The 72089-nt window shown below is 37.2% G+C and overlaps 4 protein-coding genes and 2 pseudogenes across 9 annotated transcripts; 2 read left to right on the plus strand and 4 right to left on the minus strand.

Annotated features, from left to right (window-relative positions):
• Positions 1 to 13093: 13093 nt before the first annotated feature.
• Positions 13094 to 18742, plus strand: LOC112297488 (olfactory receptor 5H2). Of its 3 annotated transcripts, none has more exons than XM_053918313.2 (3): positions 13094 to 13216; positions 14600 to 14758; positions 16195 to 18742. In XM_053918313.2, exon 3 carries the CDS (start codon positions 16213 to 16215, stop codon positions 17140 to 17142), a length of 930 nt encoding a protein of 309 aa, XP_053774288.1. In that variant the 5' UTR covers positions 13094 to 13216; positions 14600 to 14758; positions 16195 to 16212; the 3' UTR covers positions 17143 to 18742. The 3 variants fall into 3 exon arrangements, with proteins under 3 accessions (XP_053774288.1, XP_053774286.1, XP_053774287.1); XM_053918311.2 differs by having other exon boundaries at positions 14604 to 14758; XM_053918312.2 differs by lacking the exon at positions 14600 to 14758.
• A 4197-nt stretch (positions 18743 to 22939) lies between these two features.
• LOC112320435 (erythroid differentiation-related factor 1 pseudogene) lies at positions 22940 to 26497 on the plus strand (annotated as a pseudogene).
• Positions 26498 to 30178: 3681 nt separating this feature from the next.
• Positions 30179 to 33532, minus strand: LOC128780299 (erythroid differentiation-related factor 1 pseudogene; annotated as a pseudogene).
• Positions 33533 to 39025: 5493 nt separating this feature from the next.
• LOC112320671 (olfactory receptor 5H2-like) lies at positions 39026 to 43404 on the minus strand. 3 transcript variants are annotated; one of them, XM_053918315.2, is made up of 3 exons: positions 43256 to 43404; positions 41714 to 41868; positions 39027 to 40277 (listed from the first exon to the last, which is right to left on the minus strand). In XM_053918315.2, exon 3 carries the CDS (start codon positions 40257 to 40259, stop codon positions 39330 to 39332), a length of 930 nt encoding a protein of 309 aa, XP_053774290.1. In that variant the 5' UTR covers positions 40260 to 40277; positions 41714 to 41868; positions 43256 to 43404; the 3' UTR covers positions 39027 to 39329. The 3 variants fall into 3 exon arrangements, with proteins under 3 accessions (XP_024433953.2, XP_053774290.1, XP_053774289.1); XM_053918314.2 differs by having other exon boundaries at positions 41714 to 41872; XM_024578185.3 differs by lacking the exon at positions 41714 to 41868 and having other exon boundaries at positions 39026 to 40277.
• A 7449-nt stretch (positions 43405 to 50853) lies between these two features.
• Positions 50854 to 57795, minus strand: LOC112320670 (olfactory receptor 5AC1). Its single transcript, XM_024578183.3, has 3 exons — positions 57487 to 57795; positions 55435 to 55634; positions 50854 to 52305 (listed from the first exon to the last, which is right to left on the minus strand). The coding sequence occupies exon 3, from the start codon at positions 52285 to 52287 to the stop codon at positions 51364 to 51366; it is 924 nt and encodes a 307-aa protein (XP_024433951.1). The 5' UTR covers positions 52288 to 52305; positions 55435 to 55634; positions 57487 to 57795; the 3' UTR covers positions 50854 to 51363.
• Positions 57796 to 62935: 5140 nt separating this feature from the next.
• On the minus strand, positions 62936 to 69485 carry LOC112320659 (olfactory receptor 5AC2). Of its 2 annotated transcripts, none has more exons than XM_045185948.3 (3): positions 69385 to 69485; positions 68503 to 68592; positions 62936 to 65842 (listed from the first exon to the last, which is right to left on the minus strand). In XM_045185948.3, exon 3 carries the CDS (start codon positions 65825 to 65827, stop codon positions 64904 to 64906), a length of 924 nt encoding a protein of 307 aa, XP_045041883.1. In that variant the 5' UTR covers positions 65828 to 65842; positions 68503 to 68592; positions 69385 to 69485; the 3' UTR covers positions 62936 to 64903. The 2 variants fall into 2 exon arrangements, with proteins under 2 accessions (XP_045041883.1, XP_024433939.1); XM_024578171.4 differs by having other exon boundaries at positions 68489 to 68592.
• Positions 69486 to 72089: the final 2604 nt, after the last annotated feature.

A 72089-nucleotide genomic window follows, 5' to 3' on the forward strand; every position in this document is an offset into this window, starting at 1 on the left:
GAGAGCAGGCATTACCACTTGCATCTTGCTCTAATGAGTCAACCTCAGCTTGACAGTGGGGTGGAGGAATATGAAGTCAGTTTGGCTCAGGGCCAGAACCAAGAGAAAAAACCTGCCCTTTATGCAAGGTTACTTTGGGATTTATCAATATTATGTAAACACTCTTCTCATTTAATGACAGCCATATTATCTTTGCTAAGAAATCACTATGGATTCCCTAATAATGTCCACTGAGTGTTGCACATAAATATGGGTACATGTTTACAATTACAGAAGTTTTCCTATTTGCAGTCTCTAAGCATAAAACTTTTAATAGAGTCTCTAGAGGAGACTCTGACTCATTATATTTTCAGGAGAGTGTTACTGGTTAAGAAGTGAAAGAGAGTATTAGCTAGGGTACTGTCCTCAAACATTCTCAGGTGATGGATTTCCAAGACTAATGATAGAATCGAAAAGGGAAATATTTTCATTATTTCTTTTCTGAGAAGTCATTGAAGTAGACCCTCCCCTAGGTTTTATAATAAAATGAGAGAAGAGTCTTTGAGTCTTATGTATCAGATTTGTTGAAGCCATTGATTTTACATTTATAAACTATAAAAAAGTCAGTATAAATATTGAAGACTAGCCTAGCAGTACACTTTTAGATAATGAATACATGGGAAGAAATTACAGAGTCTTAATTCCATCCATTTTTAATGGTGTAAATTATAATGGGTATAAAGCATTATCGTGTCACTTCCACATCTCTTTTCTTCCATCTTAAATCCATTCTTCTTCCCTTTCCCAATCTATGTAAAGCAAGAGCAGAGAAACTTTTTGAACGTTTGACAATCCAATATGGAGTCATTGTCACCCATGACAGTTATGTTAAGTGCTATGTCAAGACTGAGGTAATCAGGTGTAATGGGAACGCCCTTGGGAGAGGGGCCTGGAGCACCCAAAACCACAAGTCTGGACACCAAAATAAGTGGGACCTCCACCCCTGTGGGCTATGAGAACTCAGAGTTCCCATCACCCAGTGCTCAAGCTTGGTTATACCACGGGTCACACTCAGAGCCCTGATGCATGCTGTTCCTATAGCTGCCTGGCTGGAGGCCAGTGCCACCTCTCCACCCGTGGTCACTGCCAGTGACCCGGACTTCACACCTGGTGCTCGCTCTGCTCACTTCTATCTGTAAGTTCTCCCTCTCTGTGTGTAACCTGCATGTGACTTATTGGACAGGTCTCCCCTAATAAACCTGACATTGTGGAGAGACATGGACATATGTGAGTGACTCCTTTCAAGGATGCGTCCTTTCTCATGACACACTCTTCTAGCCCTACCTCTGTCACTGTGCTGCCCTAAGTATTTCTTATTTCTCCCATTTCCCCTCTTTTCCTCCATCATTTGCTTAGTTGCTTTTTGCAGAGCTCCTATGTTTGTCCTTGCTTCTCCTGACTTGTCTCCAGGTGTGGGAGTAGAGCTAAGATGTGTCTACCTTCAATCCTAGTGTTCTGCACAACTTTTTCAATCTTTATATGGTCAATGCTTGGTTTTTTAAGGACAGAGCTAGCTGCTCTGGATTTGTCTTGAACCATATCAGATAATTTCCACAGGGAGGTTGATCTAATTTAAGTGAGAGGAATAGGAAACACATTTATTGTGGAAACTTAACCCCCCCCCAAAAAAAACCCCAAAGGTCCAAAATAGCGTCAGTCGTGCTGAAAGCACATGATACCAAACCTAGATTTAATACCTGATTTAATTGCAGTTTCAGCCTCTCCCAGAAACACAATCTTAATAAACCAGTCTGGAATTTTCTGGCCTAGCACCCACCAGTAAGATAATCTATGGGCCCTCTTCATCCCCCATAGAAAGAAGAAGCAAACTGCATGATAAAAACCCTCCCCTTCCCTTCCCCATAAGAAAAAGGCATCCTGGCCCCCAAATAATCATCTTTTCTTTTCTTTTTTTTGGAATTTTATTTTATTCTTTTTAATCATTTTTTATTGTTGTTTGAATACAGTTGTCCCATTTTCCCACCACCACTTCCCTCCACCCCACCCATCCCCACCTCACACCCTTGATCCTCACCCCGCTTTGGCTTTGTCCATGTGTCCTTTATACATGTTCCTTGATGACCCTTTCCCTTCTTTCCCCCGTTATTTCCCTCCCCCCTCTCCTCTGGTTACTGTCAGTTTGCTCTTTATTTCCATGTCTCTGCTTCTATTTTGCTTGCTTGTTTGTTTTGTTGATTAGGTTCCACTTATGGGTGAGATCATATGGTATTTGGATTTTACCAGCTGGCTTATTTCACTTAGCATAATGCTCTCCCAGTTCCATCCACACTGTCACTAAGGTTAGGAGCTCCCTCTGTCTTTCTGCTGCATAGTATTCCATGTGTAAATGTACCACAGTTTTTTGATCCACTCCTTTATTGGTGGGCACTTAGGTTGCTTTCAGCACTTGGCTATTGTAAATTGTGCTTCTATCAACATTGAGGTGCATAGGTTCTTTCAGATTGGTGTTTCAGGGCTCTTAGGGTATAATCCAAGCAGTGAAATTGCTGGGTCAAAAAGCAGTTTCATTTTTAGTTTTCTGAGGAAATTCCATACTGTTTTCCAAAGTGGCTGCACCAGCAACAATGTAGTAGGGTTCCCCTTTCTCCACAAACTTGCCAGCACTTACTGTTTGGTGATTTGTTTATGATGGCCATTCTCACTGGAGTGAAGTGGTAAAGCATTGTGGTTTTAATTTGCATCTCTCTGATGCCTAGTGATGCAGAGCATTCTTTCATATGTCTCCGGTTACTCTGTATGTCTTCCTTGGAGAAGTGTCTGTTGCGGTCCTTTACCCATTTTTTAATTGGATTGTTTGTCTTCCTGGAGTGGAGTTGTGTGAGTTCTTTATATATTTTGGAGATCAAATCCTTGTCCAAGATATAATTGGCTAATATTTTCTAATACAGTTGGTTCCCTTTTCATTTTGCTGATGTTTTCTTTAGCTGTGCAGAAGCTTTTTATTTTGATTAAGTCCCATTTGTTCATTTTTTCCTTTATTTCCCCTGCCCTAGGAGATATATTGGCAAAAATATTATTATATAGGATATCTGAAATTTTACTGCCTATGTTTTCTGATAGGACTTTATGGTATCGTGACTTGTGTTTAAATTTTTTATACATTCTGAGTTTATTCTGGTGTATGGTGTAAGTTAGTGGTCTAGTTTAGTTTAGTTTTTGGGGGGGTTTTGCATGTACCATTCCAGTTCTCCCAACACCACTTACTGAACAGCAAACTTGTTGTTTTCAAACTTTGCACAATACAAGGTATCTGGAGATATGCAAGTCACCCCTGTCTTTGTAATTTTACAGAACACTAGTGTATATGGTAGTTTGTGAGTGCTGCGTGGTGATGAAAGTCAGAATCATGGATTTTTGTTTCAGTGGAAGAGCTTTGTATCACATGAAACTAAATTCCTCATAAAGAATAGAACATACTTTTTAAAATTATGCATTTAAGAAGCAACCTAAGTGCCCATCAGGAAAAGAATGGGTCAAAAAACTGTGGTACATTTACACAATGGAATACTACACAGCAGAAAGAAAGAAGGAGCTGCTACCCTTTGCAAAAGCATGGATGGAACTGGAGAGCAATATGCTAAGTGAAATAAGCCAGGTGGTGAAAGACAAATACCACATGATCTCACCTACAAGTGGAACTTACTCAACAAAACAAACAAGCAAGCAAAATAGAACCAGAGATATGGAAATAGGAACATACTGACAATAACCAGAGGGGGCTGGGAGAGGGATAATGGGGGAAAATAAGAAAAAGATTGTCAAGGAACATGTATAAAGGACACATGAACAAAGCCAAAGGGGATAGGATCAAGGGTGGGAGGTGGGGATGGGTGGGGCAGGGGGGAGTAATGGGGAGAAAATGGAGACATTTGTACTTGAATAACAATTTAAAAAAAGGTGAAGGGATTGATAAGTACAGATTGGTAGTTACAAAGTAGTCACAGGGATGCAAAATACAGCATAGGGAATACAGTCAATTATACTGCAATAACTATGTATGTTGTCACGTGGGTGCTAAGACTGAGGGGTCACTTTGTGAATTATATAAATGTGTAACCACTATGCATACACTTGAAACTAATATAAAATAATATTGAGTGTAAACTATTTTAAAAGAGAAAAAATGCCTCTTTAAAATGAAATAAAATAAAATAAAATGTGCAATTTTTGACTTTTTAAAAATTCCCTCTACATTAGATATAGTAGTTTGTCATTTAACTGTTGGAAATGTCTGCGCATCTCTTTGTCTGAGGCTGGTGTGACTGAGCCAAGATGTTGTCCAGAGCTCCCTTATCAAAATTCTTGTTGTTTCTCAAGACTTCTGAGACTCAGGTAAAATGACTTCTTGGAGGAAGCGATCACTGAAGAGAGAACTTCCTCCTTAGTAAAGAATTTTTTATATAAAAATATATTGGTGGATTTTACTGAGAATAATGGAAGTTGAGATGAAATAAAGTGGACTATTGAACAAAAGTACTCTCAAATATATGAAAATACAAAGTGCTTTTTATCATGAACAATACAGGCAATACGGATATTCAAGAATTTCCAGAATTAGGAAGATTTCAGGGTATATCCCCTTAGATATTTGAATTCTACTATATTTATCTTTACAAGTTTAATAAAGCAGAAGTGCAGAAATGTGTAGTTATCACTCTGCTCATAATCTCTCATATGTTTATTATTATTTAATTAAAAATTATTTACTTCTGCAATTACACGATGCAACATATGTTAACTTGGGTGCCACTGTGAAATGATTCTCAGAAATAAAATGATTGCAAAACCTTCAATGTAATATTTTTTCATTGAAATTCACAGAAATGTGTAGTGATTTTCCTTATTGGCCATCTCCTAAATTTAGAGGAACTATAAAGAGGTAAATGTACAATCTGTTTAAAATTGTAGTATCTCACTACCCATGGCTGCTGCAAAATCCTCAGCAATACCAGGCTGAGCAGTAAGGAAGGATTAGGTGTACAGAAAACCTGATGTGTGGCCAAAACAGTATTTGAGATAGGAGTATGCAAGGCTGAGACTGAAGCACAACACTGCATTGTACACACTGAAGCCAACAGAATTCAAAATTTCTTTCAATCAAATCAGTACCAAGTGAAAATGGTCCTTGTCATGTATTAGGAAAGACTTCACAAAAGTATCTTTTGTACCGATGGAGATACAAGTGCCCAACCCATCCATTCTTCTGCGAAGTCCCCTGCCCTCTCTTCAAACAGGAGGAGGACAAAGGTTTAGATTGTGGAGAAAGGCACAATTATTTCAAAACACAAGAAGCCATACAATACTAAAACTCCTCTGAAAATTTCAAAGATTGCAGTATTTATCTCTTAAGAGCATTTAGGAGTGAATCTGCTACTGGAGGGGAACTATAGGGCAATTACAATGTCTAAGCTAGCGATTTGAGAGTGGGCAAGCCAGGCTCACTGGGTCTAAATTAGAGCTCATCAAGCCATTTCCTAGAAACAATGGATGTCACCCAAAGTGTACTAACCACAAGGAGAATATGCTCCTGGGAAAGAGCCTGGGACTCCTGGGGTAAAGAGAGCTACAAGCTTCTGTACAGACAGACTAGATTATTAACAAGGAAATATATAAGCACAGTAACACCTGACTTCCCATCTGTTGCACTGAAAGTACAAAAACGGTGGGACAACATTTATCAAGTACTCATAGAAAAATAATGGGATGCGTGAGCACTGCTGAGACAAAGTGTGTGCAGAGGGATGGTGAGTGGCTGTGCAGGCTGCGTGCATTGCTGCCTCAGGGTGAGATTAACGGTACAATATTGTGTGCCTGGCTGCCCTGTGTATAAGACACTGTAAACCCTGGGTCCATGGGTGATAACAATGTGACTGGGAACTGTATTACAAGTATCATTTAGATTTTGAGGACTATAAAACAAACTAAATAACATTCATCTCTCTTTTAGTGGAATTTTAGCCAATGTCAGAGACTCTCTTGCAGTTAAGTAGCCCTATGTTAAGTGTTATGTAGAACAAATTGTATGCTATGACTCACTTTGAGACACTCTTTCCCACTTTTCTAATCCTGTGAAAACAAATTTTATCATTTCTTTAGTTATTTGTGGACAGACCACATCGTTAGGTTTTTTGAGAGTGGATTGCTTGAGGGAAACTCTGACCCACTGTAATAGTAGTGTTGAATGGCTCATTCAATGAGAATCACAGATCACATTGCTCACTGATTCCTCCTATAGGATCCCTGTCACAGATGCTGTTGGTGCCTGCCCCTATCTTCTCTAACTGTATGTTTGCATCTGAGGACTTCCACTGCTGGCTGGAGCTATTCTACCCTCACTTAAGTCATCCTAAGACCTAGGGAATGAATGCTATTCATGGAATCTCCCCCTGACAATTTATCAACAAATGACTGATGGGAGTTGGTGAATAAACTCCCCAACTGTTTGTCCTTTGGTTGATACAGATTTGAAGTTCATGCTCTACACTGGCTCATGGTGTTTCCAAAAAAGATTAAGCTTGGTCACCCACATTTGTACCTTGTTTCATAGATCACCCTTCATTGGCTGCATTCTGTCTCCTGTCCTACTCACTCACTTTTTCACTCATCAACTATTCACAGATCAATTACTTGTACTCAGATCATATCATATCTCAGCATCTGGCAAAATACAAATTAAGACACCGTAGGTCCTCTAAGGTAGAATTCAATATTTGATGTAGGAACCAGGCATACATGTACATCTTATTTCACCATGACCCAATACTGCTTCCACAAAAATATTAAAGATTGGAGACCTCTTACTACTTTGAAAATACTCTATTTATCCACATTATTCAGATTCAAGTAGAACTTTATATTTTTCTTTAATCTTTATTGTGTTTTTCTCACTACCATTTAGTCCCCTTACACACCCTCCCCCCACAATGACCACATTGTTGTCCGTGTCCATGAGACCTTTTTCATTTTTGCTCAATCCCTCTACCCCCTAACCTCCCCCCAGCTGTCATCCTGCTCTCCATCTTTCAGTCTGTCTCTGGTTTTTTTTGTTAGTTCAGTTTGTTCATTAGATTCCACATATGAGTGAAATCATATGGTATTTGTCTTTCTCTGACTGGCTTAATTCACTCAGCATAATGTTCTCCAGGTCCATCCTAACAATCACAGAGGGTAAAATTTTCTTCTTTTTTAATGCCAAGTAGTATTGCACTGTGGAAATGTCCCATAGTTGTTTTATCTACTCATCTACTGATGAAGACTCAGGCTGCTTCCATATCTTGGCAATTGTAAATAACACTGCAATGAACTTATGCGTGATTATGTTCTTTTGAATTAGTCTTTTGGGTTCCTTCAGATATATTCCCAGAAGTAGAACCATTGGTTTAAAAGTCAGAACCACTTTCAATTTTTTGAGGTATCTCCATGCTGCTTTCCACAGTGGCTGTACCAATCTTCATTCCCACCAATGGTGGAAAGAGTTCCCCTTTCTCCTCATCCTCTCCAGCACTTGTTGCTTATTGGTTTATTGATGATAGTCATTCTGACAGGTGTGAGGTGGTATCTCATTGTGGTTTTAATTCACATTTCCCAGGTGATTAGTGAGTAACACTGAGCATCTTTTCATATGTCTGTTGACCATCTGTATGACCTCTTTGGAGACATGTCTATTTAAGTCCTGTGCTCATTTTTTAATTTAGTTATTTTTTAGTGTTGAGTTTTATAAGTTCTTTATAAATTTTGGATATTAACCCCTTATCAGATGTATTGGGCAATATGTTCTCCCATTCTGTGGGCTGTCCTTTTATTTTGTTGATAGTTTCCTTTGCTGTGCAAAAACTTTTCAGTTTTATGTAGTCCCATTTGTTTATTTTTTCTTTTGTTTCCCTTGCCTGGGGGGATATATCCAATAAAATATTGCTATGAGCCATGTCCAACATTTTGCTTCCTATGTCATTCTATAGGATTTTTATGGTTTTAGGTCTAACATTTAAGTCTTTGATCCATGTTGTATTTATTCTTGTGTGTTGTGTAAGATGGTAGTCTAGTTCATTTTCCTGAACATATCTGTCTAATTTTCCCAACACCATTTATGGAACAAACCACCTTTAGTCCATTGTATGTGCTTGCTTCCTTTGTCAAATATTAATCAACTACACCAGTGTGGGTTTATTTCTGGACTCCCTATTCTGTTCCATTGATATTTGTGTCTGTGTTAATGCCAGTACCATTCTGTTTTGATTACTATGACTTTATAGTATAGTTTGATATTAGGTATGTGATTATTTCAACTTTGTTCTTCTTTCTCAAGATTACTGTTGCTGTGTGGGGCCTTTTGTGGTCCCTTGTAAATTTTTGAAATGTTTGCTCTAGTTCTGTGAAATACATCATTGGAATCTTGATAGGAACTGCATTGAATCTATAGATCGCTTTGGGTAGTATGGACATTTTAGTGATGTTAATTTTTCTTATCTCTGAACATGGTATATGCTTCCACTTATTTGTATTTTCTTCAATTTCTTTGTTCAGTGCCATATAATTTTCTGAGTCCTGGTCTTTTACATACTTGGTAAGATTTATTCCTAGGTATTTTATTCTTTTTTTAATTTTTTTTTTTAGCAATTGTGAATAGGGCCGCTTTCTTAATTTCCCTTTCTGTTCACCATTATTGGTATATAAAATTACAACTGATTTCTGGATATTAATTTTGTATACTGTGACTTTGCTGAATTAATGTATCAGGTCTAGTAGATTCTCGGTGGAATCTGGGGGGTTCTCTATGTATCCACTAGAATTTTAAAGTGGCTCATTCTTTCACCCTACCTGTAAGAGTCTGCTCCACCACATGCAACCTACACTTTGTGAAAGCTGAAACTCAATGCCCCATTTAACTTGTTAACTTAACTATAGACTTCAGTTATTTAAGATTTTTTTAGATTTTCATAATTTAGTGTATCTCATTTGTCTGGCCTTTAATTACTCTTTGCTTCCATTTTTACTGTCCTCACATTAAGACCAGATTTCAATTTTAATAGTGGGACAAAATAAAAAAAGCAAAAAAGGAACAACCTGATGTTAAAACACCACACAATATAAAAAGCCTGTCTCAGATATGAATCAAATTAGGACTATCAGCCAGAAAATTTTTTATGATCATGATTAATGTGTTAAAGGTTATATTCATGACCAGATGAGGAATTTCAGAGAGATAAATATAAAGCATATTTTAAGTGTCGAGTAAAATTTGTGTTTAAAACACACTAGAATAGAGAGAGCCGGGATGGCGGTGTAGGTAGACGCACTGCACCTCCTCACACAACCAGAACTGAGGGAGAATCCAGCGGCAAGGGGGTCCGACACCAAGGAAATGCAAAATAAACATTCATCCAGACCGGTAGGAGGGGCGGAGACGGGCGCCAGGGTGGAGAGGACTCACGTGGCCGTGGCGGGACTGAGACTGGCGGAGTGTGAGACGAACGGGGCACGCAGTCCGAGCACTAGCAGACCCTGCAACCCTACATTTGTGCAGATAAACCGAGAGGGCCGGACTCAGAGTGGCAGAGAGCGGGGCAGGCAGAGCAGTGGGTAGCACCCAGGGGCCCCACATTCACACGCAGATGGACCTGGCGAACGGTGGGGAGTGAGGCAGACTGTGCAACCCAGGGCTCCAGCTCCGGGAAATAAGGCCTCAAACCTCTGATTGAAGGTGGCCGTGGGTGTTGGGGCGGCTGCAGGGGAGACTCCCAGCCTAACGGGAGAGGTCGTTGGAGAGACCCACGGGGACCTGGAGTGTGCACAGGCCCACCCACTGGGGAGCCAGCACCAGGGGGGCCCAGTTTGATTGTGGGTGTCAGAGTGGGGTACTGGGGTCCGTAGGGGAGTAGGGCGGGCGCCATTGCTCCCTCTTGGCCCCTCCCCCACGTACAGCATCACAGCACAGCGACCAGCGTTACCCTGCCCCGGGGAACACCTAAGGCTCCACCCCTTAAAGTAACAGAAGCGCCAAGACAAAAAAAAAAAAAAAAGGCCCAAATGACAGAACACTTCAAAGCTCCAGAAAAAATACAACTAAGCGAGGAAGAGATAGCCAACCTATCAGAGGCACAGTTCAAAGCACTGGTTATCAAGATGCTCACAGAATTGGTTGAATCTGTTTGAAAAGTAGATGAAAAAGTGAAGCCTATGCAAATAGAAATAAAGGAAAATGTACAGGGAACCAATAGTGATGCGAAGGAAACTGGGACTCAAATCGACGGTGTGGACCAGAAGGAAGAAACAAACATCCAATCAGAAAAGAATGAAGAAACAAGAACTCGGAAAAATGAGGAGAGGCATAGGAACCTCCAGGACATCTTGAAACGTTCCAACATCCGAATTATAGGGGTGCCAGAAGGAGAAGAGGAAGAACAAAAAATTGAAAACTTATTTGAACAAATAATGAAGGAGAACTTCCCTAATCTGGCAAAGGAAATAGACTTCCAGGAAGTCCAGGAAGCTCAGAGAGCCCCAAAGAAGCTGGACCCAAGGAGGAACACACCAAGGCACATCATAATTACATTACCGAAGCTTAAACACAAGGACCTACATCCAAGATTCCTGTATCCAGCAAAGCTATCATTTAGAATGGAAGGGAAGATAAAGTGCTTGTCAGATAAGGTCAAGTTCAAGGAGTTCATCATCACCAAGCTCTTACTATATGAAATGTTAAAGGGAGTTACCTAAGAAAAAGAAGATCAAAAATAGGAACAGTAAAAATGACAGCAAACTCACAGTTATTAATGACCACACCTAAAACAAAAACAAGAGCAAACTAGGCAAACAACTAGAACAGGAACAGAACCATAGAGATGGAGATCACATGGAGGGGTGTCTATAGGGGAGTGGGAGAGGGAGGGGGTGGGAAAGGTACAGAGAATAAGTAGCATAGATGATAGGTGGAAAATAGACAGGGGGAGGGTAAGAATAGTGTAGGAAATGTAGAAGCCAAAGAACTTATAAGTATGACCCATGGACAGGAACTATAGGGGGGAATGTGGGAGGGAGGGGATGGGCAGGATGGAGTGGGGTGTGGGGGGGAAATGGGACAACTGTAATAGCATAATCAATAAATATATTAAAAAAACACACTAGAATAAAAGTAATGAATGCCTTTGGTGAATTTATCAATAAGTTAGACACAGTGAAGGAAAGAACACTGAACTTTAATATAGGTTAATAGATACGAAAATTAAGCACAAAGAATGCAAAAAGTAAAAAGAAAACCCAGAACAGTCAAGTACTATGAAGGAATGTTTTTATCTAACACATACATACACCATTGGAATGTGAGAGGAAAAAAATGGGTCAGAGGAAATATTTGAAAATATAACGGTGTAGAATTTTTTAAAATTAAGGAAAGTTATCAAACCAAAGATCCAAGAAACTTGTAGAACCTGATCAGGATAAATACCAAAACAAACAGAAACTAAATCGCAAAATAAAAATACTAAAACCCTTAGGCACTATATATTGAAGTGGCTAAAAACCAAAGATAAAAAGAAAAGTTTAAAGGTAGCCAGAGGAGGGAAAAAAGTACAAAGACAGAAAATAATTGAGTGACATTTTCAAATTGTGAAGGAAAAAAATATCTGCCAACTCAGAATATTATACGCAATACAAAAATAACTTCCAAAAATGAATGTGGTCCAGGTCCTAAGTTTGGGGCCTTCCTCCCCATGGCAGGAACCCTGGCTTCCAATTTTGCCTTTTTACCCCCAGATGATGGTGTAGGTGATGGGCCGGGGGGGCTGGAGCTGGGTAGGTTTGACCCTCTAACCTGTCTAGGCTGCCAGCATCCCTCTGTGTGCTCCCCTCCTCACAGACCAGGAACTGGCCAGGGGATTGGGCAGTCTCTGAACTGTGGCGGTTCTCAGTGCTCTAAAAGTTAACGATGACTTAATTCTCCAGTCAGAAAGAAGAGTAACATGACTGGGCAAGTTTCAGGAAAGTAACCCAGGGACTGTTTAGCATTTCTGTGTAAAGAACAGAAAACCAATGGCAACTCAAAGCCACAGGCTGACCTTTGGATGCCGGGATATCCTCCCATGTAGCCTGCCAGGAATGTGTCATTTCATGTCTCATGTCAATATCTCCTTTGTTTAGGAGAAGAAAGAGGAAAATACAGAAGGGAGCAGAGTAAGAACTTGAGTTCCTTTCTCTGGTGTTACCACTCCAAATACATTAAGCAGGAATTGTAGGTTTGCCAAACTGAATGTATATCGTCCAATTTCCTTATCTGCAAACATGCAGATGTATGTATGTTTGTATAATATATGATAGAAAAATTGGAAAAGATTCACACTCAAATATTAATAGTACTTCTAGGTGTCTACAGATATTTTTATTTTATTATCACTTAACATTATTTTTCAAATCTTCCTATAATAAACAGTTTTTTGCAAATTAATCTAAAAGACTGAGTAGAAGGTATTGACCAAGATTCTTTCTCTGACCATTGTAATTTTCCATCACATTTCAGGTTAGAGTGGGGCGTTAGCTGTAGATCTAAGATGTGAGCTATAGTTGGCATGAAAACAACTACTTGGGGCTGGCACCTAAAGGGAATCTAGAATTTTGGCTTCATTGAAAGCATGTATGACTAGCTCAGACAAGACCATACTAATCAAAGCACTCAGATCCTCAAAATTATAGATTCATTGATGTTTGCATAAGCATGTCAGAAGTGTTATCTGCAGTGAAAAATAGTGACATAAAGTACAATTCCAATTCTTAAACTTAGAACCATCTACAATGACGTGATGGCTATGAATTTTGCATCTGTAATGACCTGGGGAGCAACATGGACTTCTCATACATGTCCAGGCCCACAATGCCCAGTAGCTTTGCCCTAAAGGGAATCCTTGGGCATTATCATGGGAAATTTAGTTTTGTGCTCCCTTCCCTTCTGGCAAAAGCACAGAGTTGTATGATTGGTTGAGTCTTCTGTTCAGAGGAAATTAATACAAATAGCATTTCCCTTAGCTTGCGATATGGAGCCTGCAAAATGAATCACTGTGCAAAGAATTGCTGCCTATGCTGTTGTGTTTCTGTGCCACTATATATTTTTCTATCTTAGAAAGCCTAATGTATTACAAGAATCTCCACAGTTTCTTATAAAATAAGGGTAAGAGAGGAATGATTTATATAATATTAATTGTTACTTATATAAAAATTTAAAGTACCATTTAATTTATAATAATTTGAAAATAGTTTACAAGATGTCAAAAGCCAGATGGAAAGGGAAAATAATAGTGAATTAATTATGTGTTTTATTTTATGACTAAAATGTTGCTATGCAAAATATCTCTTAAGACTAAATTATTGCCTTTAATGTCTTTTATTATTTTGTTAACCTGGCTATGTGATTTTATAAGGTAAATTTATATATATGGAAATATGTAGAAATTGTCCTTCCACTATACTTTCCAGCATTTATGAATAAATAAGTACCCACACAAATTGAACTTGAGAGTTTCCAATTAGTTAGTTTTTGGAAAGAAAAGCCATTCCATGTAAGTGTCTACTTAACGACGGAAATTATTGACATTCATTATTTATATTGCCTGTGTTCAGGTTCCAGTTTTGGCTTAGTTATATTTTGCAAAACACACACACACACACACAAATATCTTACAACTGGTCAAATGAAAGTTCTCTCAAGTAAAACAAACAGGATTTCTAGAGAAAGTCACTTCTGTCACTGTAATAACAAAAGAAAGCAACTTTTAAATGTGGAAAGAACTCTGAGGCAGTGCTAACACTTCCATTAACAACATAAAATGTATCAAATGGAATTTAAAATTGAAGTGTCTTTTTCATAGACATATTCATAGAAAAATAAACTTAAAAAAATTAAACAGAAATATTTTTAGGACTGGCAACCTTTAAGGACTGCCCGAGCTAAGACATTCACCCGCAAGTCTCCGAGCCTTTCTCTCTATTTCCTCCGCAGCCTCGCTCAGCCTTCTGTGGCTTGTCTTCCCTAGACTCACCCATGTCTCTGTGATTTTCCACTCGTTACTCACCTCTCCGTTGTTTTCTTTTCTTAAACACAGATTTCCTTCCCAGTTCATCTGTTCCCTTTCTTCTATCAATGCTATCCTATATTCTCCTCTCTTCTGAAACCTTGTATTAAAATGTTGTAGAAGAAAAAACGCTGCATGTCTGTAAGAATTAGAAAAAAGCCAACTATTCTCCAGATTTCTGGAATACTCTATATTACTCTGTATCACCGACTTGGTTCCCTTTCACTTCTCATTACTTTTTGGCCTCAACTCCATCCCATAATGAAAATTGCTCTCACTAAAGCTCAGTGAAATCGGATAACTCCTTGTCCTACTAGATAGAGCATTTATTTTGGTATTTGACATATACATCATTTCTTTCTTCTTGGATACCTTTTTTTTTTCTTAAGTTCACTCAGGTTTCTAGCCACCCAGTTGCTTCTGTGATCACTCTGCTCAGTAATATACTTTCCCCATCTCTCCCTAATCTTCCTTTGTGTTAGCAAGGCCTCTTGGTTGTAACAGGAAATGAGTGGATTGAGTGGAAATTGGCTCAAAAATAGAAGTGTAACAGAGACTGGAGGAATCAGCTGGAAAAAAATGGGCAGGAACAAAGAAAGCAAAGGAGCCCTTCGTCAGGCTAAATCACGTCTCAACAGCAGGTCAGTGAGACTTGCTGTCACTTCTGCTGAACTTGGAATGCAGGCTCTCACTGACAATACCATTATAATGATGCAGGATACATTTGTTGCCATCTTCATATTTCTGCCTTTGCTAATAATTTTCTCTTTTGTGCCTGTTCATTTTCTCCCTCTCTCCATATTCTAAGTGTAGGTTAAGTGTGTTTGATTTGCCAAATCTAGGTCAAGTTTCCTCACTGTAGGTGCAAGGGGGATGGGAAAGTCAATATCTAGCCATTTATTTGGGCTTCTTGAGTGGGTGGTAACCTCCACCAGTCACCAAGACTATGTGGTATAAAACAAGATCAGATGTTGGCCATCTGATATACGCACTGCATCCACTTTATAACCTGTTTAATTCAACTTCCTCAAGTTGCTTTCTGTTCTTTTCTTCTCTTTATGCTCACTATCCAATGGATATGTCATCGCTAAATATGCCTCGGCTATGCTGATGACTACTAGGACTGTTTCTATCAATCTCTAGTAGGATCTCACCACTGAATAAATCTCGCATGGATTTTGGAGGATACTCTCTCAACAAACTAGCTACTATGTCTGAGTTCTTGATCTTAATTTTGATGACCATCTTACCCAGGCACCGAGTGACTCCCCTCTCCTTCAACCCTTTCATGTCTATTATGTCATGAGTCCTCGGGACTCTACCTCCTGAATTCTTTTGCATCTATCTCTGATTTCTCTTCATCACTCCCAATACTTGGCATTCATTTGAATCACTTGGAGAGGATTTTTAAAATGCAGATATAGACCCTATTCCTGCCCTACTCAATCAACTTCTACAGTGGTACTTTATAATCTATATTTTGCAAAAAAAATCCTCAATTGTACTTGAACAACAATAAGAAAATTCTTCAGACAATTCCGATGTGCAATCCGGTTGAGGAATCACTGGCCGTAACTATCAGCTTTCTGTCTAGTAGTCCCGACTCCAATTTCCCCTCCCAACAGCCTATTCTCTACACTACTATGCATCCATTCTTTTATAGTGTCTCACAGAACCACTCTACATCTCTTAATTCTCAGTGCCTGCTTATTGCCTGAAAATAAAGTTCAAGATTCTTTACCTGGAATTCAATTCACTTTATTAGCCCAGCTGTTCATCAAACTCTGCTTACCTTGACCCTGCACCCATGTTTTAAATGAAAATTTCCCTATTTCAATCAATGGTTTCCCCATAATTATAACACATGTTTAGAATGCATTTCTTTTTTTCTAAATATGCCACACATTTTGAAATGAAATTATTGCTTTTTCTTCCACTTGTAAAATTACCTCAAAATAAATTCTATTATAGAGGTAAGGAAATGAATGGGGGATTCTGATATGATGGTTTTCATTTCAACTCTCTTCCCCTATATTTATGTCATACATCCTGAGTGACATATTCCATTTCATTTCAGGCAACATTGAGTGAAGACATGGAGAGGGAAAATGCAACATTGCTGACAGAGTTTATTTTCACAGGACTTATATACAAACCAGAGTTGCAAATCCCCTTGTTCCTGCTGTTCTTGGTGATATATCTCCTCACCATGGTGGGAAACCTTGGTCTGATTGCTCTCATCTGCAACAACTTTCACCTTCATACTCCCATGTACTTACTCCTGGGGGATTTAGCCTTTGTGGATGCTTGGGTGTCATCTACAGTCACCCCCAAGATGCTGGTCAACTTCCTAATCAAGAGTAAAAAGATCTCTCTCTCTGAATGCATGATACAACTTTTTTCCTTTTCATTCAGTGCAACCACAGAATGTTTTCTGCTGGCAACAATGGCGTATGATCGCTATGTAGCCATATGCAAACCATTACTTTATCCAGTGATTATGACCAATAGACTATGCATCTGGCTGTCAGTCTCATCATTTGTAGGTGGTGTGCTCCATGCTTGTATTCATATAGGTTTTTTATTCAGACTAACCTTTTGTAATTCTAATATAATACATCACTTTTACTGTGACATCATGCCATTGTTTAACATTTCTTGTACTGACCCTTCCATTAATGTTCTGCTGGTTTTTATTTTCTCTGGGTCAATACAGGTGTTCACCATAGTGACTGTTCTCATCTCTTATACACTTGTTCTCTTTACAATCTTAAAAAAGAAGTCTGTACAAGGCATAAGGAAAGCCTTCTCTACCTGTGGAGCCCATCTCCTATCTGTGTCTTTATTCTTTGGTTCTCTTCTCTTCATGTACATGCGCCCTGAATCTGCTGAAGCAGATGACCAAGACATGATGGACTCTCTGTTTTACACTGTTATCATTCCTTTGCTAAATCCAATGATCTATAGTCTGAGAAATAAGAAAGTCCTAGATTCACTGGCAAAAATGTTAAAGAGAAGTGTTTAGATCTCACACTAATATATGTCCTCTCTTTATTAAAACAGTCACAAAATTATGCAGATAAATGTAACTCCGTTTTGGTTAGTGTTCAAGATTTTTGCGATTGCAATTGCCCTACAGTTTTAATGACTTAAGGTGTTAGTACTAACATTCTCCTTAAAAACATGTATATGTTGTTCAAAAAATACAAATAATTTTAAACGAATATCATGCTGGAATAATTAAAGCTGAAAATAAGTGAAAATATTTTACATGCCCTTAAATTCTTCAATGTAGCTTTATAAAATTATTAAGCACTAATATAGTGTGGTTTCTCTGAACAGGACTTGATTAGGATGTCTTTGATAATCGTGCAGCTTGTGCAGTCTGAAGCTCACATCACATTTAACTCTACAAAGCAGACAGGTTTGTAGTTGAGTGAATAGAGGCAAATCCCAAAAGGTCTTTCATTTCACACTATTTGGGAAATGGTGACTTTCACTTCTTGTGGGCGTTCAACTCATGTCACAGAAAGAAATAAACAGGAATGAGAAAACAATGATTTTAAAAATGACAAGGAAAAAAAATGAGAAGGGAGTTAAGACAGTGAAGGTCAGGCCAAGCTGTAAGATAATGCTCTTAGCTCAGGAAGCTTCCATGAGTAATGAGAAGAGGGAAGTTGCCTCTAATGCTCTGAACACCTTTAAATGCACTTTGGAGCTGTGTTTGTATGTTGTAGGCTACTCTGAAAAGCTTCATTAATGCAGGAAGCTAAGAATGTGATTGCAGAAAAACTGAAGTGGGCATACAGAGGAAAAGAGAAGTGGCAGAATAGAAAGAAAATGTTCGATCTTCCTAGAATTTTTTTTAAATGATTCTAGTAAGATAAAAAACATCAGCAAATAAAATTTTGGGGGATGATTCATTGAGACTAGGACTTCAAATGCATATTACCAAAGTTCAAATAATATTAATATAACATGATGTCATAATACCCAGTGGGTCACTGGAAAAGACATGAAAAATAAGCAAGATATTGAATGATTTTTCCCCAAAAGTCCTTAAATGTTAGCTTTTATCTCACTCCATACTCAAAGTATAATAAGTGGCCCATCTTCAGGTGCCCTCTTGCCCCTCCTTTCCCAACACTGAAATCCATACACTTTCTTAATGACACACCAAAGCCCTTACCTAAAAACTACCCATCTGTGTTTGCAAAACTCTTGTGACTTATCCTCTATATCCTGGTGATACTCTTCCTAAACATAGCTCCAGGTTATTCTTTACAAACAGAACTTGGATTAAACCCTACTCCTTTCAATGACTTTTAATGGATTGTCATTGCTACTGGATTATGTATCTAGATCTGCATACATACATGTGAACTTATTTGTTCATGTGCGTGTTCCTAAAAAAAAAAAAAAAGAATTGTGGACCTTTTATAACTTTTTGGGGGAACCATGATTGACAGTAATGATAGCCAATCAAAACCCTACTGCCTCATTTCAATATGCTTAATTAGAGGGAAATCTGTCCTTTAGAAACAAATGAATTGTCAAGCTGGATCGTTTTGTACCATCATTCTTATTTTTTAAAATGTTATTTATTTATTTTTAGAGAGGGGGGAGGGAAGGAGAAACAGAAAGAGAGAAACATCAATGTGTGGGTTGCTCCCCACATGCCCCCAGCTGGGGACATGGCCCACAACCCAGGCACATGCCATGACCGGGAACCGAACCAATGACCCTCTGGTTTGCAGGCTGGCACTCAATACACTAAGCCACAGCAGGCAGGGCCCATCATTCTAAAAATAACCATATATACGATTTTCCACTTGTTATAATAATGTGATGTTAATCTCTTCTGAGGAGGTACCCTTTAAATGAGACTTGACAGCAATAATTGACAATCTTATGATGTTTCCTGTATTTTTCAAGAAAAAGAAATCAAGCCACTAAATGTAAACTGACTTTAATATTTGTAAACAAATATTACAATATTTGAGATTGTAATACTGGGCCAAAACAGCAAGGCTTACAATAAACCCACTTTAAATATAAAGACCTAAGTATTTTAAAAGTAAAAGATGAGAGAAATAAGTCATGAAAATACTAGAAAAATGGAAGTGGCTATATCAATATACACCAGTTTGATGTTACTGATATTATTGAACACTCCACCCAACAGCAGCAGAATACATAGTATTTGAAAACACACAAGGAATGTCTAGCAACATATGATACCCTTTTTAGCTGAATATGGAACTTATGTGTCCTTTTTTTCTTTAAAATATTTTATTGTACTCTATATTTTTTGTATAATATTTTAAATTGGGGAGGCATTTTAAAGGGTACAAGAGCATTTTAAATTTATTATGCTATTTTTTTCTCAAGAACACATCTCAAACTCATTGCCCTCACTGAAGAAATGATTATTGACAAGAGCCAAATGATTTGTACCTTCCCAAAGAATTTACCTTTTACTGGAGACCAGTACTTTAAAAGAAAAGAGTACAGGTGAGATCATATGGTATTTGTCCCTCACCGCCTGGCTTATTTCACTTAGCATAATGCTCTCCAGTTCCATCCATGCCATTGCAAAGAGTATAAGATCCTTCTTTCTCTCTGCTGCATAGAATTCCATTGTGTAAATATACCATAATTTTTTAATCCACTCATTTGCTGATGGGCACTTAGGTTGCTTCCAGTACTTGGCTATTGTAAATTGTGCTGCTATGAACATTGGGGTGCATGGGTTCTTTTGGTTTGGTGTTTCAGGGTTCTCACCTTTAACTGGAACATAATCAACAAAAGAAAAAAAGCAAACAAAATATAACCAGAGACATTGAAATTAAGAACAATCTAACAATAGCCAGAGGGGAGTGGGGAGGGGATAGTGGGGAGAGGGGTCTGTAGGAGCTACTATAAAGGACACAAAGACAAAATCAAGGGGGAGTGTAGAGGTGGGGGAGGTAGGTGGGACTGGTTGGGGTTGGGTGGAGGAATAGGAAGAAAATGCAGACAATTGTAACTGAATAAAAATAAATTAATTAATTAAAATAAAATAAAATAAAAGAGTACAGTTCTTATGCTGTTGTTTTGGTTTCTTTTCTTTCTATATCTTCCTTTTCTTTCCTTTTCTATCCCTTCCTTCCTTTCTTTCTTCCCTGTTGTGGACAGGTCAATTCAGATACTAATAGGGCATCTTTTTCAAACAATAAGAAATGTGGAACTTTTATAACTTTTTCTTGGGAAGCAGGATCGACATTAATGATAGACATTTGTATATTTAGTTATACCCAAGTAAATTTCATAATAATAAATACACATTTAGTGGAACTTGTTTAATCTTATATATAAAGAATATCATATAAGTAAAATTGTTTTCACCTTGAAGACATTAGTAAGTCCTATTATTTCTCCTGAGGTTGTTACTATGATTTCTGTTATATTATAATCGATTATAATATACAGTCACTTAATAAGATTTATTATAATATTAGGTATATTAATGAACTTTTTAGAAAATTTAAAGTTATGCAATAAAAATAAAAAATATGCTGATTCTGGAAGATGCAATAAATTATGGAATATATTTTATGACAATGGCATCCAAAACGGAACTAAAATACGAATAATCACTAAAACAAACAAACAAATACAAATGTGCACTGATTATCCAAAGCAATGAATCCCCATGGACAGTACAGCAAAAATTTTTTAAGTATATTTTATTGATTATACTATTGCAGTTGCCCTGCTATTTCCTCCTTTGTCCCCCCACACAGCAACCCCCACTCCCTCAGGCAATCCCCCTACCATTGTTCAAGTCCATGGGTCATGTGTAAAAGTTCTTTGGCTGCTCCATTTCCTATATTGTACTTCACATCCCCAAAGAAATTCTGTAACTACCTATTTGTACTTAATCCCTTCACCTCTTCACCCATTTTCCCCCTCCCCCTCCTACCTGGCAACCTTCTGGTAACTTCTATTTTCTTGCTTTTAAGAGTCTCTCTCTCTTTGTCTTTAACCTTTGGCCTTTTAATAATGATGTGTCTTGGAGTGGGCCTCTTTACATCCATCATAATTGGGGCTCTGTGTTTCCTGCAATTGTATGTCTATTTCCTTCACCAAATTAGGGAAGTTTTCTTTCACTATATTTTCCAAATAAATTTCCAATTTCTTGCTCTTTCTCTTCTCCTACTGGCACCTCTATATTGGTGAATGTTGGACTTCTCCAACTGCTCAGAAACTCCTCATTTTTTTAAAATTCTTTTTTCTTCTTGTTCTGTTTGGTTGTTTTTTGCTTCCTGTTGTTCTATATCATTGATTTGATTCTTGGCTTCACCCACTCTACTGTTGCTTCCTTGTAAATTTTACTTTATTTCAGTTACTGTATCCTTTTATTCTGACTGGATCTTTTTTATGCTGTTGAGGTCCTCGCTAAGTTCCTTGAGCATCCTTATAACCAGTGTTTTGAACTCTGCATCTGATAGATTGCTTATCTCCACTTGGTTTAACTCTTTTTCTGGAGTTTTGATCTGTTTCTTCATTTGGGCCATGTTTCTCTGTCTCCTTGTTCTGGCAGTCTCCCTGAGTTTGTTTCTATGTATTAGGTAGAGCTTCTTTGACTCTGTGCCTTGGTAGTGTGGCCTAATGTAGTAAATGTCCTGTAGGGTCCAGTGGCACAGCCTCTCCCATCACCCAAGCTGGGTCCTTGAGGAGCGCACTTTGTGTGGGCTGAGTACACCCTCCTCTTGTAGTTGAGCCCCGGTTGCTATTGACAGATAAACAGGAGGAATTTACCCAGTTCAGTCAGCTGCAAGGACTGGCTCTGACCAGTGCCCACCAACCTCTGCCCTCCGTAGAGGATCAGCTCTGTGTTGGCAGGGTGGTGGTGCTCTGACATGGTTGTAGCTGCCCACTGGGTGCATTGGCCCTTGGGTTTCCCAGGTGGTGGAGGCCAAGGTCAGGCCTCACCGGTGTTTTGCCGGGGGCCACCCTGCCTGAGCTATAAAGTGATCTGAAATGGCTGCCGGGCTTGGAGATTCCCAGGCAAAGCCAAGCTGTGAATGTAAGCTGGCTGCTGCTGCTAGTGCCAGGCCTGGGGCTCACTGAAGCCAGCTGTGGCTTGTTTGATAGGATTTAAGAATTTGTGAAGCAAGATTCAAGACCAGCCATTCATATGGAACAGCAGCTTGGGTGGGCCTATAAGTGGGGTGGGGTGGAGTCTCTGGGGATCTCCAAGGTGGGTCAGACAGTGTTAGCCAGGTTGATGGAGTCTCAGATATGGCACCAGCTTGCTGACTCTGTGGGGGGAGGGTTTAGAAAGGGACAAAGGCCTCTGCTCACCTTGATGCCAGACCCTTCAGCTTTTCCCTGTATACCACTTGCGCCTTTCACGCTGCCACCTGGTACTGGAGCTCAGAGGAAGTGAGTCTGAGTAGGTGAGTCCATGTGCAGGTTCTTTAAAAGGATAGGCTTGGGGTTCCAGCAGTTTCTTCCTCTGACTCAGTTCCCAGGGGTTTTTTGCAGCCAGAAGTTGTGGGGTCTTACCTTTCTAGCACTGGAATCCTGGGCTGTGGGGCCTGGTGTGGGGCTGGGATTCCTCGCTCTCAAGATATCCCTACAGAATTTATTCCACCACATGTGGATGTGGGGCCAGCTCATTCTGCATCCACACCCCTCCTTCCAATCTGGATGGACATGGTTTCTTCAATCCCATAATTGTCAAACTTCCATTCATCTTGATTCTTCATGGTTCTGAGTGATGGCTGTTCTATATTTTAGTTTTAATTTTGATGTGGTTTTTGAAGAGGTGAGCAATGTTTGCCTATACCACCATCTTGACCATTTCAAGCAAACCATTTTCAAGCTTTGGTATTGCACATAACTCTATTGATTCCTGGGAAATGATGTGAATGTTGTCTCTGACTATGAGAACATTAAAAAGCCCCTGAAGATCCTGTACAGCAAGTACCATGCACCCATATTGAAAGGACTCTCCTCTGAGACAAGCTAGATATTCAAGAACTCTTTAGGAGATCATTGTAGACTGGTAATTGGACATGGCTGAAAAGGTTTTATCAAAGATATTGATCAGAAGTGCAAGAGGAAGAAAAAGAGCAAAGAGCATTGGTGACAGATGGCTATTCTTTCCAAGTGTTTATATCCCAGTATCAATGGTGATGGAGCTGCTCAGCCCATGCTATCTGCTGCAGCAGGAATTGTCTAATTCATATCAGACAGATGACTCGAACGGGGACCGTCCCCTTTGAAATGCCTTCTTCCATTTCTGAAGACCCCAGTGCTTCCAGGCAGGAAAGGGAGCCTTTTGAACCCTTGTACACATCGGGGCATGTGGCCTCAGCAACCAAAGAACAAAACCTGACTACTCCGTGATGGGAAGAATAGTCGAGATCTTAAAGATGACTTTGTTCAGAATATTTTATGGACATTTGAAGATATTCATGGCGCCACCGTGCCTACATTTGGAAGAGGCAGAAATCCAGCAGTCAGCTTACATCTCAGGGATAACAGCAAACCAATTCCTGTGTTAAATGGAATTGACTATTGGTTGGGTAATTTTATATGCAATCTACCAGAGTTTGTGCTGGGTTTCCATGTAAGTGGAATTGTACAGAAGTATGAAATGGTAAAGACAGAAGAGATTCCCGATTTGGAAAACTCAATTTTTCTACTAATGTCATAAAAGACATTGCACAGAATCTAACTCTACCAAAGAAGGACACACCTATTGGCTATTTAAAGCAAGTGGCAGTGATACAGTAAAGCTCCACAATCTCACTACTCTTTGTGAACAAACTGAAGACAAATACCGAAACCCATTCACAAAGCCAGTGGCTATTCTCTTATATAAGGATGCTTACAACGTGATCATGAAGAAGAATCAAAATAAGAAACACTATGGGCCTATCTTAACTGTGTTAAACTGTTAGACAAAAGCAGACACCCTCAAAATAGTGCTCAGCGGATTACATGCTTTCAGAATTTTTCAACTGGATGAACCTAAAAAAGAAGAAAGTTCAGAATCTCCTTTAAATGAAAATTCTGGTGAAAGTTGTAGTGAAGAGGAGGAGATGCCAGACAGTGATGAAAACGGGTTCTGTAGCAGCAGTTCCTATCCTCTAGATGACAACAAAGCAGTAGCTATAATTAAGTCTGTGGGAGAATTGTCAGAAAATTGTTCCAGAAAAATACAAATCCATTCATCAACTCAGATCCAGCTGAGTCTTTCCAGTTTGCCATGGCACAGAAGAACACTGTAGACGTGGGCTTGGCTATGTTCTGGAGGGTTCAAAATCTGTGGATAGCAGCAGTAACAAAAAAAGCCACCTCCCTATGGCTGACCCCAACACCCAAATCCCATTAAAATATGGAGGTGAATCCACAAGGGGTGATTCCTGAGGGTCTGGAGAAGCAGAGGGCTTTGGGTTTTTTTTGACACAACTGGCTCCCTACAGAAGGGTAATTATCGCAGTCAATCTGGAATGACCCCTGGTTCTTGGCAACATAAACTAAGACTCCATTTGATTCTCTCACGTTATCAAAGGTCTATAATGTTTTTTCTAATGCTTCCATGAATCTTCAGAAATGTGGAAGAGTGTTACAATACATTAAATTAGCTTTGCAGAGCCACAACACTTACTACTGCCTCTGCACCGATAAGCTTTCTAAAATGCTGCTGTTTCTTTCTTAATATTTGATACTCTGTGGTGATATCCAGCTGATGCTGGCCCAGGATGCAAACAACAGAGCAGCACCCTTTTAGGAGTTTAATTACCAAATAAAAGAAGATCAGGAGATAGTACACAGCCCATACAGAACATCTGGGTGTCAAAGATTTGCCAGTGCAACTGATTTGTCTACAGACTTAAAAGTCAACTTTCAGTCCATTGTAAATATTATCAGGCTGCTAATGAAATCTTTCAATGTAGTGACTTAAAAAACCAACACCCAGAACGCTGTGTACAAGTATAGAATGGGTGATATTAGAAATGAAATCATTGCATTTTATATGAATCAGGCTCCTGTGTTACAGAGTGAGAGAGTGGTGAGCAAAAGTGTGTCTACTGCAGAGCAACTATGGTAAAAAAAAGATTTTCTTGTTTTGAAAAACGAGTTGACAACTTTGAGTCATTTGAGGAGGCTACAAATGTTGCCCTTTTATTATGTAACATGGGAAGACTCATGCAAATTTGTGCACAGGAGCACTGTGGCACAGGTGACGAATTTAACCATAAATTCTTCACCAGAAGAAGGTTTGTATTATAATAATGCTGTCAATTACTATTTGAAAGCTCTGAAGTCCATGGGAACATGAGACATACACCCCGCTGCCTGGGATTCAGTGAACTAGTTGTTCACCACTTAATTCACTGTGGCCACACGGCTACAACTCTTATGCTCTGTTATTCAGAGAAGGTCAAGAGCAGATTGGGAAAAGAAGTCAGTGAGGCTATGATGAAGTCCCTAAGACACTGCGACGTGGACTCGGTGGCTGCCCGGCAGCCCCTTTGTCAGTAACGAGCTGCAACCAACAGGCTGCAGCTAACAGGCTGGCGTCCACGTGCCACTCGTCCGAGGAATCAGGTTGGTGATGTGCACCTCAGGAAGCAGACCCGGGTGCTGGCCGATCTACATTACAACACAGCCGTGAAGCTTGTCCAGCCCCAGAAATAAACGCCATGTGAACACGCTCAGAGTGCAGTTAAAAAGAGTAGCATTTGCATAATTTCAGATGACTGCTCAGAGTAGCAATGTTGGAAAATTAAAAACACTATCTGTGGCTCCTGATACACTGGTGAGTACTAAACATGCATTCCAAATAATCAGAAAGAAGCCTATAGACTCAAGGAATCGGACCAGCCTGAGTGATAACACCACTCCAGCTGCCGATTCTGCCCCTACTCTGAATGGAGAAGTGCTCAAACTCCTCGGTATGTTTGAGTCGTGGCTGTGATTCCTGCTCCTTCAGTCCATCAAGCTGCTGTCTCCAACCAAAAAGAAAACAAGCAAGGACATGGAAGAAGATGTAGACTTCAAAACCAACAAGCAAATTTACTGCCAGCTTTTGAGAGCTACCGTTAACAAAAACAAGTCTTTTGGAAAGAATCGTCCTTCTCATCCACTTGCCGGACCAGCTTGCTCAGGGCAGCGCCGTTCAGAGGCTCACACCATGGCTGCATCCATCAGTGCCGTCAGTGCCTCCTGTCCTTGGGGGTCAGTGTGTCCACTCACTGCTCCGTTTAATTAAATACGTGGGAAATACCCACTTCCAACAGGCACCACAGTGGAAATTTGAGGTTCTCATTTCCCATGACAAGACAGGTCATGACCAAGCTCTTTGGATTCTTCACTAAAGATGCTAAAATCAGAATCAGACTTAAAGCTCCCTCTTTCTTTGAGAAGTGTGTGGTACCCCAATATTAGCAGACTTGCTGTGATGCAGTTACACTTTTAAGTATTTTTGAAGTTTGTTAAGCTACACGGATTTAAGACAATTAATTCGGATAAATGTTACCTTGGGTCAAGGGGAATTTTATCCAAGTGACTTTAGTGGTTAAAGTGCGTTAAATCTACAATATTTCCTTCTAAATGGCACAGAAAGATGCCACTTAAAGGTGAGATCATTGGAACTGAAGAGCATTATGCTAAGTGAAATAAGCCGGGTGGTTCCCTTTTCATTTTGATGGTGGTTTCTTTAGCTGTGCAGAAGCTTTTTATTTTGATTAAGTCCCATTTGTTCATTTTTTCCTTTATTTCCCTTGTCCTAGGAGATACATTGGCAAGAACATTATTATATAGGATATCTGAAATTTTACTGCCTATGTTTTCTGATAGGACTTTATGGTATCGTGACTTGTATTTAAATTTGTTATACATTCTGAGTTTATTCTGGGGTATGGTGTAAGTTAGTGGTCTAGTTTAGTTTAGTTTAATTTAGGTTTGTTTTTTTTTTTGCATGTACCATTCCAGTTCTCCCAACACCACTTATTAAACAGAACTATTTTTCTTTACTCTTCTGTATGCTCATGGCTCCTTTGTCAAATATTAATTGATCATAGAGACTTGGGTTTATTTCTGGGCTCTCTATTCTGTTCCATTGATCTATGTGTCTGTTCTTATGCCAGTACCAAACTGTTTTGATTACAGTGGACTTGGAGTATAGTTTGATATCAGGTATTGTGATCCCTCCAACTTTATTCTTCTTTTCAAGATTACTGAGGCTATTTGAGGCCTTTTTTAGTTCCATATAAATTTTTGGAGTATATGTTCTAGATCAGTGAAACATGCCATTGGTATATTATAGGAATTGTGTTGAGTCTATAGATTGCTTTGGGTAGTGTGGACATTTTAATGATGTTAATTCTTCCAATCCATGAACATGGTATACGCTTCCATTTATTTGTATCTTCCTCAATTTCTTTCTTCAGTGTTCTATAGTTTTCCAAGTATAGGTGTTTTACCTCCTCAGTTAAATTTATTTATAGGTATTTTATTTTTACTTACAAAAGTCATATCCCATCCAAGTTCCACTCTCTAAATATGATCCAACTGTTTAGGCTTATACTTTGTCCTGACAGTAATAGAAAATAGAGGACATGTTCCTTAGTTCCAAGGAACTTTGAATCTTGTTGAAGAAGACAAATAGCACTACCTAAGTGACTTGAAGCCAAAGATAAAGAATGAGTGTAAGGCTAATTGTGTTTCTACTGCTCTAGCTAAGCATTCTCCATGCACTTGCTGATTAATGGAAAAACTCTGTGTCTCCTTTAACTCTAAACAAACCTATAAAAGTTCATAGCCAGCAATAGAGGTTGACCAGGATGCCTGCTGTTATTATGTCTGAAAAAATTCTAAAGTTTCCTCCTCAGCTATACGTATAGTTTGCAGAAATAGAGCTGGGGTAAGAAAAAGTCCTTATTTATCTTCTTTTAGTTTCTCCCTGTGCAAGGTCCAAATCCTATCCAAATGACTGGTTGCTTGGAGCCATACATCTACCTCCTTATTACCTGTGCAGACAATGGAATATGAAAGCATGAAAGGATAAGGCCACATGAGTGGGTATTATGGAAATATATTAATTGTAGTCATTATTTTTAATAAGACTTAGGTGTATCAGATTCATAGTATTGGGCATAATGTTTTTACTGCAACAAAAATATATCCTGAAGCATAAGCAGTTTTAAAATTCTTCCTAGTTTCTCTTTCTGACTTTCATTGTTAGTGTACAAATATGCCATCAATTTCTGAATATTGACTTTGTATCCTGCTGTTTTGCCAAATTCACTTATTAAGTTGAGTAGATTTTTGGTGGAGACTAAAGGGTTTTCTATGTATACTATCATGTCATCTGCACATAATGACAGTTTTACTTTTTCCTTTCCAATTTGGATGCCTTTTATTTCTTTTTCTTGTCTGATCTCTGTGGCTAGAACCTCTAGTACTATATTGAATAAGAGAAGTGAAAGCAGACACCTTTGTCTTTTTCCAGATCTTAAAGGAAAAGGTTTTAGTTTTTGCCCATTCAGTATCCTGTCAGCTGTAGGTTTCTCATATATGGCTTTTCTTATGTTGAGGAATGCTCCCTCTATTCCCACTTTGCTGAGCGTTGTTATCATAAGCACTTAAAAGTATACATTTTCTTCTAGCACTGATTTAATGGCATTACACACATTTTGATATATTGTGTTTTCATTGTTTAATTCAAATTTTATTCTAGTTTTCATTGTTAATTTTTTCATGCATGGCTTTTTAGGAGTGCCTTGGTATTTACAAGTATTGTAATTTGTCTAGATATCTTATTATTTTTTTCTAATTTAACTTTATTGTGATTAAAAACATATCCTGTATAATCTTATTTCTCTTAAATTATTGGGGAGGTATAATGGTCCAGCATATGATTATCTCAGTGATAATCATGTGCACTTCTAAAGAATATAGTTCCTGTGAATGTTAATTGTATTGTTCTATAAACATCAGTTACATCAAGAAGATTGATAATGTTTTTCAGATTTTATCTCTGTTAACTAAAGTTTTGTCTAGTTCTTCTTTACCTTATTGAGTGGGGGGTGTTAAAATCTTCAACAAAGATAATAGGTTTATCTGTTTTACACTTTTATTAAATCAGTTCTTTTCCATTATTTTGAATGTGTATTATTAGGAGAATACACAGTTAGAGCTATTATGTCTTTATGACAAATTGATCTCTTTATTACTATAAAATGCTTCTTTTTGTTTCTGGTAATATTCTTTGTTTTACTATCTAGTGTTCTTATATTAATGTAGTTACTCCAGTTTCTTATGGTTACTCTGTTCATGGTATATATTTTTTCTTTTTAAAAGTATTTTAATATATAGCTATCTGTATATTTAAAGTAAACTTCTTGTACACAATATAGAGTTGGGTCTTGCTTTTTCCTTTTTTAAAATCATTATTATTGAAATATAATTTACATTTAATTAAATGCACCTATTTTAAATATACATACAATTGAATAAAATTTGACAAATTTTGACCCATGTAACTACTAGCACATTCAAGATATAGAACATTTCCATCACCCTAAACTTTCTCCTACCACTTCTTAGTAATTACCACTTCTTAGTAATTCTCACTTTCTGCTACTACAGATAAGTTTGACCTTTTGTAGAATTTTGCATAAATGGAATCATACAGTACATAATGTTTTGAGTCTGGCTTTTTTCACTCACCATAACTGTTCTAAGATTCATTTATGTTGTTGCATGTATCATAGTTCATTTCTTTTTATTGCAAGCTAGTATTGTATTCTATGGTTTTAGCAGTTTATTGATCTGTTCACCTGCTCATGGACATTAACACTATCATTGGTTTTGTATTAGTCATAACAAAATAGCCAAGAACAATGTACAAGTCTTTGGGAGGACATATATTTTCATTTCTTTAGGAAAATAATTTGAATTGTTGGGTCAAGATGATAAAATACGTGCTAATAAAATGTCAAACATTTTTTGATAATTGCATCACTTTACATTCCTCCAAGCAAAGTATGAGAATTTCACATACATCCCCTGTCCTCACTGTCCCCTCCCCACTCCCCCCTGTCCATTGTTAGATTGTTCTTAACTTTAATGTCTCTGGTTATATTTTGTTTCCTTTGCTTGTTGGTTTTGAAGTCTACATCTTCTTCCATGTCCTTGCTTGTTTTCTTTTTGGTTGGAGACAGCAGCTTGATGGACTGAAGGAGCAGGAATCACAGCCACGACTCAAACATACCGAGGAGTTTGAGCACTTCTCCATTCAGAGTAGGGGCAGAATCGGCAGCTGGAGTGGTGTTATCACTCAGGCTGGTCCGATTCCTTGAGTCTATAGGCTTCTTTCTGATTATTTGGAATGCATGTTTAGTACTCACCAGTGTATCAGGAGCCACAGATAGTGTTTTTAATTTTCCAACATTGCTACTCTGAGCAGTCATCTGAAATTATGCAAATGCTACTCTTTTTAACTGCACTCTGAGCGTGTTCACATGGCGTTTATTTCTGGGGCTGGACAAGCTTCACGGCTGTGTTGTAATGTAGATCGGCCAGCACCCGGGTCTGCTTCCTGAGGTGCACATCACCAACCTGATTCCTCGGACGAGTGGCACGTGGACGCCAGCCTGTTAGCTGCAGCCTGTTGGTTGCAGCTCGTTACTGACAAAGGGGCTGCCGGGCAGCCACCGAGTCCACGTCGCAGTGTCTTAGGGACTTCATCATAGCCTCACTGACTTCTTTTCCCAATCTGCTCTTGACCTTCTCTGAATAACAGAGCATAAGAGTTGTAGCCGTGTGGCCACAGTGAATTAAGTGGTGAACAACTAGTTCACTGAATCCCAGGCAGCGGGGTGTATGTCTCATGTTCCCATGGACTTCAGAGCTTTCAAATAGTAATTGACAGCATTATTATAATACAAACCTTCTTCTGGTGAAGAATTTATGGTTAAATTCGTCACCTGTGCCACAGTGCTCCTGTGCACAAATTTGCATGAGTCTTCCCATGTTACATAATAAAAGGGCAACATTTGTAGCCTCCTCAAATGACTCAAAGTTGTCAACTCGTTTTTCAAAACAAGAAAATCTTTTTTTTCACCATAGTTGCTCTGCAGTAGACACACTTTTGCTCACCACTCTCTCACTCTGTAACACAGGAGCCTGATTCATATAAAATGCAATGATTTCATTTCTAATATCACCCATTCTATACTTGTACACAGCGTTCTGGGTGTTGGTTTTTTAAGTCACTACATTGAAAGATTTCATTAGCAGCCTGATAATATTTACAATGGACTGAAAGTTGACTTTTAAGTCTGTAGACAAATCAGTTGCACTGGCAAATCTTTGACACCCAGATGTTCTGTATGGGCTGTGTACTATCTCCTGATCTTCTTTTATTTGGTAATTAAACTCCTAAAAGGGTGCTGCTCTGTTGTTTGCATCCTGGGCCAGCATCAGCTGGATATCACCACAGAGTATCAAATATTAAGAAAGAAACAGCAGCATTTTAGAAAGCTTATCGGTGCAGAGGCAGTAGTAAGTGTTGTGGCTCTGCAAAGCTAATTTAATGTATTGTAACACTCTTCCACATTTCTGAAGATTCATGGAAGCATTAGAAAAAACATTATAGACCTTTGATAACGTGAGAGAATCAAATGGAGTCTTAGTTTATGTTGCCAAGAACCAGGGGTCATTCCAGATTGACTGCGATAATTACCCTTCTGTAGGGAGCCAGTTGTGTCAAAAAAAACCCAAAGCCCTCTGCTTCTCCAGACCCTCAGGAATCACCCCTTGTGGATTCACCTCCATATTTTAATGGGATTTGGGTGTTGGGGTCAGCCATAGGGAGGTGGCTTTTTTTGTTACTGCTGCTATCCACAGATTTTGAACCCTCCAGAACATAGCCAAGCCCACGTCTACAGTGTTCTTCTGTGCCATGGCAAACTGGAAAGACTCAGCTGGATCTGAGTTGATGAATGGATTTGTATTTTTCTGGAACAATTTTCTGACAATTCTCCCACAGACTTAATTATAGCTACTGCTTTGTTGTCATCTAGAGGATAGGAACTGCTGCTACAGAACCCGTTTTCATCACTGTCTGGCATCTCCTCCTCTTCACTACAACTTTCACCAGAATTTTCATTTAAAGGAGATTCTGAACTTTCTTCTTTTTTAGGTTCATCCAGTTGAAAAATTCTGAAAGCATGTAATCCGCTGAGCACTATTTTGAGGGTGTCTGCTTTTGTCTAACAGTTTAACACAGTTAAGATAGGCCCATAGTGTTTCTTATTTTGATTCTTCTTCATGATCACGTTGTAAGCATCCTTATATAAGAGAATAGCCACTGGCTTTGTGAATGGGTTTCGGTATTTGTCTTCAGTTTGTTCACAAAGAGTAGTGAGATTGTGGAGCTTTACTGTATCACTGCCACTTGCTTTAAATAGCCAATAGGTGTGTCCTTCTTTGGTAGAGTTAGATTCTGTGCAATGTCTTTTATGACATTAGTAGAAAAATTGAGTTTTCCAAATCGGGAATCTCTTCTGTCTTTACCATTTCATACTTCTGTACAATTCCACTTACATGGAAACCCAGCACAAACTCTGGTAGATTGCATATAAAATTACCCAACCAATAGTCAATTCCATTTAACACAGGAATTGGTTTGCTGTTATCCCTGAGATGTAAGCTGACTGCTGGATTTCTGCCTCTTCCAAATGTAGGCACGGTGGCGCCATGAATATCTTCAAATGTCCATAAAATATTCTGAACAAAGTCATCTTTAAGATCTCGACTATTCTTCCCATCACGGAGTAGTCAGGTTTTGTTCTTTGGTTGCTGAGGCCACATGCCCCGATGTGTACAAGGGTTCAAAAGGCTCCCTTTCCTGCCTGGAAGCACTGGGGTCTTCAGAAATGGAAGAAGGCATTTCAAAGGGGACGGTCCCCGTTCGAGTCATCTGTCTGATATGAATTAGACAATTCCTGCTGCAGCAGATAGCATGGGCTGAGCAGCTCCATCACCATTGATACTGGGATATAAACACTTGGAAAGAATAGCCATCTGTCACCAATGCTCTTTGCTCTTTTTCTTCCTCTTGCACTTCTGATCAATATCTTTGATAAAACCTTTTCAGCCATGTCCAATTACCAGTCTACAATGATCTCCTAAAGAGTTCTTGAATATCTAGCTTGTCTCAGAGGAGAGTCCTTTCAATATGGGTGCATGGTACTTGCTGTACAGGATCTTCAGGGGCTTTTTAATGTTCTCATAGTCAGAGACAACATTCACATCATTTCCCAGGAATCAATAGAGTTATGTGCAATACCAAAGCTTGAAAATGGTTTGCTTGAAATGGTCAAGATGGTGGTATAGGCAAACATTGCTCACCTCTTCAAAAACCACATCAAAATTAAAACTAAAATATAGAACAGCCATCACTCAGAACCATGAAGAATCAAGATGAATGGAAGTTTGACAATTATGGGATTGAAGAAACCATGTCCATCCAGATTGGAAGGAGGGGTGTGGATGCAGAATGAGCTGGCCCCACATCCACATGTGGTGGAATAAATTCTGTAGGGATATCTTGAGAGCGAGGAATCCCAGCCCCACACCAGGCCCCACAGCCCAGGATTCCAGTGCTAGAAAGGTAAGACCCCACAACTTCTGGCTGCAAAAAACCCCTGGGAACTGAGTCAGAGGAAGAAACTGCTGGAACCCCAAGCCTATCCTTTTAAAGAACCTGCACATGGACTCACCTACTCAGACTCACTTCCTCTGAGCTCCAGTACCAGGTGGCAGCGTGAAAGGCGCAAGTGGTATACAGGGAAAAGCTGAAGGGTCTGGCATCAAGGTGAGCAGAGGCCTTTGTCCCTTTCTAAACCCTCCCCCCACAGAGTCAGCAAGCTGGTGCCATATCTGAGACTCCATCAACCTGGCTAACACTGTCTGACCCACCTTGGAGATCCCCAGAGACTCCACCCCACCCCACTTATAGGCCCACCCAAGCTGCTGTTCCATATGAATGGCTGGTCTTGAATCTTGCTTCACAAATTCTTAAATCCTATCAAACAAGCCACAGCTGGCTTCAGTGAGCCCCAGGCCTGGCACTAGCAGCAGCAGCCAGCTTACATTCACAGCTTGGCTTTGCCTGGGAATCTCCAAGCCCGGCAGCCATTTCAGATCACTTTATAGCTCAGGCAGGGTGGCCCCCGGCAAAACACCGGTGAGGCCTGACCTTGGCCTCCACCACCTGGGAAACCCAAGGGCCAATGCACCCAGTGGGCAGCTACAACCATGTCAGAGCACCACCACCCTGCCAACACAGAGCTGATCCTCTACGGAGGGCAGAGGTTGGTGGGCACTGGTCAGAGCCAGTCCTTGCAGCTGACTGAACTGGGTAAATTCCTCCTGTTTATCTGTCAATAGCAACCGGGGCTCAACTACAAGAGGAGGGTGTACTCAGCCCACACAAAGTGCGCTCCTCAAGGACCCAGCTTGGGTGATGGGAGAGGCTGTGCCACTGGACCCTACAGGACATTTACTACATTAGGCCACACTACCAAGGCACAGAGTCAAAGAAGCTCTACCTAATACATAGAAACAAACTCAGGGAGACTGCCAGAACAAGGAGACAGAGAAACATGGCCCAAATGAAGAAACAGATCAAAACTCCAGAAAAAGAGTTAAACCAAGTGGAGATAAGCAATCTATCAGATGCAGAGTTCAAAACACTGGTTATAAGGATGCTCAAGGAACTTAGCGAGGACCTCAACAGCATAAAAAAGATCCAGTCAGAATAAAAGGATACAGTAACTGAAATAAAGTAAAATTTACAAGGAAGCAACAGTAGAGTGGGTGAAGCCAAGAATCAAATCAATGATATAGAACAACAGGAAGCAAAAAACAACCAAACAGAACAAGAAGAAAAAAGAATTTTAAAAAAATGAGGAGTTTCTGAGCAGTTGGAGAAGTCCAACATTCACCAATATAGAGGTGCCAGTAGGAGAAGAGAAAGAGCAAGAAATTGGAAATTTATTTGGAAAATATAGTGAAAGAAAACTTCCCTAATTTGGTGAAGGAAATAGACATACAATTGCAGGAAACACAGAGCCCCAATTATGATGGATGTAAAGAGGCCCACTCCAAGACACATCATTATTAAAAGGCCAAAGGTTAAAGACAAAGAGAGAGAGACTCTTAAAAGCAAGAAAATAGAAGTTACCAGAAGGTTGCCAGGTAGGAGGGGGAGGGGGAAAATGGGTGAAGAGGTGAAGGGATTAAGTACAAATAGGTAGTTACAGAATTTCTTTGGGGATGTGAAGTACAATATAGGAAATGGAGCAGCCAAAGAACTTTTACACATGACCCATGGACTTGAACAATGGTAGGGGGATTGCCTGAGGGAGTGGGGGTTGCTGTGTGGGGGGACAAAGGAGGAAATAGCAGGGCAACTGCAATAGTATAATCAATAAAATATACTTAAAAAATTTTTGCTGTACTGTCCATGGGGATTCATTGCTTTGGATAATCAGTGCACATTTGTATTTGTTTGTTTGTTTTAGTGATTATTCGTATTTTAGTTCCGTTTTGGATGCCATTGTCATAAAATATATTCCATAATTTATTGCATCTTCCAGAATCAGCATATTTTTTATTTTTATTGCATAACTTTAAATTTTCTAAAAAGTTCATTAATATACCTAATATTATAATAAATCTTATTAAGTGACTGTATATTATAATCGATTATAATATAACAGAAATCATAGTAACAACCTCAGGAGAAATAATAGGACTTACTAATGTCTTCAAGGTGAAAACAATTTTACTTATATGATATTCTTTATATATAAGATTAAACAAGTTCCACTAAATGTGTATTTATTATTATGAAATTTACTTGGGTATAACTAAATATACAAATGTCTATCATTAATGTCGATCCTGCTTCCCAAGAAAAAGTTATAAAAGTTCCACATTTCTTATTGTTTGAAAAAGATGCCCTATTAGTATCTGAATTGACCTGTCCACAACAGGGAAGAAAGAAAGGAAGGAAGGGATAGAAAAGGAAAGAAAAGGAAGATATAGAAAGAAAAGAAACCAAAACAACAGCATAAGAACTGTACTCTTTTATTTTATTTTATTTTAATTAATTAATTTATTTTTATTCAGTTACAATTGTCTGCATTTTCTTCCTATTCCTCCACCCAACCCCAACCAGTCCCACCTACCTCCCCCACCTCTACACTCCCCCTTGATTTTGTCTTTGTGTCCTTTATAGTAGCTCCTACAGACCCCTCTCCCCACTATCCCCTCCCCACTCCCCTCTGGCTATTGTTAGATTGTTCTTAATTTCAATGTCTCTGGTTATATTTTGTTTGCTTTTTTTCTTTTGTTGATTATGTTCCAGTTAAAGGTGAGAACCCTGAAACACCAAACCAAAAGAACCCATGCACCCCAATGTTCATAGCAGCACAATTTACAATAGCCAAGTACTGGAAGCAACCTAAGTGCCCATCAGCAAATGAGTGGATTAAAAAATTATGGTATATTTACACAATGGAATTCTATGCAGCAGAGAGAAAGAAGGATCTTATACTCTTTGCAATGGCATGGATGGAACTGGAGAGCATTATGCTAAGTGAAATAAGCCAGGCGGTGAGGGACAAATACCATATGATCTCACCTGTACTCTTTTCTTTTAAAGTACTGGTCTCCAGTAAAAGGTAAATTCTTTGGGAAGGTACAAATCATTTGGCTCTTGTCAATAATCATTTCTTCAGTGAGGGCAATGAGTTTGAGATGTGTTCTTGAGAAAAAAATAGCATAATAAATTTAAAATGCTCTTGTACCCTTTAAAATGCCTCCCCAATTTAAAATATTATACAAAAAATATAGAGTACAATAAAATATTTTAAAGAAAAAAAGGACACATAAGTTCCATATTCAGCTAAAAAGGGTATCATATGTTGCTAGACATTCCTTGTGTGTTTTCAAATACTATGTATTCTGCTGCTGTTGGGTGGAGTGTTCAATAATATCAGTAACATCAAACTGGTGTATATTGATATAGCCACTTCCATTTTTCTAGTATTTTCATGACTTATTTCTCTCATCTTTTACTTTTAAAATACTTAGGTCTTTATATTTAAAGTGGGTTTATTGTAAGCCTTGCTGTTTTGGCCCAGTATTACAATCTCAAATATTGTAATATTTGTTTACAAATATTAAAGTCAGTTTACATTTAGTGGCTTGATTTCTTTTTCTTGAAAAATACAGGAAACATCATAAGATTGTCAATTATTGCTGTCAAGTCTCATTTAAAGGGTACCTCCTCAGAAGAGATTAACATCACATTATTATAACAAGTGGAAAATCGTATATATGGTTATTTTTAGAATGATGGGCCCTGCCTGCTGTGGCTTAGTGTATTGAGTGCCAGCCTGCAAACCAGAGGGTCATTGGTTCGGTTCCCGGTCATGGCATGTGCCTGGGTTGTGGGCCATGTCCCCAGCTGGGGGCATGTGGGGAGCAACCCACACATTGATGTTTCTCTCTTTCTGTTTCTCCTTCCCTCCCCCCTCTCTAAAAATAAATAAATAACATTTTAAAAAATAAGAATGATGGTACAAAACGATCCAGCTTGACAATTCATTTGTTTCTAAAGGACAGATTTCCCTCTAATTAAGCATATTGAAATGAGGCAGTAGGGTTTTGATTGGCTATCATTACTGTCAATCATGGTTCCCCCAAAAAGTTATAAAAGGTCCACAATTCTTTTTTTTTTTTTTTAGGAACACGCACATGAACAAATAAGTTCACATGTATGTATGCAGATCTAGATACATAATCCAGTAGCAATGACAATCCATTAAAAGTCATTGAAAGGAGTAGGGTTTAATCCAAGTTCTGTTTGTAAAGAATAACCTGGAGCTATGTTTAGGAAGAGTATCACCAGGATATAGAGGATAAGTCACAAGAGTTTTGCAAACACAGATGGGTAGTTTTTAGGTAAGGGCTTTGGTGTGTCATTAAGAAAGTGTATGGATTTCAGTGTTGGGAAAGGAGGGGCAAGAGGGCACCTGAAGATGGGCCACTTATTATACTTTGAGTATGGAGTGAGATAAAAGCTAACATTTAAGGACTTTTGGGGAAAAATCATTCAATATCTTGCTTATTTTTCATGTCTTTTCCAGTGACCCACTGGGTATTATGACATCATGTTATATTAATATTATTTGAACTTTGGTAATATGCATTTGAAGTCCTAGTCTCAATGAATCATCCCCCAAAATTTTATTTGCTGATGTTTTTTATCTTACTAGAATCATTTAAAAAAAATTCTAGGAAGATCGAACATTTTCTTTCTATTCTGCCACTTCTCTTTTCCTCTGTATGCCCACTTCAGTTTTTCTGCAATCACATTCTTAGCTTCCTGCATTAATGAAGCTTTTCAGAGTAGCCTACAACATACAAACACAGCTCCAAAGTGCATTTAAAGGTGTTCAGAGCATTAGAGGCAACTTCCCTCTTCTCATTACTCATGGAAGCTTCCTGAGCTAAGAGCATTATCTTACAGCTTGGCCTGACCTTCACTGTCTTAACTCCCTTCTCATTTTTTTTCCTTGTCATTTTTAAAATCATTGTTTTCTCATTCCTGTTTATTTTTTTCTGTGACATGAGTTGAACGCCCACAAGAAGTGAAAGTCACCATTTCCCAAATAGTGTGAAATGAAAGACCTTTTGGGATTTGCCTCTATTCACTCAACTACAAACCTGTCTGCTTTGTAGAGTTAAATGTGATGTGAGCTTCAGGCTGCACAAGCTGCACGATTATCAAAGACATCCTAATCAAGTCCTGTTCAGAGAAACCACACTATATTAGTGCTTAATAATTTTATAAAGCTACATTGAAGAATTTAAGGGCATGTAAAATATTTTCACTTATTTTCAGCTTTAATTATTCCAGCATGACATTTGTTTAAAATTATTTGTATTTTTTGAACAACATATACATGTTTTTAAGGAGAATGTTAGTACTAACACCTTAAGTCATTAAAACTGTAGGGCAATTGCAATCGCAAAAATCTTGAACACTAACCAAAACGGAGTTACATTTATCTGCATAATTTTGTGACTGTTTTAATAAAGAGAGGACATATATTAGTGTGAGATCTAAACACTTCTCTTTAACATTTTTGCCAGTGAATCTAGGACTTTCTTATTTCTCAGACTATAGATCATTGGATTTAGCAAAGGAATGATAACAGTGTAAAACAGAGAGTCCATCATGTCTTGGTCATCTGCTTCAGCAGATTCAGGGCGCATGTACATGAAGAGAAGAGAACCAAAGAATAAAGACACAGATAGGAGATGGGCTCCACAGGTAGAGAAGGCTTTCCTTATGCCTTGTACAGACTTCTTTTTTAAGATTGTAAAGAGAACAAGTGTATAAGAGATGAGAACAGTCACTATGGTGAACACCTGTACTGACCCAGAGAAAATAAAAACAATCAGAACATTAATGGAAGGGTCAGTACAAGAAATGTTAAACAATGGCATGACGTCACAGTAAAAATGATGTATTATATTAGAATTACAAAAGGTTAGTCTGAATAAAAAACCTATATGAATACAAGCATGGAGCACACCACCTACAAATGATGAGACTGACAGCCAGATGCATAGTCTATTGGTCATAATCACTGGATAAAGTAATGGTTTGCATATGGCTACATAGCGATCATATGCCATTGCTGCCAGCAGGAAACATTCTGTGGTTGCACTGAATACAAAGGAAAAAATTTGTATCATGCATTCAGAGAGAGAGATCTTTTTACTCTTGATTAGGAAGTTGACCAGCATCTTGGGGGTGACTGTAGATGACACCCAAGCATCCACAAAGGCTAAATTCCTCAGGAGTAAGTACATGGGAGTATGAAGGTGAAAGTTGTTGCAGATGAGAGCAATCAGACCAAGGTTTCCCACCATGGTGAGGAGATATATCACCAAGAACAGCAGGAACAAGGGGATTTGCAACTCTGGTTTGTATATAAGTCCTGTGAAAATAAACTCTGTCAGCAATGTTGCATTTTCCCTCTCCATGTCTTCACTCAATGTTGCCTGAAATGAAATGGAATATGTCACTCAGGATGTATGACATAAATATAGGGGAAGAGAGTTGAAATGAAAACCATCATATCAGAATCCCCCATTCATTTCCTTACCTCTATAATAGAATTTATTTTGAGGTAATTTTACAAGTGGAAGAAAAAGCAATAATTTCATTTCAAAATGTGTGGCATATTTAGAAAAAAAGAAATGCATTCTAAACATGTGTTATAATTATGGGGAAACCATTGATTGAAATAGGGAAATTTTCATTTAAAACATGGGTGCAGGGTCAAGGTAAGCAGAGTTTGATGAACAGCTGGGCTAATAAAGTGAATTGAATTCCAGGTAAAGAATCTTGAACTTTATTTTCAGGCAATAAGCAGGCACTGAGAATTAAGAGATGTAGAGTGGTTCTGTGAGACACTATAAAAGAATGGATGCATAGTAGTGTAGAGAATAGGCTGTTGGGAGGGGAAATTGGAGTCGGGACTACTAGACAGAAAGCTGATAGTTACGGCCAGTGATTCCTCAACCGGATTGCACATCGGAATTGTCTGAAGAATTTTCTTATTGTTGTTCAAGTACAATTGAGGATTTTTTTTGCAAAATATAGATTATAAAGTACCACTGTAGAAGTTGATTGAGTAGGGCAGGAATAGGGTCTATATCTGCATTTTAAAAATCCTCTCCAAGTGATTCAAATGAATGCCAAGTATTGGGAGTGATGAAGAGAAATCAGAGATAGATGCAAAAGAATTCAGGAGGTAGAGTCCCGAGGACTCATGACATAATAGACATGAAAGGGTTGAAGGAGAGGGGAGTCACTCGGTGCCTGGGTAAGATGGTCATCAAAATTAAGATCAAGAACTCAGACATAGTAGCTAGTTTGTTGAGAGAGTATCCTCCAAAATCCATGCGAGATTTATTCAGTGGTGAGATCCTACTAGAGATTGATAGAAACAGTCCTAGTAGTCATCAGCATAGCCGAGGCATATTTAGCGATGACATATCCATTGGATAGTGAGCATAAAGAGAAGAAAAGAACAGAAAGCAACTTGAGGAAGTTGAATTAAACAGGTTATAAAGTGGATGCAGTGCATATATCAGATGGCCAACATCTGATCTTGTTTTATACCACATAGTCTTGGTGACTGGTGGAGGTTACCACCCACTCAAGAAGCCCAAATAAATGGCTGGATATTGACTTTCCCATCCCCCTTGCACCTACAGTGAGGAAACTTGACCTAGATTTGGCAAATCAAACACACTTAACCTACACTTAGAATATGGAGAGAGGGAGAAAATGAACAGGCACAAAAGAGAAAATTATTAGCAAAGGCAGAAATATGAAGATGGCAACAAATGTATCCTGCATCATTATAATGGTATTGTCAGTGAGAGCCTGCATTCCAAGTTCAGCAGAAGTGACAGCAAGTCTCACTGACCTGCTGTTGAGACGTGATTTAGCCTGACGAAGGGCTCCTTTGCTTTCTTTGTTCCTGCCCATTTTTTTCCAGCTGATTCTTCCAGTCTCTGTTACACTTCTGTTTTTGAGCCAATTTCCACTCAATCCACTCATTTCCTGTTACAACCAAGAGGCCTTGCTAACACAAAGGAAGATTAGGGAGAGATGGGGAAAGGATATTACTGAGCAGAGTGATCACAGAAGCAACTGGGTGGCTAGAAACCTGAGTGAACTTAAGAAAAAAAAAAGGTATCCAAGAAGAAAGAAATGATGTATATGTCAAATACCAAAATAAATGCTCTATCTAGTAGGACAAGGAGTTATCCGATTTCACTGAGCTTTAGTGAGAGCAATTTTCATTATGGGATGGAGTTGAGGCCAAAAAGTAATGAGAAGTGAAAGGGAACCAAGTCGGTGATACAGAGTAATATAGAGTATTCCAGAAATCTGGAGAATAGTTGGCTTTTTTCTAATTCTTACAGACATGCAGCGTTTTTTCTTCTACAACATTTTAATACAAGGTTTCAGAAGAGAGGAGAATATAGGATAGCATTGATAGAAGAAAGGGAACAGATGAACTGGGAAGGAAATCTGTGTTTAAGAAAAGAAAACAACGGAGAGGTGAGTAACGAGTGGAAAATCACAGAGACATGGGTGAGTCTAGGGAAGACAAGCCACAGAAGGCTGAGCGAGGCTGCGGAGGAAATAGAGAGAAAGGCTCGGAGACTTGCGGGTGAATGTCTTAGCTCGGGCAGTCCTTAAAGGTTGCCAGTCCTAAAAATATTTCTGTTTAATTTTTTTAAGTTTATTTTTCTATGAATATGTCTATGAAAAAGACACTTCAATTTTAAATTCCATTTGATACATTTTATGTTGTTAATGGAAGTGTTAGCACTGCCTCAGAGTTCTTTCCACATTTAAAAGTTGCTTTCTTTTGTTATTACAGTGACAGAAGTGACTTTCTCTAGAAATCCTGTTTGTTTTACTTGAGAGAACTTTCATTTGACCAGTTGTAAGATATTTGTGTGTGTGTGTGTGTGTTTTGCAAAATATAACTAAGCCAAAACTGGAACCTGAACACAGGCAATATAAATAATGAATGTCAATAATTTCCGTCGTTAAGTAGACACTTACATGGAATGGCTTTTCTTTCCAAAAACTAACTAATTGGAAACTCTCAAGTTCAATTTGTGTGGGTACTTATTTATTCATAAATGCTGGAAAGTATAGTGGAAGGACAATTTCTACATATTTCCATATATATAAATTTACCTTATAAAATCACATAGCCAGGTTAACAAAATAATAAAAGACATTAAAGGCAATAATTTAGTCTTAAGAGATATTTTGCATAGCAACATTTTAGTCATAAAATAAAACACATAATTAATTCACTATTATTTTCCCTTTCCATCTGGCTTTTGACATCTTGTAAACTATTTTCAAATTATTATAAATTAAATGGTACTTTAAATTTTTATATAAGTAACAATTAATATTATATAAATCATTCCTCTCTTACCCTTATGTTTTAAGAAACTGGAGATTCTTTTAATACATTAGGCTTCTAAGGTAGAAAAATATATAGTGGCACAGGAAACACAACAGCATAGGCAGTAATTCTTTGCACACTGATTCATTTTGCAGGCTCCATATCGCAAGCTAAGGGAAACACTGTTTGTATTAATTTCCTCTGAACAGACGACTCAACCAATCATACAACTCTGTGCTTTTGCCAGAAGGGAAGGGAGCACAAAACTAAATTTCCCATGATAATGCCCAAGGATTCCCTTTAGGGCAAAGCTACTGGGCATTGTGGGCCTGGACATGTATGAGAAGTCCATGTTGCTCTCCAGGTCATTACAGATGCAAAATTCATAGCCACCACGTCATTGTAGATGGTTCTAAGTTTAAGAATTGTAATTGTACTTTATGTCACTATTTTTCACTGCAGATAACACTTCTGACATGCTTATGCAAACATCAATGAATCTATAATTTTGAGGCTCTGAGTGCTTGGATTAGTATGGTCTTGTCTGAGCTAGTTATACATGCTTTCAATGAAGCCAAATTCTAGATTCCCTTTAGGTGCCAGCCTCAAGTAGTTGTTTTCATGCCAACTATAGCTCACATCTTAGATCTACAGCTAATGCCCCACTCTAACCTGAAATGTGATGGAAAATTACAATGGTCAGAGAAAGAATCTTGGTCAATACCTTCTACTCAGTCTTTTAGATTAATTTGCAAAAAACTGTTTATTATAGGAAGATTTGAAAAATAATGTTAAGTGATAATAAAATAAAAATATCTGTAGACACCTAGAAGTACTATTAATATTTGAGTGTGAATCTTTTCCAATTTTTCTATCATATATTATACAAACATACATACATCTGCATGTTTGCAGATAAGGAAATTGGACGATATACATTCAGTTTGGCAAACCTACAATTCCTGCTTAATGTATTTGGAGTGGTAACACCAGAGAAAGGAACTCAAGCTCTTACTCTGCTCCCTTCTGTATTTTCTCTTTCTTTTCCTAAACAAAGGAGATATTGACATGAGACATGAAATGACACATTCCAGGCAAGCTACATGGGAGGATATCCTGGCATCCAAAGGTCAGCCTGTGGCTTTGAGTTGCCATTGGTTTTCTGTTCTTTACGCAGAAATGCTAAACAGTCCCTGGGTTTCTTTCCTGAATCTGGCCCAGTCATCTTACTCTTCTTCCTGACTGGAGAAGTAAGTCATCGTTAACTTTTAGAGCACTGAGAACCCCCACAGTTCAGAGACTGCCCAATCCCCTGGCCAGTTCCTGGTCTGTGAGGAGGGGAGCACACAGAGGGATGCTGGCAGCCTAGACAGGTTAGAGGGTCAAACCTGCCCAGCTCCAGCCCCCCGGCCCATCACCTACACCATCATCTGGGGGTAAAAAGGCAAAATTGGAAGCCAGGGTTCCTGCCATGGGGAGGAAGGCCCCAAACTTAGGACCTGGACCACATTCATTTTTGGAAGTTATTTTTGTATTGCGTATAATATTCTGAGTTGGCAGATATTTTTTTCCTTCACAATTTGAAAATGTCACTCAATTATTTTCTGCCTTTGTACTTTTTTCCCTCCTCTGGCTACCTTTAAACTTTTCTTTTTATCTTTGGTTTTTAGCCACTTCAATATATAGTGCCTAAGGGTTTTAGTATTTTTATTTTGAGACTTAGTTTCTGTTTGTTTTGGTATTTATTCTGATCAGGTTCTACGAGTTTCTTGGATCTTTGGTTTGATAACTTTCCTTAATTTTTAAAAATTCTTGACCATTATATTTTCAAATATTTCCTCTGACCCATTTTTTTTCCTCTCACATTCCAATGGTGTATTTGTGTGTTAGATAAAAACATTCCTTCATATTACTTGATTGTTCTGGGTTTTTTTTTTACTTGTTGCTTTCTTTGTGCTTAATTTTCGTATCTATTAACCTATATTAAAGTTCAGTGTTCTTTTCTTCACTGTGTCTAACTTATTGATAAATTCACCAAAGGCATTCATTACTTTTATTCTAGTGTGTTTTAAAAACAAATTTTACTCGACACTTAAAATATGCTTTATATTTATCTCTCTGAAATTCCTCATCTGGTCATGAATATAACCTTTAACACATTAATCATGATCATATAAAATTTTCTGGCTGATAGTCCTAATTTGATTCATATCTGAGACAGGCTTTTTATATTGTGTGGTGTTTTAACATCAGGTTGTTCCTTTTTTGCTTTTTTTATTTTGTCCCACTATATAAAATTGAAACCTCATCTTCATGTGAGGACAGTAAAAATGGAAGCAAAGAGTAATTAAAGGCCAGACAAATGAGATACATTAAATTATGAAAATCTAAAATTATCTTAAATAACTGAAGTCTATAGTTAAGTTAACAAGTTAAATGGGGCATTGAGTTTCAGCTTTCACAAAGTGTAGGTTGCATGTGGTGGAGCAGACTTCTGGTAGGTAGGGTGGAAGAATGAGCCACTTTAAAATTCTAGTGGATACATAGAGAACCCCCCAGATTCCACCGAGAATCTACTAGACCTGATACATTAATTCAGCAAAGTCACAGTATACAAAATTAATATCCAGAAATCAGTTGTAATTTTATATACCAATAATGGTGAACAGAAAGGGAAATTAAGAAAGTGTCCCTATTCACAATTGCTAAAAAAAAAAATTAAAAAAAGAATAAAATACCTAGGAATAAATCTTACCAAGTATGTAAAAGACCAGGACTCAGAAAATTATATGGCACTGAACAAAGAAATTGAAGAAAATACAAATAAGTGGAAGCATATACCATATTCAGAGATAGGAAAAATTAACATCACTAAAATGTCCATACTACTCAAAGCGATCTATAGACTCAATGCAATTCCTATCAAGATTCCAATGATGTATTTCACAGAACTAGAGCAAACATTTCAAAAATTTACAAGGGACCACAAAAGGCCCCACACAGCAACAGTAATCTTGAGAAAGAAGAACAAAGTTGAAATAATCACATACCTAATATCAAACTATACTATAAAGTCATAGTAATCAAAACAGAATGGTACTGGCATTAACACAGACACAAATATCAATGGAACAGAATAGGGAGTCCAGAAATAAACCCACACTGGTGTAGTTGATTAATATTTGACAAAGGAAGCAAGCACATACAATGGACTAAAGGTGGTTTATTACATAAATGGTGTTGGGAAAATTAGACAGATACATTCAGGAAAATGAACTAGACTACCATCTTACACAACACACAAGAATAAATACAACATGGATCAAAGACTTAAATGTTAGACCTAAAACCATAAAAATCCTATAAGATGACACAGGAATCAAAATCTTGGACATGGCTCATAGCAATATTTTATTGGATATATCCCCCCAGGCAAGGGAAACAAAAGAAAAAATAAACAAATGGGACCACATAAAACTGAAAAGTTTTTGCACAGCAAAGGAAACTATCAACAAAATAAAAGGACAGCCCACAGAATGGGAGAACATATTGGCCAATTACATCTGATAAGGGGTTAATATCCAAAATTTATAAAGAACTTATAAAACTCAACACTAAAAAATAAACAACTAAATTAAAAAATGAGCACAGGACTTAAATAGACACGTCTCCAAAGAGGTCATACAGATGGTCAACAGACATATGAAAAGATGCTCAGTGTTACTCACTAATTATCTGAGAAATGTGAATTAAAACCACAGTGAGATACCACCTCACACCTGTCAGAATGACTATCACCAATAAACCAATAAGCAACAAATGCTGGAGAGGATGGGGAGAAAGGGGAACTCTTTCCACCATTGGTGGGAATAAAGATTGGTACAGCCACTGTGGAAAGCAGCATGGAGATACCTCAAAAAATTGAAAGTGGTTATGACTTTTAAACCAATGATTCTACTTCTGGGAATATATCTGAAGGAACCAAAAAGACTAATTCAAAAGAACATAATCACCCATAAGTTCATTGCAGTGTTATTTACAATTGCCAAGATATGGAAGCAGCCTGAGTCTTCATCAGTAGATGAGTAGATAAAACAACTATGGGACATTTCCACAGTACAATACTACTTGGCATTAAAAAAGAAGAAAATTTTACCCTCTGTGACTGTTAGGATGGACCTGGAGAACATTATGCTGAGTGAATTAAGCCAGTCAGAGAAAGACAAATACCATATGATTTTGCTCATATGTGGAATCTAATGAACAAACTGAACTAACAAACAAAAACAGAGACAGACTGAAAGATGGAGAGCAGGATGACAGCTGGGGGGAGGTTAAGGGGTAGAGGGATTGAGCAAAAATGAAAAAGGACTCATGGACACAGACAACAATGTGGTGATTGTGGGAGTAGGGCATGTAAGGGGACTAAATGGTAGTGAGAAAAACACAATAAAGATTAAAGAAAAATATAAAGTTCTACTTGAATCTGATTAACATGGATAAATAGAGTATTTTCAAAGTACCAAAGGCCTCCAATCTTTAATATTTTTGTGGAAGCAGTATTGGGTCATGGTGAAATAAGATGGTACATGTATGCCTGGTTCCTACATCAAATACTGAATTCTACCTTAGAGGACCCACGGTGTCTTAATTTGTATTTTGCCAGAGGCTGAGATATGATATGATCTGAGTACAAGTAATTGATCTGTGAATAGTTGATGAGTGAAAAAGTGAGTGAGTAGGACAGGAGACAGAATGCAGCCAATGAAGGGTGATCTATGAAACAAGGTACAAATGTGAGCGACCAAGCTTAATCTTTTTTGGAAACACCATGAGCCAGTGTAGAGCATGAACTTCAAATCTGTATCAACCAAAGGACAAACAGTTGGGGAGTTTATTCACCAACTCCCATCAGTCATTTGTTGATAAATTGTCAGGGGGAGATTCCATGAATAGCATTCATTCCCTAGGTCTTAGGATGACTTAAGTGAGGGTAGAATAGCTCCGGCCAGCAGTGGAAGTCCTCAGATGCAAACATACAGTTAGAGAAGATAGGGGCAGGCACCAACAGCATCTGTGACAGGGATCCTATAGGAGGAATCAGTGGGCAATGTGATCTGTGATTCTCATTGAATGAGCCATTCAACACTACTATTACAGTGGGTCAGAGTTTCCCTCAAGCAATCCACTCTCAAAAAACCTAACGATGTGGTCTGTCCACAAATAACTAAAGAAATGATAAAATTTGTTTTCACGGGATTAGAAAAGTGGGAAAGAGTGTCTCAAAGTGAGTCATAGCATACAATTTGTTCTACATAACACTTGACATAGGGCTACTTAACTGCAAGAGAGTCTCTGACATTGGCTAAAATTCCACTAAAAGAGAGATGAATGTTATTTAGTTTGTTTTATAGTCCTCAAAATCTAAATGATACTTGTAATACAGTTCCCAGTCACATTGTTATCACCCATGGACCCAGGGTTTACAGTGTCTTATACACAGGGCAGCCAGGCACACAATATTGTACCGTTAATCTCACCCTGAGGCAGCAATGCACGCAGCCTGCACAGCCACTCACCATCCCTCTGCACACACTTTGTCTCAGCAGTGCTCACGCATCCCATTATTTTTCTATGAGTACTTGATAAATGTTGTCCCACCGTTTTTGTACTTTCAGTGCAACAGATGGGAAGTCAGGTGTTACTGTGCTTATATATTTCCTTGTTAATAATCTAGTCTGTCTGTACAGAAGCTTGTAGCTCTCTTTACCCCAGGAGTCCCAGGCTCTTTCCCAGGAGCATATTCTCCTTGTGGTTAGTACACTTTGGGTGACATCCATTGTTTCTAGGAAATGGCTTGATGAGCTCTAATTTAGACCCAGTGAGCCTGGCTTGCCCACTCTCAAATCGCTAGCTTAGACATTGTAATTGCCCTATAGTTCCCCTCCAGTAGCAGATTCACTCCTAAATGCTCTTAAGAGATAAATACTGCAATCTTTGAAATTTTCAGAGGAGTTTTAGTATTGTATGGCTTCTTGTGTTTTGAAATAATTGTGCCTTTCTCCACAATCTAAACCTTTGTCCTCCCCCTGTTTGAAGAGAGGGCAGGGGACTTCGCAGAAGAATGGATGGATTGGGCACTTGTATCTCCATCGGTACCAAAGATACTTTTGTGAAGTCTTTCCTAATACATGACAAGGACCATTTTCACTTGGTACTGATTTGATTGAAAGAAATTTTGAATTCTGTTGGCTTCAGTGTGTACAATGCAGTGTTGTGCTTCAGTCTCAGCCTTGCATACTCCTATCTCAAATACTGTTTTGGCCACACATCAGGTTTTCTGTACACCTAATCCTTCCTTACTGCTCAGCCTGGTATTGCTGAGGACTTTGCAGCAGCCATGGGTAGTGAGATACTACAATTTTAAACAGATTGTACATTTACCTCTTTATAGTTCCTCTAAATTTAGGAGATGGCCAATAAGGAAAATCACTACACATTTCTGTGAATTTCAATGAAAAAAATATTACATTGAAGGTTTTGCAATCATTTTATTTCTGAGAATCATTTCACAGTGGCACCCAAGTTAACATATGTTGCATCATGTAATTGCAGAAGTAAATAATTTTAATTAAATAATAATAAACATATGAGAGATTATGAGCAGAGTGATAACTACACATTTCTGCACTTCTGCTTTATTAAACTTGTAAAGATAAATATAGTAGAATTCAAATATCTAAGGGGATATACCCTGAAATCTTCCTAATTCTGGAAATTCTTGAATATCCGTATTGCCTGTATTGTTCATGATAAAAAGCACTTTGTATTTTCATATATTTGAGAGTACTTTTGTTCAATAGTCCACTTTATTTCATCTCAACTTCCATTATTCTCAGTAAAATCCACCAATATATTTTTATATAAAATATTCTTTACTAAGGAGGAAGTTCTCTCTTCAGTGATCGCTTCCTCCAAGAAGTCATTTTACCTGAGTCTCAGAAGTCTTGAGAAACAACAAGAATTTTGATAAGGGAGCTCTGGACAATCGTCTTGGCTCAGTCACACCAGCCTCAGACAAAGAGATGCGCAGACATTTCCAACAGTTAAATGACAAACTACTATATCTAATGTAGAGGGAATTTTTAAAAAGTCAAAAATTGCACATTTTATTTTATTTTATTTCATTTTAAAGAGGCATTTTTTCTCTTTTAAAATAGTTTACACTCAATATTATTTTATATTAGTTTCAAGTGTATGCATAGTGGTTACACATTTATGTAATTCACAAAGTGATCCCTCAGTTAGTCTTAGCACCCACGTGACAACATACATAGTTTTTGCAGTATAATTGACTGTATTCCCTATGCTGTATTTTGCATCCCTGTGACTACTTTGTAACTACCAATCTGTACTTATCAATCCCTTCACCTTTTTTTAAATTGTTATTCAAGTACAGATGTCTCCATTTTCTCCCCAGTACTCCCCCCTGCCCCACCCATCCCCACCTCCCACCCTTGATCCTATCCCCTTTGACTTTGTCCATGTGTCCTTTATACATGTTCCTTGACAATCCTTTCCTTATTTTCCCCCATTATCCCTCTCCCAGCCCCCTCTGGTTACTGTCAGTATGTTCCTATTTCCATATCTCTGGTTCTATTTTGCTTGCTTGTTTGTTTTGTTGAGTAAGTTCCACTTGTAGGTGAGATCATGTGGTATTTGCCTTTCACCACCTGGCTTATTTCACTTAGCATAATGCTCTCCAGTTCCATCCATGCTGTCACAAAGGGTATAAGCTCCTTCTTTCTTTCTGCTGTGTAGTATTCCATTGTGCAAATGTACCACAGTTTTTTGACCCATTTTTTTCCTGGTGGGCACTTAGGTTGCTTCTTAAATGCATAATTTTAAAAAGTATCTTCTATTCTTTATGAGGAATTTATTTTCATGTGATACAAAGCTCTTCCACTGAAACAAAAATCCATGATTCTGACTTTCATCACCACGCAGCACTCACAAACTACCATAGACACTAGTGCTCTGTTAAAATTACAAAGACAGGGCTGACTTGCATATCTCCAGATACCTGGTATTGTGCAAAGTTTGAAAAGAACAAGTTTGAAATTTGCCTTTAATTCTTTTTATTTGTTTATTGTTCTCCTCAAGGCACCTATAACCTCTTTATTCCGCAGGCTGTAAATAAAAGGATTCAGCAGAGGAATTATGATTGTGTAAAATACAGAATACATTTTATCCTGGTTTCCAATGAGGTCAGACCCAGGACGCACATACATGAAGAAGAGAGTGCCATAGAACAAGGAAACAGAGAGCAGATGGGCACTGCACGTGGAAAAGGCTTTGCTTCTACCCTTCTCAAACTTCGTTTTTAGGATGACAAAGAAGACATGAGCATAAGAGACTATAATGGTCATAAAGGTGCAAAATTGTACCAACACTGAAAATATAAAAATCAGGAGCATATTAACTCCAGGGTCAGTACAGGAAATTTCAAACAGTTGCAAAATTTCACAGTAGAAATAATGTATTACATTGGATTTGCAGAAAGTTAATCTAAATAACAAACCAATGTGCAGCATGGGATGAAGAAACCCAATAATATATGAAACACCCAATAATTGAAAGCAGTGGACGTTGGACATCACCACTGGGTACAGCAAGGGGTTACATAGGGCTACATAGCGGTCATAGGCCATCACAGCCAGGAGAAAACATTCTGTGTTTGCACTGGAGGCAAAAATATAAAATTGAGTGATGCATTCAACCAGGGATATCATATGATTCTTAGATAAAAAATTAGTTAGCATCTTGGGAGTCACAGATGATGAAGAACAGGCATCTGCAAAGGCTAAACTGCCAAGGAGTAAGTACATAGGTGTGTGAAGATGGGGGTCTTTCCAGATGAGAAAAATGAGTCCAACATTGCCCACCATGGTGGTTAGATAGATGGCCAAGAACACCAGGAACAGGGGCCCCTGAAGCCCCGGAAGATCTGTAAGTCCCGTGAGAACAAACTCTGTCACCTGTGTCTTGTTTACCTCCTTCATATTCACTCAGGCTGATCGCTGTGTTGAAAGAGTAAGTGAAGAACACAGCTATCAAGTACCATAAAAGTAATATTTTATTTTAAAGAATAAACACCTTTCTTGTTTATGCATCCCCTTTAATAAGAACATTTACCTTACTCATGAGTAAAAATATTTGCAAACATAAGTATTTGGGGAACTGGTCCTGAAAATTAGGCAAAAAGTATATATAAAATGTGAAGATTTTATTGCCTAAGAGATGTTAGCTTATTTTTAATTTGGAAAAATTGATTGCTATTTGATAACCATCTTAAGCCTTTTAAATATGCTAAAGATTAGTTATCAAAACTAACAGCACACATTCTAAATAATAGAGCACATCTCTTCAACTTAGGAACGGGCTGAAATTCTCACTCTGACCATTATTATGAAGTATTATCTTAGAAATTTTGATATAGCTGAGATATCAAATAAAATGAAATAATATACATATAATAAGCTATAAAATATCATAAAACTTATAAGAAAAAAATTATATTTCTTACTGATGTTGTATTGTTATAATTAAATAAATAAAACTGATTTTATTAATTACCAAACGGGGAATGAATATGTAAATAACCACTAGATTTTTCTATGCGAACAATAACCAAAAAGAAAGAGAAATAAAGAAAAATATATCCATTTTATTAGCCATAGCACTTTTAAATACCTTGAAATAATTTTTAAAATATTTCACACCTCTGTAAATAAAACTACAAAAACTAACCCAAGGGCATTATATAATTTCCGAAGAAATACACAGCCAGATGTATTCTTAGATAAGAAGACAGTATCATGAATATGTCAGTAAAGTTGAAATTAATTTCATTGAGAATCCTAATCACTTTTTAATGTAGTAGCATGAGCATAAAATTCATGTAAAATTATTTTGAGGAAACAAAGAAAATATAAACAGTAAGAAAGTCAAGTGGGCAGCTGCAAGTGTTAGAACATAAAGCTAATCAAAGAGTATGATACAGCATGGAAACAGGGAAATACGACAATGAAACCACATAACGACTGCAAGACAAATTCAAGTACATACTGGAATTTAATATATTACAAGGATGATTATTCAGTTAAGAAAAGTGATGATTTATCCAATAAATCATCAGCCAATAGTAATTGATGATTCAGCCAATAGTATGGCTGTATTTGTTTATCTATCTGGATATAAAGTAGCAATAGATTCCTTTCCTATGACTGTTTTTAACAAGCTGCTGGATCAAGGACTTAAAAATTAAAATATTTAAAAAAACAAGTAATTCTAAGAAATTTCATAAAATAGGTATAATTTAAATATATTACAAAAATCTTTGACTAATATAAGAAACTCATAAATTACAAAGAAATATACAGATATATTTAATCTAACTTTTTGTTGCAAGAAAATGGAGTATGTACCAAGTCTCTAATCAGGTAAAGGATGAATAACTTTGGAAGAAATATGTATCAAAAATATGACAGGTAAAATATTAGTACCTATCACATATAAATACATATTACAAATTGAGAGGAAAACTCAAATAACTCAATAGAAGAATGAAAATGAAATTGAAAGGGCAAGTCACAGGACAATGCGTCAACACGTTTAATAAATGCAGGAAAAGATGCCCACCTTCTCCAGTGCTCAGGATGTGCGAATAAAATAACAATGAGACTTTTTTCCCACTCAGATTAGCAAAATTTACTGCTTATGGGAATTTGGAAAAGTCCACTCTCACGCTTACTGATCAAAATGTAAATTATTAATTAAGCCTTTTAAAAACAATTTCACAGTATCTTTTAAAAATAAAAATACTCTTCAATCCAGCAAGCTATGTTTAGAGTCCATTCTATAACAATTATTAGCACTTCATAGGGAGAGAAGTCTGCTGCCGCGGTGTTCACGTGGCAAAGAATGGAAGTACCATAGAAACCAATCAAGATGAAGCAACATATGAACAATCCTGGTGAACCCATTGATATTATGGCAGTCATTTAAAAATGAGTTACTGCTCTACAGTTGGCCCAAGGAACTATCCACAATTGCTAGGAAAGTAAGAAAAGTAAGATGCAGGGAAATGTATATGAAAGCATCACATTAAACAAACAGAAAATTAAGTCTTGAAATTCTCACGCTATGCATATCTATGAATATATATTTGTATGTAAACGTATAAACATAAAGATTGTATAACATGTAGACTCCAAATTAATATTTATTTTCTTGGTGTAGGTGAGAGGAAAGAATGAAGGAGAAGACAGAGATAAATAGGCCCCCAAAAGAGGTTTTCGGATAAAAACACAAAAACATTATTACCCTATTTATACAATTATATATATATTGATATGGACAAAGAAATATTTAAGGATAGTTTTAAGATTGTTAACAGTGAAAGAGAAACAAGAATAACAGTGCTATTATTGCATTTAGTAGTAGACAATAAAATTTTAAATGAAAATAGAGGAATTAATTATAAATAGATATTTTAGTAAAAGTATATTTTAAGTTCAGAATTATTTTGGAATATATAGTATATGTTTTTGAATATTTTGAGTGATATCTGACTTTAACCATTGAAACTGATTTTTTTATGTCTGCTTTTTTCTTTTTTTGAATAGGCAAAAAATTTTATAAATGAATATACTTAGGTATACAAGTACAATAAGTTTTTTTTATAATTTTCTTCATATTTAAGTACCGTTTATGTGATATATTAGTAAATGTTATCATTTTTGTCAATATGGAAGATGGAATATTTGATGTGGTGTTTAAGTAATTTGATTTTGTTCTATGACATACAATTTTTTTCTAAGAGTAATTCCAAAAGAAAAAAATGTGAAGAATTTGGAAGTAAATGCAGAGACTCTTAGATGACCTAGGAGAAAATCCACCTATAATTTGGTGTGTAAGTTCAGTTGTTTCTCCAAATACAATAAATAACAAAATGTTATACACATGATTTTTATTGATTAAAATCCATTAAAAATATCTATTTACCAAAACTGGATTTAACCTTAAAACAAGAGCAAAGGCAATATTTTTCTTAATGGTTCAACATTAAAGAAATGGTAAGCTATTGCCCTTCTTCACCGACAATAAAACAAGAAAAATTAGCATTAAAAATTTATCTGTTAAATTACCTTATATACCACCCTGACTGGTGTGGCTCAGTTGGATGGGAGTTGTTCCATAGCAGAAAGAATCTCCAGTTCCATTCCCGGTGAGGTCACATGCCTGGGCTTCAAGTTCAGTCCCAGGTTGGGCCATGTACATGGGACAACCAAATGATATTTCTCACATCAGTGTTACTCTCACTCTCTTTCTCCCTCCTTTCCCCTCTCTAAAAAAAAAAAAAAAAGAAATAAAATTGTTTTAGCCCTGGCTGGTGTACCTCAGTGGATTGAGTGTGGGCTGCAAACCAAAGGGTCGCCAGTTGATTCCCAGTCAGGGCACAGGCCTGGGTTGCAGGCCAGGTCCCCAGTGGGGGCCACGTGAGAGGCAACCACACATTTACGTTTCTCTTTCTCTTTCTACCTCCCTTCCCATCTCTCTAAAAATAAATAAAATATTTTTTTAGAAAAAAGGTTACGTTGTCAAATTGAGGACAAAAAATAAAAATATTATAAATAAATAAATAAAATCATTTTTAAAAGTACTATATAGACCCATAAGAAGCTCTGGAATCACAACACAGGAACACAGACTGATATGGGTCCTCTTGACAATTGGCCTTGTTGGACACTGAGGCCAATCATTTATAAGTTTTCAAAGTAGAGGTTTTGTCCTGTGTGAGCCTCCCTAGCTTTGTTGCCAACTTTAAACCTATGATTGATGTATCTAATTTTCATAATTAGGTCAAGGGTTACTAGGTATTTAGGTTCTCTTTCCTTAAGATATATATGAGAGGGGACCCCAAAAAACAGAATTATATTCTGGAGGGTGGGCCCCTTGTAATACAGGCTTCCCCGCTAGGTCAGTGTTCTAGGAACCCATCTGTATCAGTGAACTAGTTGGGGTTGTGAGAGGCTGCGTTTGGCTTCAGTGAAGTTTTTTTGAAGTCTGTTTCAATGCATTTGCCCATTTCCTAATGGGTGGTTTATTAGCGAACCCGCCCACATTGCGCTGAGTGTTCAGCAGTTTTTGACCAAAAATAACATGACCCCCATGCCCACCCTCCCTATTCACCCCCAGCAACTTTTTTTTGTTTGTTGCCAGGATGAAAAAAGTCTTCAAAGGGAAATATTTTGCTGATGTGGAACAAGTGAAACAGAAAAAGGGAGAAACCCTCAAAGGCATCAAAATTGAGGAGTTCAAAAACTGTTTTGAGCAACGGAAAAAATGTCTTGATAGGTGTATTGCATCAAATGGAGAGTACTTTGAAGGTGACTGAAGTTTAGACATGTAAGAATAAATACACAAGTTTTTATAAATAAACTCCAGGCTTTGGGGGGCATATCCACACACACATATACAGAAACACACACATGTCACTATGCATTTTAAAGAATGTAAGAAAATTATCATTGGTGACTTTAGTTTAAATTTTCATGATTTCATGCATAAATTAAGGCAGTTTGAGCAGCATAGTTTAGTTGTTATACCCTGACAAAGAAAATGTTGTATAGTATGAAAAATATCTCTGAAAACTTTTGAGTCATTATCAATTTTTCCATTTGTCTCTTTCTTCTCTTATTTCAAATTTACTATTAAAAAGAGATCTTATTATGCATGTCTTCTCAACAGCAAAACATCTAGCATTTATGACAGGCATCAAGAATTTTCTATCCTCATTCAATCTGTAAGTTTTTTAAGAGGAGAATTTAAACTTTTTGTTTTATATCATACAATGTATCTTTGGGCTCACCTCTGTCATCTCTATTTTACATATTGTCCTTTACTTTCCCTTACTGTTTCCTTTGTTAAACTTTTTTGCTTTGTCATTTATTATCTTTCTTTCTATTTCTCCTTCATTAATCATTAATTTGGAAGAATATATATCAGATTTTTCTTAGAGCAAACTAAATAACATTATTTGCAAATAAAATGTTTTAAGTTAAATCTGTAAATTCATCAACTTTAGAAACAAAACAATATTTATGATCCCCCCTCCAAAAATAAAAATAAAAAAAGAATTTTCTCTCCTGAAGTGAAACAGAAGATCTCATAGGGTTGGCAGGATTTTCATTACTTACCTGGACATTTTGTTATCAAATGGGCAAACTGAAAACTACAGATAGTTAAAATTAGATCCTGTTATCCTCACTCCAGTTCCTCTAAGTCTTTGAGAGACTGAGAGAATGGTTGATTTTTGAAGTAAAGACATTGGGTTTTCAGAGTAAAAATAATGTGTACTCTCCTCTACCACACCCTACACCAGAGCCAGAGTCGTCTTCATCAATTGCCAAACCGATGAGGCCCCCACTGCTCTCACATCCACGGCAGCATCTCCTCTTAAAACCCTTGTATGAGGAAACGTGGAAGTTGCAGAATGAAGCAGTATTTCCTGGTCAAAGATTTTCCTTTGGAAACCTCAAGTGCATGGACGTATTTATACCAAAGTTCTTTCCAATCTATTCATGCATAGAAAAGTAAAAAGAACCTTGGAATTCCCTTAGTGAAAGTTACCAATGGATTCCCTGTAGAATGAAGGCAAAGTTAATCTGGGTATTTTGAGTTAATCAACAATTGCCCCAGACACACCCAGGGGTAATGATTAGAACCACAATTTGTGTCGTTAGGGTTGACGGTGAGGGCAACTTTACAAACTGCTTCTGATCAGTTGTAGGACATATTCACTTCCTTTATCTTACTGCTTCTGATGTTGCCACGTTCCAAACACCTAATAGGTTATTTAAACATTTCAAGATTCATGAGACTCAACATGTCCAAACCAAATTTAGAATCTTTTCAAATCCTATCACTAAATCTGGACCTCATCCCGTCTTCTCATTCTCCATTAATGTCTTTACCATCTACTCCATTTTTAAAGAAATAAACCTGAAAGTCGTCTTTAACAATCAATTCTCCATCCTCCCCCCCACCTACCTTGCCCTCCCCTACCCACAAACCCATGTCAAAGCTGTTATCAATCTCACAGCTTGTATCTCTTTAATGTCTGCTGAAACCATCTACTTCTCTCCAAATTAAAGAAAACTCCTTCTCCCGCCTGGAATGCTGACACAACCTGTTAATAATTTATGTGTACCTTGTAATATTTTCTGCTACATTTGGACCAACATCATCTTTATAAAAAGACCAAATTGTTCAATTTCTTTTTCTCATACCCACAGCTATAAATCCACTGAAACCCTTAATTAATTTCCCAATGCTCTTACAAGACAAATCCTTAGATCTTTCCTTCCCCTCACCCTAAAACACATCCAATTATCTTTCATACAAAGTTTTTGTCCAGTGTAGTCAGCTTTTTCAGGCAAGTGATTCTGACATTTCTTTGACAATAAAATTGATCTAGGAATTGAAGTTAAAAATCAGGATTTCATCTGTGATTTCTGAATACAATGTTGCAAAGAAAAAGAATTCAGTTTATCTTTTTCTTTTCTCATCTTACTGTAAAAATAAAAGGAATTCTCCTTGAAAAGTGGCCAAGCTATCTAGTATCTCTCCAGTCCCATTGGGTTTCTTCCTGATATGCTGACTCTGTACAAGGAGGAACTCACGGGCTTTGTGACTTAAGCTGGTAGAGCTCTTGAACCCAGGTAAAAGCTCTGAAAGTGCCAGCTGGTGGCCCGTGTTTTCTTCAGTAATGTAAGCAAGTCGTAGAAGTTTCCAAGCATGAAAATGACAAACAAGAATTATGAGCTTGTCCTTTTCGGTGCCTTAGACATAGTAGAACATAGAGCAAAATCTGTTCTTGGTACAAGGTAATAAAACTGAAAATTTCTGATAAGTATGACAACTTATGACAACTCTTTTGAGTTGCAAAGTTTTCCTCTGAGAGATACCTGTGGTGTAGTCATTGAGATTCACTCAGTGAAAAGGAAAATTCTGCTGTGAGGAGCCTTATGGTCTGTGTAAGTTTAATACCAAAGGCTCTGTGGTTTCTTGTCAGAGCAGGCACTTAAGGATTGCATTATATTCTCCACTCTGGCATAAAGCCTTTCTTAGCCAGTCCAGCTGGAAGCTTCCTTATTCCCACTCTCCCTCAGAGCAGTCTGGCCTTCTTCTCATACTGTCTTACTGAAGCGGTGCTCAGTGTTGTGATCCCAACTTCTGACTTTTATGCAGTTGACTTGTTTCGTCATTTCTTATAACGCAAATGCTGCAGCTAATGACTGCAACGCTCTTGGACTCTGATAATTGATGGTGTCTCTTCTTCCCAGGTGGAGGCTTGTGGAATATGGACATGTTAAAATGAGCATTGACGTGATAAGGAATTGCCTCTATAAATTCTGTAGTATTGACACTACTCATTTGTGAAAAATGGTGATATTTGGCTAGAGGATCCTATTCCTTACAAATCTACTCTCCACTGGGCCAGAAATTCAAATAATTTTTGCTTATTGATATCTGGGAACATTTACAAAGATCATGGAAATAGAATAGTAGAAAGAAGAAGAAAATATCCTTTTCTATTTGATTTATCTGTAACTCAGGCTTTTTTCTTTTTCTTTTTCTTTTCTTTTCTTAGCATAATAGGTAGAAAGTTATAGGACAGATGTTCCCATGTAAGATACAGCCTTACTCCTAAGTCTACTAAGGAAAGAAATTATCCTCCTGAATGTCTCACTAGTGTTCAGTATTCAGAATTCAGAGACTTTAATGCTTTTCTCTAAACCTTGCGTCAGTGAGAAAGTAACACAGCAGCAACTTGCAGATTTTCATTCCTCTCTGTAGCTAGAACTCTAATTATGTTTAACATATAGGCATAAATTAAAATATCCTACAGTGTTTCTGTTAAACTGCTACAATTTTATCTCAAGCCAATAATATGTTCCATTGAAACTAGAGAGTCACTATTGTATCCATACGGCCGTTTTTTTGTTTGGGTTTTTGTTGTTTTGTATTTAATGGTGAAATTCATTGAAACTATTGGTTTGGGGATAGTGTGTGGTGGTAGGAGATTTATTTCAATTTCTTACCTAATTTTTCTTTTTCTCATATTTTACAGTATGGCTAGTGAATCATGGTTCTTTAGTTCATCAGTATGTTGTTTAATATTCTGTGCACATGCCGATACATGAGATCATGCATTCTAATCTATTTCAGCTCTTATCAAGTTCACTCCATTCAAAAACCTGTGAGGTCCTATTACAATTTGAACAAAGCCCCGAATCTTCAGTTAGCTATTCAAAACTTCTCCAAACTTTGTTTTCAACTTATCTTTTCAGGTTCATCTCTAAAATTTACACATGGCATAGCTACAAAAGATACTCAGGTTTCTTAGGACATTGAAAAATCTCTAACAACCTATTTGTGAGGAATTCCAATGCTCGTAACAATGTATTCCATACATGTCAAAAGTTCATTATCTATACTGCTATGAGAAATATATATATGCACATATATACATATGCACATATAGTAGCATACACAGTTACATTACTAATGAGCAGTAGTTCCCTTGGTATGTGAGACATTGGGTGTATTCCACCAATTTATAGCGTAAGACTACTCCTGATTTGGAATTTTTCTGGCCCATACTGGAAATTCAGTACAGTTTCCTTAAGTAGCTATCATTATTAATAGTATAGTCAGAGATATTCTTAACTGAACATGGCATTCATAATGATATAAAATCATACTCACATGGCCTGACCCCATGTGTTATCAGGCATAGGACGCATGCACATTAAGGTGACATCCAAAGAAACAAACAACACAGAAAAATGGGAGGCCTGTAGATGGTAAGGTCTTGGATCATGTGACTTCTCATGTAATCTGCTCTCACCAGCGTGGTAATCTCATGTACTAAAAACTACACTTGGGCACACAGACCTGCTCTAGGCTCAGTGGGGGCAGCGGCTGTAGGAGGCACCTGGAGTCTCAGGATCCTTCTGTTCAAACACTAACTTGTATAAAGAATCTTCTGCAAAATCGTATGTTAAGCAATACCAAAAGACTAGATATTGTCATCTAAAACTCATTTATTGGGAAGAAATAGTATAGCAGAAACAGGAAAAATGTTGCTCATTTATTTAGACAAATATTTTTATTTATCAGTAAAATACAAGAATATAAATAAGAAGGTTAGAAGGCATACAATGGATACCATGCGGGAAGGAAAAAAGTAGGAAAGAGGAAGGTACAATTAAGGTTTTTTTGTTTTGTTTTGTTTTTTAGTAGTGTTCACGTTTTTATTGATTGGTATAAAATCTATGTGGTCGACACTGTTACTTTCATTTGCAAAGGGCAGAGTTGGGAAGCAAAAAACCTGTACTTGTTTTTTTAATCAAGATTATCTGTCATCAAATTACATCCAGGCTTCTGCAGGTCTGAAATTTTCTTTCCACTGGATAGGAGTATGTAGTGAGAATTCAGTTAATAATATTTCATTTAAATCTTTTTTTAAGGGTATGTTTTATTTTATTATTTTTTTCTTTTTTAATTTTTTTATTTATTTTTATTCAGTTACAATTGTCTGCATTTTCTCCCCATTCCTCCACCCCACCCCAGCCAGTCCCACCTAACTTCCCCACCTCTACCCTCCCCCTTGATTTTGTCCTTGTGTCCTTTATAGTAGCTCCTATAGACCCCTCTCCTCACTATCCCCTCCCCACTCCCCTCTGGCTATTGTTACAATGTTCTTAATTTCAATGTCTCTGGTTATATTTTGTTTGCTTTTTTCTTCTGTTGATTATGTTCCAGTTAAAGGGGAGATCATATGGTATTTGTCCCTCACTGCCTGGCTTATTTCACTTAGCATAATGCTCTCCAGTTCCATCCATGCCATTGCAAAGGGTATAAGCTCCTTCTTTCTCTCTGCTGTGTAGAATTCCATTGTGTAAATGTACCATAATTTTTTGATCCACTCATTTGCTGATGGGCACTTAGGTTGCTTCCAGTACTTGGCTATTGTAAATTGTGCTGCTATGAACATTGGGGTGCATAGGTTCTTTTGGATTGGTGTTTTAGGGTTCTTAGGGTATAATCCCAGCAGCGGAATTGCTGGGTCAAAGGGCAGTTCCATTTTTAGTTTTCTGAGGAAATTCCATACTGTTTTCCACAGAACACAGGTACAAAGAATCGGCAATGAATAAATACCTATCAATAATAACCTTAAATGTAAATGGATTAAATGCTCCAATCAAAAGACACAGAATAGCTGAATGGATAAGAAAGCATGACCCACACATATGCTGCCTACAAGAGACCCACCTGAGGACAGAAGACCTACACAGACTGAAAGTGAAGGGCTGGAAACAAATATTCCAAGCAAATGGACAAGAAAAAAAAAGCAGGGGTAGCAATACTCATATCAGACAAAATAGACTTCCAAAGAAGGGCCATAAAGAGAGACCCAGAAGGTCACTTCATAATACTCAAAGGAAGAATCCACCAAGAAGACATAAACATTGTAAATATATATGCTCCCAACATAGGAGCACCCAAATACATAAAGAAAATCTTGGAGGACTTCAAGAAAGATATTGACAGCAACAGAATTATAGTAGGGGATCTTAATACCCTACTGTCAAAGATGGACAGATCTTCTAAACAAAATATCAACAAAGATATTGTGGCATTGAACAAGGCCTTGGATGAAATGGACTTAACTGATAAATAAATAAAATCTTTAAAAAAAAAGGAAAAATGGTTTGGTTTTATGGAAAATTTACAAAAGATTTGCATAAGCCTCTTTCTTTAAAGGTGCTTCAAACAATTTTCAAAAAGGGCTATTATTGGAGTAAGAGCTTTCATGTATTTACTCACCAAATGTTTATCCACCAAGGTGATAATATAGTAGTAAATGCAACTGAAATATTCCTCTATGTTTAACTATAGGTGAAAAATCACACACTCTGACAAATCAGTTGAGTGCGTAAAGTCTTAATAATCACAACCATATTGTTGTAGTATAGTCATATAAAGTTTGCTTCTTTTCCATTTTTCAATAAAAAATTTATTTTTATCAATGTTCAAGACACCTATAAGGTGTTGTGATTTATTTAAACAGAATTTTTTAAATATTAAGAAAATTTAAGAAATATATATTATTTTATCATTTTATTAGTCCATCTAAAATATGTTTCTTTTGCTGTGTAAAAAGAGACTTAGCAAGGATTTACAATATTGTACAACAAAGAATTCATTTTGCCCTGTACTTCATCTGGACCAGATTCAAGACTCACACATCTGAAAACAGGAAAGAGCATTATAGTAGAACCAGAGAGCAGTGAGCACACAGGCACTGTTGTGGAGAAGGCACTGCTCTGCCTTTTTCGGTATTGCAAAGAAGACATGAGTGTAAGTAATAATGTCACTCATAAGAGTGAAGTTTGAGTAAATACTAAGAAAATAAAAAGAATGGATGAATTAATAGACTCATCTATTTGGAAATTTTATGTGGCAGTAAGATTTCACAGTAGAATGACATTTTATGTTGGACCTACAGAATGTAGAAATAGAAATCTCACACGACAATGAGAGGCAGAAAGTCAAGAGCATGTGAAACACTCAACAGACAGTTCAGTTCAGACTATTCATAATACCACAGAATATTAATATCCACAATGTCAACAACAAATAAAAACTAGATGTAAATGAATTCAACTCTAAATATTAAAGCTGGAAGAAAACAAAATATTATAAGACAAGAAAGCAGATGGAAAAATTTAAAGATAGGGAAAATTAATGAATTAGATCACAGGTGGCAAACACAAGGCCCGTAGGCCGAATCCGGCCCTCCACCCTGTTTTATTGGGCCCGGCACCTTGTTTCTACCCAGGAGTAGCGCTGAGCTCTCGATTAGCTGTTCAGGAGCAGTTACATTTATACAGTGCTAAAATTACACTTGGCCCTTTGAAGGCAATTGCAAGGCTGATGTGGCCCCTGGTGAAAATGAGTTTAACACCCCTGAATTAGATAATAATAGTGAAGAAACTTAGATGCAGTTAAAAAATTATAAGATGATTCTTTTAAAACATCCATAAAATATAGAAATTACTAGCAAATCTAAATTTTTAAAGTGAGAAACCCCCAAAATGTTAAAAGGGAAATAACCTTCCAAACCAAATAAATTTTAAAGATTATGATAGCTTTTTTGTCCAATTCTAGACAAATAAACCACTCACATTTATATTCCAGTCTCAGTTACTGTCAATGATTAAATAAAATTTGGGGTAGTAGTCGTCCCTTGCAGTCAACAAACTTTCAAAAACTAATGTTCAAATAAAAAGGAATTACACTATTTTTAAATATCTCAACTATGGAAGATGTGAGTCACTAAAGCTGAAATTGTAACTTCAGCTAGACCCACATCCAAGAAAACATTGTGTGAAGCTGGGTTCCTTCACCCAGTGCTCAGTGACCACTCTGACCACTGGCACCCCGGTGGAAGGGCAGAGCCATGGCTAATCTGCACGACTTGAGGACTTGTTTTTATGCAAAGGGAAAAAAGAGAAACAATTTGAAATTTTCCTTGGGAACTGTCTACTTCTTTGCAACTCTTCTCAAGGCACCTATGACTTCTTTATTTCTCAAGCTGTAAATAAACGGGTTGAGAAGGGGAATTATAATCGTGTAAAAGAGGGAATACATTTTGTCCTGACCTTCAGCTGGGCCAGATGCAGGACGTAGGTACGTGAAGATGAGGGTGCCGTAGTACAGCGAGACAGAGAGCAGGTGGGCACTGCATGTGGAGAGGGCTTTGCTTCTGCCCTTTTCTGACCTTTTTTTCAGAATGTCAAAGAGCACGCGAGTATAAGAGATTACAATGGTCATTAAAGTGGATATTTGTATAAAAGCTGCAAAAATAAATATTATTAGTACATTAATAGATGGATCATTGCATGAAATTTTGAACAGTTGTAAAATTTCACAGTAGAAATAATGTATTATGTTAGACCTGCAGAAAGCTAATCTTAATAACAAGCTCACGTGAATCAGAGGATGCATAAAGCCAATTGCATACGCAATAGTTATCAACCTAGTGCAGAGTCTGTTGGACATCAGCACTGGATACAGCAAGGGGTTACATATGGCTACATAGCGGTCATAGGCCATAACTACCAGTAGGAAACATTCTGTAGTTGCGCTGGAAGCAAAAAAATAAAATTGGGTGATGCACTCAGCCAGGGATATCATTGTAGTCTTGTCTAAGAAACTGACCAGCATCCTGGGAGTTACAGAAGTTGAAGTGCAAGCATCTGCAAAAGCTAAACCACCGAGGAACAAGTACATGGGTGTGTGAAGATGGGCATCCTTCCAAATAAGAGCCGTCAGTCCCAGGTTGCCCACCATGGTGGTGAGGTAGATAACTAAGAACACCAGGAAGAGGAGGACCTCCAGCCATGGTCGCTCTGTAAGTCCTGTGAGAACAAACTCTGTCACCAGAGTCTTGTTCCCTTCTGACATGTCCCCACTTTATCACTGTAATGAGAAAATGTGACAAAGATGATCGCTGAAGGTGCGTAAAGTAGTGGTATTTTATTTGCAAATTAAATTATATCTCTGTGTTGTTTTCCATTTAATTAGTGGGTTTTATTGCTTAACTTTCATCCTATAAAACAGTAAGTCTGTTTACAAACTCTGTGTTTAGGTATCTGGCCCCCAAATTGGAAAATAACTGAAATAAATGGAAATATCTGAGCCAATATTAAAACCATGTGAAAAACTGTTGCATGTGGAAGAGATGTAATTGCTAAACCACTACATATAGAAGAGAAATATACTAATAATTTAGGCATAACCACATACTTTTTATTGCAGAGACAAAAGGAAAGCACAGAAATGTGTCGGGAAAATGTGTAACATTTTGCATATATAGGGTTAATTATAAAACACACACACACACACAGCCCTGACTGGTGTGGCTCAGTGGATTGAGTACCAGCTTGTGAACCAAAAGGCCAGTGGTTCGATTCCTAGTCAAGGCACATGCCTGGGTTGCAGGCTGGGTCCCCACTGGGGGGCACATGAGACACAACTACACACTGATGTTTCTCTCCCTCTCTCCCCACCCTCTAAAAATAAATAAATAAAATCTTTTTTAAAATAAAACACACAAAACCTCTTACAGCTAGGTGAAAACAAGTTAACACAATGAAACAAATGGGCAAAAAGTATGAAAAAAAATATTTATGGAAGAGTAAGTTAATGTGACCACTAAGCATATGAAACAATGTTTATGCTCTTTAATAATTAGGAATATTATTTAAATTAATGCATAATTTTTACTTATCAGATAAGCAAAATGAGAAATAATTTCTGCTGATGACAGGAAAATAAGAAGTGCTTTTAATATAATTGGCAAAATATAAATTATAACAGCCTTTTGAATCTCCCATTATCTGCCAAAATTAGAAATTTATATGAACTTGGATCTACCATCTTACACCTGTTTATATATTCTAGAAATAATATCATTCATATAGAAGAATAAAGTACAAAGATTATTTAATAAAGCATTGTTGATGAGGGTGAAAACTGGAAACAAGAAAACACAAATATAAAATGGTTGAATAAATTATGATACAGTCTTACTGTGGACATTATTCAAACACAAAAGAAATGTATTTGAACTGTACCAATTAATGATGGAAGGATATGCTCAATGTATTATTAAGTGAGAGAATCAAATTATAGAGAACTTTACATTTTATCATCCCATTTTTATAATTTTCAAATTTTTGTTTATAAATATAAACAAATATGATGATATGAGCATAGATAAAGAGGTAGAATAACATATTAAGTTGCTAACATTGGTTTTCTTGTTCAAGAGTAGATGTAGTGGTATGAATAGTGAAAGCAGTGGAGAGAGAGATCTTTATCACCACCATCCCCCTACACACACAAAGTTTGTGATAGAAACCTAATACATATTATATCCTCTTTTACAATTTTGTTATATATGTGTGTGTACATCTGTGTTTATGTCTGTGTGTCTGCTCATATGCACATGTGTGCTTAAAAATATGTAAAAGGATGGTCACTATTACAATATATTAATAGAAATAAGTAAAATGCTATTGTTACTTTTTTTAAAAAAATTTATTGTTATTCGATTACAGTTGTATGCCTTTTCTTCCCATCCCTCCACCCCACTCCAACCGAACCCACCTCCCTCCCCCACCTCCACCCTCCCCCTTGATTTTGTCCATGTGTCCTTTATAGTAGTTCCTGTAATTCCCTTTCCCCACTGTCCCCTCCCTTAACAAGGAATATTTGACACTGAAAATTATATTGTAAAATTAGGAATGAATAATCTGTAAATTCTGCAAAATATTCAGTAATGATCTTTAATTATATGTTTAAAATTTTTATGTAAGTATACTTGGTATACAATATTATATTGGTTATATTAGTTTCAGGTGTACAATATAGTGATTCAGCATTTTTACTCCTTACAATATCATCATTCCACTAATTCTAATCACCATGCAAACTTATCACCATATTACTGACTGTATTGTCCTTTCCCTTTTCACCAATCCCCCCACCACCTCCCTTCCGGTAACTATCTGTGTGTCTGTCTGGTTTGTTTGTTTGGTTTTTTAGATTTCACATATAAGTGAAACAAAATAGTGTGTGTCCTTCTCAGCCTAACTTATTTCACTTAGCATAATGATCTTTAGTTCTTAATGATATTTTCCACTTAAATATGTGATAGTTGACCTTTGACTATTGAGAAAAAATGATTTTTTTAAATTACTTAAAAGGTATTTTGAAATTGTTTAAGTTGGGGCCCAAATGTAGTAGTCTTATTTATAGTTTTTCTCATATAGTATCAGTATTTTTCTTGGTAAATTTTTTCCAGGGGGTTTCTATGTTTTACTGCAATTATGAATGTAATATCAATATTTTTATGAAGTAGTAAGATTGATTTCCTTCTGTGACTTATAAACTATCTCCAAAATGAAATCCAGAACAAAATTTTCCAAATATTTTGGGGTGAATGTGTAACCTCCTATGTTCCTTGAAAGGGAAACAAAAGTACATTTATGACAATAATAACAGTTGAATAAATAATAACTTAATCATTTAAAAATCATTTTTATAATTTTATAGCCATACCTTATGACACTTACAAGAGATGTTGAATGAGAATGAATTAAAAGAACAAGGTTTATTTAATCAGTGGGGAGAATGCTGAGCTGTTGTTTTCCATCTTCACTAAGCTAAAAAACAAAAGATTTAATAAATTTAAATTACTAAACACATACCTGCAGGGAATCTATTATTAATATATATATCTAAAAAGATTCACTGGAGTATATTTGCTGATAAGGGACTATGTGAATATTAAGAAGATGTCATTTTTTTTCCAGATGGGGATTTTGTCCTGAATATAGTGGCCTTGCTTTCTTTGAAATCCAAACCATCAAATCACAGATATTCCTTAAACAAAGAAGAAGCTAGCTTTGGGAATTTTTTCTTTAAGACTAAGGTGAAAGAAAGATCTCCATGTCAGAATAAAGGAAACTGTGTGCTGACAATATATTATATATTATGTACATATAATATAAAGGTTATGTTACTGACTTTAGCCTTCATTCTTATTATTTTGTGAAACTGTAAATCTGTGTATTATGGACAGCCAGTGAACTCAAAGGTAGAATTATCTTCATTCTGCAAAATTACAAATAATGTAGATATAAGATGCATAGCTGTATCTCAATTCTAAACTCTATGCATTATAAAATAAAATTTAAAACTTAAATCATTTTTATTGTGATTATTTTACCCATTTATTTAATTTTTCTATCAAAGTATATTATGAATGAAATTTTGTGATAAATGTCTCTTTTACAGTAAGCCATCATCCAATCTGTCCAGATTTTGATGGCTGGTTGAGAAAAATCTCAGTGCCTCACTGGAATTTTAATTTCTTACATAGACATTTTGTTATATCTAAAGATAAATTACAAAATCTTAAGTAAAAGAAAATGTAGAAATTACTTCACTCTTACCCAGTTCCTGCATAACATTGGAACATTGGGAAGTGTTGGTTTTCCTGAAGTCACGTAGAATATGCAGAAATGAGGCAGCCACTGCTGACACACTGGCTTTCATCAGGAACTCCAAAAAGAATGGAGATGATATCTGTCTCCAAACTTCCTCTATAAAAACAAAGGGAAAGGAAATAAAGATATTCCCTCTATAATTCCAAAGAATTCCCTGTAGGATGAAGTCAAATTCATTCTACTGGCCGTTCTGAGTTCATCATGATTCACTCCTATAACTAGCTGTAACAATTAAAAACTGTATTTGTAATTCACAGCGATTACTGTGGGGACATCTACAGAACATCACTGAATAAGTTTTAGAAAATAATTGTTTTCCATTCTTTTCTTTTAAAATAAATTTTTGGTCTTTTAAAATACTTCTTTTAGTGGTGTCATCATCCAAATACCTCCTTTACACATTCCTTTGGAAGTTTCAAAGTTACCTTAGGGTCACCATGTCCAAATTTGAAATGAGGATCTTCAGATATCCTGCCCCCGGACCTTCTAAGGTTCTCTTTCCTGAGGAATAAAACCACTACAGCTATTCAAGCCATGAGACAGAGGGATGCTCCCTCAGACTCCATGCTCAACCACTGCCAGGTTGTAAACTTCATCTCCTAAAGTCTCTCATATCCACCCACTTTCCACAGTCTCTATAGTCACAACCAAATTCTAGCTACACTAACCTTCTGCACGGACTTTTAAAATAACCTCCTAACTAATCTATTTGAATCCACTAATACTCTGGCCCAGCTCATTCTCCACACTACCTCAAAACCAGTCTTATAAAATGTAAAATTTGTTACATCACTACCCAGACTGCACTTTTTATCCACAGTTATGGTCTGAACTATGTCCCCCAAAATTCATCTGTCAAAGCCCCAACCTCAAGTATTTCAGATGTGACTACACTTGGATACAGGGCATTTAAGAGGTCAAGTTAAAATAAAGACATTAGGGTGAGTCCCCAACACCTTGATCTTGGACTTCCAAACTCTAGAACTGTGAGAAAATTTCTATTGTTTAAGCCATTCAGTCTGTGGTATTAGTTATGGCAGCCCTCATAATCTAAAACATCCCACCCATTCCATCTCCACTTAAAACTTGTAATTTTTTTTCCATTACGTTTAAGCCAAGAACTGAAATCCTTAAGCCTAGTCTCCCCTAATCCCATATTATAAAATAGACCAATATTCAACTACATATACTGTTTCTTTGTGCATTGAGTAGATGTATTACTTATAGGAACCCTAGCTGCTTTTAGAAACGGATCTCAGTATCTTAGTGAGTTAACACAATAAGTTTATTTTTCTCTTAAGTAAGATACACAATTGTATTAGTTGGTTCTGTTCTAATTGGATCCTTCCTTCCTGTCTCTCCACCATTTCAACACATGACTTCCATGTTTGCTGTGCCCATCTGGATCAATGATATGAAAAGTATTTACTTGTTGAAGAAAATGGGCCAGAATTTCCTACAGTGTGGATTTGTCTTGTAAAAAAAATGATAATAAGAGAGCTACGTTAACGTGGAGCCACAGTCGTCATCCCAGAGGAACTGCTTTGCTCTTGTCTGGTGCCTCAAACCTTTGCAATGTTAAAACAGGGCAAAATCACCTTTGGACTGACCCTAAAGCAAGGTGTACCCCAGACGACTGTTTGCCTAAAAAGGAAAAAGAAAACAGATATTAAGACTATGGGACTGATGACTATCGGACTAAAAATTAAAAACATTGTTTAGAATTAGCATCACTATGTGAGCTTATCTGCACCAAAAGAAATGCCTTCCTCCTATTGATGTAATTGTTCCCCTTTCCTTTCTCATAGAAAGTAAACTCCTTTCTATCGAGGAGGACAAAGGCAAGGGGAACTCACCCCTTGCCTTAATCTCCTAATTGGAAAACTATGTGGGCTTCTACCTAAATCAGTGCTTCCCAATAGTTATGCTTTTTAAAAAAAATCTCAAATCAATGCTTGTTGCCTCCCACATTGAAAGGCCTTTTATTTATTTATTTTTTGGTTGTGTTATTTTCCTTCATAATGGGCAAATTTGTGTCTATACAGTGAGCTATACTTAACAATGAAACTTGTGCAAAAAAAAAATGAGACAGATTTGATTTCTTAAATGTACAATTCCACAGTGTCAGTATATTTATAGAGTTGTGTAGCCATCACCACAACCTAATTTTAGAACATTTTCATCATCTCCCCAAAACCCCGCACCTATATAAACCGTCAAGACCCCCTCCTGCCTCACTCAGTCACAGTCAACCACTTACCTACTTCCTGTCTCTACAGATTTGCTTATTCTGAACATTTTATATAAATAGTATCATATAATGTGTGGTTTTACTGGCTTCTTTCATTTAACATAATGTTTTAAAGGTCTATTTGTATTGTCACATGTAACAGTACCTTATTCCTTTACATTGCTGAATAATAGTCCATTGTGTGGCTGTACCACATTCCGTGTATTCATTCATCAGCTGATGGACATGGGTTATTAATACATTTTTGTGCTTATGAATGAATCATGCTACTAAAACATTCATGTACAGGTTTTTGTTTAGACATACTTTCATTTCTTTTAATGCTATTATAGAGATTTTTTCTTAATTTTAATTGCTAGTGTATAGAAATAGAAGTGATTTGTATAATGATTTTGTATTC

This window comes from Desmodus rotundus, chromosome 2 (assembly GCF_022682495.2).
Source record: "Desmodus rotundus isolate HL8 chromosome 2, HLdesRot8A.1, whole genome shotgun sequence".
NCBI classification, from domain to species: domain Eukaryota; kingdom Metazoa; phylum Chordata; class Mammalia; order Chiroptera; family Phyllostomidae; genus Desmodus; species Desmodus rotundus.

Excerpts from the sequence above, each read along its gene's own strand:
- LOC112297488 (XM_053918313.2), top strand. The coding sequence starts at position 16,213 with ATGGAGAGGGAAAATGCAACATTGCTGACAGAGTTTATTTTCACAGGA.
- LOC112320671 (XM_024578185.3), bottom strand. The coding sequence starts at position 40,259 with ATGGAGAGGGAAAATGCAACATTGCTGACAGAGTTTATTTTCACAGGA.
- LOC112320670 (XM_024578183.3), bottom strand. The coding sequence starts at position 52,287 with ATGAAGGAGGTAAACAAGACACAGGTGACAGAGTTTGTTCTCACGGGA.
- LOC112320659 (XM_045185948.3), bottom strand. The coding sequence starts at position 65,827 with ATGTCAGAAGGGAACAAGACTCTGGTGACAGAGTTTGTTCTCACAGGA.